The 72,089-nt window shown below is 43.9% G+C and overlaps 3 protein-coding genes and 1 pseudogene across 3 annotated transcripts; 2 read left to right on the top strand and 2 right to left on the bottom strand.

Moving 5' to 3' along the window:
• The first annotated feature begins 9,815 nt into the window (after positions 1-9,815).
• Positions 9,816-10,999, top strand: LOC124646681 (annotated as a pseudogene).
• A 5,105-nt stretch (positions 11,000-16,104) lies between these two features.
• LOC124706022 (cytochrome P450 CYP99A1-like) lies at positions 16,105-17,709 on the top strand. Its single transcript, XM_047237692.1, has 2 exons — positions 16,105-17,004; positions 17,080-17,709. The coding sequence occupies exons 1-2, from the start codon at positions 16,105-16,107 to the stop codon at positions 17,707-17,709; spliced, it is 1,530 nt and encodes a 509-aa protein (XP_047093648.1).
• A 3,749-nt stretch (positions 17,710-21,458) lies between these two features.
• LOC124646680 lies at positions 21,459-24,687 on the bottom strand. The gene is made up of 6 exons (XM_047186765.1): positions 24,647-24,687; positions 24,203-24,320; positions 24,030-24,122; positions 23,882-23,959; positions 23,688-23,775; positions 21,459-21,517 (listed from the first exon to the last, which is right to left on the bottom strand). The coding sequence occupies exons 1-6, from the start codon at positions 24,661-24,663 to the stop codon at positions 21,459-21,461; spliced, it is 453 nt and encodes a 150-aa protein (XP_047042721.1). The 5' UTR covers positions 24,664-24,687.
• A 25,690-nt stretch (positions 24,688-50,377) lies between these two features.
• LOC124646678 lies at positions 50,378-55,420 on the bottom strand. The gene is made up of 10 exons (XM_047186764.1): positions 54,952-55,420; positions 54,289-54,408; positions 54,067-54,215; positions 53,296-53,565; positions 53,087-53,217; positions 52,658-52,775; positions 52,485-52,577; positions 52,336-52,413; positions 52,083-52,170; positions 50,378-50,454 (listed from the first exon to the last, which is right to left on the bottom strand). Exons 1-10 carry the CDS (start codon positions 55,334-55,336, stop codon positions 50,378-50,380), a joined length of 1,509 nt encoding a protein of 502 aa, XP_047042720.1. The 5' UTR covers positions 55,337-55,420.
• Positions 55,421-72,089: the final 16,669 nt, after the last annotated feature.

The raw sequence follows: 72,089 nt of genomic DNA, 5'->3' as shown, positions 1-72,089 counted from the left end.
TTCAACAAAGTAGCTATCAAATATAGGAGGTATATTGTAATCATAATCAAATTTATCCTCCATAACAGGTGGTAACAAAAGACTCTATCATTATAATCATCATAAATGGGAGGCAAAGTATCATCAAAGTAAATTTTCTCCTCAATGCTTGAGGGACTAAAAATATCATGCTCATCAAGACCAACTTCCCCAAGCTTAGAATTTTCCATAGCATTAGCAACAATGGTGTTCAAAGCATTCATAGTAATAACATTCCCATTAGCATGCATATAAAGTTCCATGGGTTTCTTAATTCTTTCTTCAAACACATCATGTCCTAATTCAAGATAAAGTTCATAAAGATCTCTCATATTTTTGTTGTTTTCCATTATGCCTAACTAGTGTAAACAAGAAACCAAAAGATGCAATTGCAGAGTCTAAAGGAAATAGCTTCGAGTACTTACAATGGCGCCGAAAAATAGCTTAGTAGCCGAGATCCGGAGTGTGAGTACCTTTTACCTTTCCTCCCCGGCAACGGAGCCAGAAAATAGCTTGATGTCTACGGGTGCTTCTATTCTTGTAGACAGTGTTGGGCCTCCAAGAGCGAGAGGTTTGTAGAACAGCGAGCAAGTTTTCCCTTAAGTGGATCACCCAAGGTTTATCGAACTCGGGGAGGAAGAGGTCAAAGATATCCCTCTCAAGCAACCCCGCAACCACAAAGCAAGAAGTCTCTTGTGTCCCCAACACACCTAATAGGTGCACTAGTTCGGCGAAGAGATAGTGAAATACAAGTGGTATGAATGAATATGAGCAGTAGTACGGCGCCAGAAAATAACTTACTGGCGTGCAGTTGATGGTAGTAATATTGTAGGAAGTAAACAAGCAGTAGTAACGCAGCAGTAGTAACGCAGTAAAATAGTAAACAAGCAGCGATAGCAGTATTTAGGAACAAGGCCTAGGGATTAGACTTTCACTAGTGGACACTCTCAACTTTGATCACATAACAGAATAGATAGATGCATACTCTACACTCTCTTGTTGGATGATGAACATATTGCGTAGGATTACACGAACCCTCAATGCCGGAGTTAACAAGCTCCACAATTCAATGTTCATATTTAAATAACCTTAGAGTGCATGAAAGATCGACACGACTAAACCAAGTACTAACATAGCATGCACACTGTCACCTTCACACCATGTAGGAGGAATAGATCACATCAATACCATCATAGCAATAGTTAACTTCATAATCTACAAGAGATCATAATCATAGCCTACGCCAAGTACTAACACGGATGCACACACTGTCACCATTACACCGTGCGGGAGGAATAAAACTACTTTAATAACATCACTAGAGTAGCACATGGATAAATTGTGATACAAAACACATTGCAATCATAAAGGGATATAAATAAGCACTTCACTATGCCATTCATAACGGTGAATAAGTATTACAGTGAAATATAGCCTAAGAGACCCACACGGTGCACACACTCGTCACCTTTACACACGTGGGACAAGGAGTCTCCGGAGATCACATAAGTAAAACCCACTTGACTAGCATAATGACATCTAGATTACAAGCATCATCATATGAATCTCAATCATGTAAGGCAGCTCATGAGATTATTGTATTGAAGTACATAGGAGAGAGATGAACCACATAGCTACCGGTACAGCCCCGAGCCTCGACGGAGAACTACTCCCTCCTCATGGGAGACAGCAGCGGTGATGAAGATGGCGGTGGTGTCGATGGAGGAGCCTTCCAGGGGCACTTCCCCGTCCCGGCGGCGTGCCGGAACAGAGACTCCTGTCCCCCAGATCTTGGCTTCGCGATGGCGGCGGCTCTGGAACTTTTCTCGTACCGTGGCTTATTCGTATCGTGTTTTAGGTCAGGGACCTTTATATAGGCGAAGAGGCGGAGTCGGAGGGCTGACGAGGCGGCCAAACAACAGGGTGGCGCGGGCCCAGCCCTGGCCGCGCCACCACCATGTGTGGGCCCCCCAGGGCTCCCCTCTGGCGGCTCTCGGGTGTTCTGGATGCTTCCGGGCAAAATAGGAACCTGGGCGTTGATTTTGTCCAATTCCGAGAATATTTCGTTACTAGGATTTCTGAAACCAAAACAGAAGAAAACAGGAACTGGCACTTCGGCATCTTGTTAATAGGTTAGTTCCAGAAAATGCACGAATATGACATAAAGTGTGCATAAAACATGTAGATATATTCAATAATGTGGCATGGAACATAAGAAATTATCGATACGTCGGAGACGTATCAGGGGGCGACGCGAGGGCCCCACACAACAGGCCGGCGCGGCTAGGGCTTGGGGCGCGCCGCCCTGGTGTGTGGCCCCCTCGTGGCCCCACTTTCTTTCCCTTTCGGTCTTCTGGAAGCTTCGTGTAAAAATAGGCCCCTGGGCGTTGATTTCGTCCAATTCCGAGAATATTTCCTTACTAGGATTTCTGAAACCAAAAACAGCAGAAAAACAGCAACCGGCACTTCGGCATCTTGTTAATAGGTTAGTGCCGGAAAATGTATAATAATGCTGTAAAGTATGTATAAAACATTCAAGTATTGTAATAAAAGTAGCATGGAACATAAGAAATTATAGATACGTTTGAGACGTATCAAGCATCCCAAGCTTAGTTCCTACTCGTCCTCGAGTAGGTAAACGATAACACAAATAATTTCTGAAGTGACATGCTACCAACATAATCTTGATCAACATTATTGTAAAGCATATGAGATGAATGGAGTGATCTGAACAAAAGATTGCTAACAAAGATAATGACTAAACAAATGAATCATATAGCAAAACTTTTCATGAATAGTACTTTCAAGACAAGTATCAATAAGAGTTGCATAAGAGCTAACTCATAAGCAATAAATTCAAAGTAGAATGCATTGAAGCAACACAAAGGATGATTAAGTTTCAGCGAATGCCTTCAACTTGTAACATGTATATCTCATGGATATTTGTCAACATAGAGTAATATAACAGGTGCAATAAGTAAACATGTAAGAATCAATGCACACAGTTAACACAAGTGTTTGCTTCTAGATAGAAAGAAGTGGGTAAACTGACTCAACAATAAAGTAAAAGAATGGCCCTTCGCAGAGGGAAGCATGGATTACTATTTTTGTGCTAGAGCTTTTGTTTTGAAAACATAGAAACAATTTTGTCAACGGTAGTAATAATTCATATGTGCTATGCATAATACTTCCTACAAGTTGCATGTCTCATGCATAGAGTACTAATAGTGCTCGCACTTTGTTCTACTTAGCTCGGAAGACACGGATTATCATCACATGACATATGTTTCAACCAAGTGTCACAAAGGGGTACCTCTATGCCGCCTGTACAAGTGTCTAAGGAGAAAGCACGCATTGGATTTCTCGATTTTGATTATTCTCAACTTAGACATCCATACCGGGACAACATAGACAACAGATAATGGACTCCTCTTTTACTGCTTAAGCATTCAACAACAGTTAATATTCTCATAAGAGATTGAGGTTGTATGTCCCAACTGAAACTTCCACCATGATACATGGCTTTAGTTAGCGGCCCAATGTTCTTCTCTAACATATGCATACTCAAACCATTTGATCATGAAATCGCACTTACTTCAGACAAGACGAACATGCATAGCATCTCACATGATATCCAACAAAGATAAAGTTGATGGCGTCCCCGTAAACATGGTTACCGCTCAACAAGCAACTTATAAGAATTAAGACACATAACTACATATTCATCACCACAATAGTTTTTAAGCTATTTGTCCCATGAGCTATATATTGTAGAGGTAAAGGAATGAAATTTTAAAGGTAGCACTCAAGTAATTTACTTTGGAATGGCAGAAAAATACCACATAGTAGGTAGATATGGTGGACACAAATGGCATGGGTTTTTGGCTCAAGCTGTTTGGATGCACGAGAGGCATTTCCTCTCAGTACAAGGTTTGGGCTAGCAAGGTTATTTGAAGCAAACACAAGTATGAACAGGTACAGCAAAACTCACACAAGAACATATTGCAAGCATTATAAGGCTCTACACTGTCTTCCTTGTTGTTCAAACACTTTACCCGAAAATATCTAGACTTAGAGAGAACAATCATGCAAACCAAATTAAACAAGCTCTACGGTAGTTCTTCATTAATAGATTAAACTACATGATGCAAGAGCTTAAACATGATCTAATGAGAGCTCAAACAATTGCCAAATTTCCAAACCATATGCAGCATTTTCCGATTCCAACCAAATAGTAATTTAACGAAGCAATTTCAGACTTCGCCATGAACATTAAAGCACAATTAAGAACACAAGTGTTCCATAAGAAAAAGCGGAGCGTAATATCTCCAATATAAGGATGGTGGGATCCAACTTTGTTCAAACCAAAACAAAAATAAAAGCAAACCGACGCTCCAAGTAAAGAACATAAGATGTGATGGAATAAAAATATAGTTCCACTAGAAGTGACCTGATAATGTTGTCGATGAAGTAGGGGATGCCTTGGGCATCCCCAAGCTTAGATGCTTGAGTCTTCTTAAAATATGCAGGGATGAACCACCGGGGCATCCCCAAGCTTAGACCTTTCACTCTTCTTGATCATAGTATATCATCATCTTCTCTTGACCCTTGAAAACTTCCTCCACACAAACTTCAAGCCAACTCATTAGAGGGTTAGTGTATAACCAAAATTCACACATTCAGAGGTGACACAATCATTCTAAACACTTCTGGACATTGCACAAAACTTCTGAAAGTTAATGGAACAAAGAAACTCATTCAACATAGCAAAAGCGGCAATGCGAAATAAAAGACAGAATCTGTCAAAAACAGAACAGTCCATAAAGATGAATCTGGCAGGGGCACTTAACTTGCTCAAATGGAAAAACTCAAAACTAATGAATGTTGCGTAAATATATGAGGATCATGCTCGTAAATTTGCAGATTTTTTCGATTTTTTTACAGAGACTTCTGCGAGAATTCGTGACAGACAACAATGCTGTTTCTGCGCAGCGATCCAAATCTATCATCAACTTTAACATGGAAACTTTACTTGGCACAAAAACATGATAAGGAGAGGTTGCTACAGTAGTAAACGACTTCCAAGAATCAACAATACAGTAAATAAGATGAAACATGGGTTATCTCCCAAGAAGTGCTTTTCTTTAACGCCTTTCAGCTAGGCGCAGAAAGTGCAAATCAAGTAACATCAAGAGATGATGCATCAACATTACCTCCAGGGGTGTTGGAAGTTTCTTCCACAATGCATGTTATCTTATCTATGTAAGTTTCAGAGGCTCCTTTTTCATTATTCTTAGGCTTGCTATTCTCATCAAACAAATTTTCAGGAACAATCCAATCATAATTCTTTTCTAGTGCCTCGAACATTCCTACAGGCTTGCAAGGTATTGATGTCTTAATATCCCCTCCATCACTAACATTATTAGTGTACTTTATCCTATCAATGTCCATCTTCTCAAGGGTAGTAACAAAGTTGGTGTAAGAACAAAGCATTTTATATTTAGTAAAGACTTTTCTAGCCTCTCTTGCTACACCACCAAATTCTTTGAGAAGAGTTTCTAAGACAAAAAATTTCTTTTCTCCTTCCTCCATATCAGAGAGTGTAAGAAACATATGCTGAATTATAGGATTAAGATTAACAAATTTAATTTCCAACATGTGTACTAGAGAAGCAACAGCAATTTCATAAGTAGGAGCAAGTTCTACCAAGTGTCTATCTTCAAAATATTCAGCTATACTAACATGAGTGAAAAAATCTTCCATATTATCTCTTCCAATTATAGACCCTCGGCCTACCGGTATGTCTTTTAGAGCGTACTTAGGAGGAAACATGATGAAGTAAGCAAAAAGTAAACTAGGCAAATAAAGTAAAGACAAGTAACTAATTTTTTTGTGTTTTGATATAGAACTCGTAAACAAGACAGAAAGTAAAGTAACTATTTTTTGTGTGTTTTTAATATGAAAACAAGACAATAAATAAAATAAAGTAAAGCAAGACAAAAACAAAGTAAAGAGATTGGAAGTGGAGACTCCCCTTGCAGCGTGTCTTGATCTCCCCGGCAACGGCGCCAGAAATTTAGCTTGATGCGCGTAGATGTACACGTCCGTTGGGAACCCCAAGTGGAAGGTATGATGCGCACAGCAGCAAGTTTCCCTCAGTATGAAACCAAGGTTATCGAACCAGTAGGAGCCAAGAAGCACGTGAAGGTTGTTGGTGGAGGAATGTAGTGCGGCGCAACACCAGTGAAACCGGCGCCAACGTGGAACCTGCAAAACACAATCAAAGTACTTTGCCCCAACGTAACAGTGAGGTTGTCAATCTCACCGGCTTGCTGAAAACAAAGGATTAAACGTATCGAGTGGAAAATGGCGTTTGTTTACAAAGAACAGTAAAAACAGTAGAATGTATTCAGATGTAAAAGAATGGACCGGGGTCCACAGTTCACTAGAGGTGTCTCTCCAATAAGATAACTAACATGCTTCGGGTGAACAAATTACGAGCGGGCAATTGACAAATAAAGATTCAATACATATCAACGATGATTACTATGTGATTTAATCAGGGCATTACGACAAAGTACATAGACCGCTATCCAGCATGCATCTATGCCTAAATAATCCACGTTCAGGTTATCATCCGAACCCCTTCCGGTATTAAGTTGTAAACAACAGATAATTGCATTAAGTATGGTGCGTAATGTAATCAACACAAATATCCTTAGACAAAGCATCAATGTTTTATCCCTAGTAGCAACGAGCACATCCACAACCTTAGAACTTTACTGTCACCTGTCCCAGATTCAATGGAGGCATGAACCCACTATCGAGCATAAATACTCCCTCTTGGAGTTACAAGTATCAACTTGGCCGAGCCTCTACTAGCAACAGAGAGCATGCAAGAACATAAACAACACATATATGATAGATTGCTAATCAACTTAACATAATATTCTATATTCATCGGATCCCGCCAAACACAACATGTAGCATTACAAATAGATGATCTTGATCATGTTAGGCAGCTCACAAGATCTATACAATGATAGCACAAGTGGAGAAGACAACCATCTAGCTACTGCTATGGACCCATAGTCCAAGGATGAACTACTCACGCATCAATCCGGAGGCGGGCATGATGATGTAGAGCCCCTCCGGTGATGATTCCCCTCTCCGGCAGGGTGCCGGAGGCGATCTCCTGAATCCCCCGAGATGGGATTCGCGACGGCGGCGTCTCTGGAAGGTTTTCCGTATCGTGGCTCTCGGTACAGGGGGTTTCGCGACGAAGGCTATTTGTAGGCGGAAGGGTAGGTCAGGGGGCGACGCGAGGGCCCCACACAACAGGCCGGCGCGGCCAGGGCTTGGGCCGCGCCGCCCTGGTGTGTGGCCCCCTCGTGGCCCCACTTCCTTTCCCTTTCGGTCTTCTGGAAGCTTCGTGTAAAAATAGGCCCCTGGGCGTTGATTTCGTCCAATTCCGAGAATATTTCCTTACTAGGATTTCTGAAACCAAAAACAGCAGAAAACAGCAACTGGCACTTCGGCATCTTGTTAATAGGTTAGTGCCGGAAAATGTATAATAATGCTGTAAAGTATGTATAAAACATTCAAGTATTGTAATAAAAGTAGCATGGAACATAAGAAATTATAGATACGTTTGAGACGTATCACCAGTACACATAGAAGAAATCGGCGCTGACGCGATCGAGGCAGTCGTAGAGGCGATGCCGATGAAGACGTCGTCGAAGCCGATGAAGGCGAGGCGCCGGTCCGAGCTTGCCAAGCCCGGGGACACGCCGGGGACGAAGGCACGTGCCCGTGTTGCCAGTACTGGGCGTGCGGGGGCAGGGAACAAAACAAAGTGCGCGCCATGTCGGAGTAGACAAGCAGAGGAGGTCTCGACGACGGGTGTTGGAGTAGAGAAGCAGGTGGCGTAGTCGGGGAAGAGGTACGTCTCGACGACGGGTGTTGGAGTAGAGGAGCAGGTGGCGTAGTCGGGGAAGAGGCGAGGACGCTGGCGGCAAAGCTGTAGTGTACGAAGATGTAGAAGGCGGCTAACCCAACGGTGACCTGGGGTGGTCATGCTGGACGCCTAGACGGGCGTTGCGGTGGTCGGCGAGCCCAGCGCGACCGGGAGTGTTTGGCGAGCCCAGCGGCGACTTGGGGTGGAGGCGCGGCGGCGGTACACGAAGTAGGCGAGGAAGACCCGGCGGTGTGACGAAGCCCATGTGCGGACGGAGGCGACTCGCCCCGAAGGGGCGGCGCTGTGGTGGCCTCGGACGTCGGTGCGCGGGGGACGGCGAAGTAGACTGCGTGCAGTGACGTCACTGCCCGAGGGGCCGGCGTGGCTGCAGGGCGCGAGTCGGTGCAGCGGCGGGAGGCCACCAGCGACGTACATGCCTCGGAAGGCGCGTCGGAGGCCGGTAGCGTGGACCAAAGGCGGCGGCGCTGCGGGCCGAAGTGGCAATGCAACGGCAACCCGTAGCTTGATCAGTGGTAGGGGCGTGCTCGGGACGTGCTTGGCGGAGACGTGCGCGCTATCGGTTAATCAGACCGACGGCAGCGATGTACGCGCCATGGCGTGGACGACGCGCATATAAGAGTCGATGGCGGCGTTGTCGATGTAGTCCCGGTCGATGGCGACGAAGACGGACAAGCGATGGAGACCGCGCGAGCAAGAACAGCCTGCTGCGATTGATGGCCGGTGCAGGTCGATGCTGTTGTCGGAGTAGAGGCGCAAGTGGACGACGGCGATGGGCGACTCAATCTGATCTATGATCGATAACTAAAAAGGAAAACGCTGCGACGCAAAAAGAAAACCAATCTACGGATTGGAAAAAAAGACTCGAGGGCAGCGAATCAACGGATCGACGGACGAACCCTTATACGGGTTGCGCGATCCCCGGAGTAGATCATGGAGATCGACCTTCCCAGGAGCGGCGCAGCGCGGAAGCTTGGGAGGCGGCTAGGTCAAGGAGTGTGCATCTCTGATACCATGTAGAAGGATAGAGGGAGAGAGATCAGCGGAATATGATGAATGTTGTATTGAGCCTCTCGGCGAGTATATATAGGGGTACAAGTCTTGAAAGGCAAGAAGGCTATCCTAGAGATAAAACATGAGATGATTACAAATCATATACTACCAAATACACATATACCAAATATATCTTTAACGGGATTACATCCCGTACAGCTATAATACAAAAAAGAACAACAGAGCATTCAGATTCAGGACTTCTCATTCTTCATGGATCTCTGTCGGTCCCTATGCAAACCCATGTCGTGTTCAGAAATCATATGGCCTCGGAAAGGGTAGTATGCATTACAATCTGACAAAAGGAGAGTATATGCTTTACTGCAATAGCGAATGAATCTCTAAACCCATGTTAACCTTTTTTTAACTAAGTATGGTTTATAGTCTTAGACGCTTACAAAAAAATTATACATATATACACTTATCAATATAAACATACGAACACCTCCGAAATACCTAGTGCAAAAGACTGATCTGACGCCCTGACGGGACTTGTGATTGATCGAAAACCGTCGTTGACATTGCTGAGGTTGTTAGGCATGCATCGTATCAATATCCTATGCCAAAGATCATGCTTGCACTATCTAGCATCCCGAATGGAGATGCTTTTGCACTAGCTCAATTGTCGTCTTCCCAATGGATTATGATATTTCTGTAATCATGGATTGTTCATGCATTTACTTTGTTCAAGGAGTTGACCGACGATATTATATAAGTGAAGAGCCCGAGCTGGCCTCAGCAACCCAAATCTCCATTTTTGAGGATCGACATGGCCGGTGCAGCCGAGGTTTACGACTACGCGGCCGCGCTGGCCGAGTTCGACGCTTCCCGCACCACCGTCCGGAGCCTCGTCGAGTCCGGGATCGCCTCCGTGCCACCTCTCTTCATCAGCACTACAACCTATCCACCAACGGACATCCTCGCTATCCCAACCGTTGACCTCTCTCTCCCGCTCTCATCCTCGGCGCCGCTCGTCGGCGCCGCCGCGCGGACGTGCGGCTTCTTCCACGTCACCAACCACGGAATCGATGCCGGAGCCGCCTTGTCCGCCGTCCGGGCCTTCCACGAGCTGCCTCCCGCGGTCCGCTCCGCATTCTACTCGGTCGCGGCCGTGGAGGGCATGAGCTACTCCACCGTCCCCTACATGGACCGCAACAGCTTCGACGGCCCTGGCCCCATCCTCCCCTGGCGCGTCTCTCTCCGGATTCTGCTGCAGGCGGCCGACCTCGGCCGTCTCCCCGCGGCATGCCGGGACGCGCTGGTGGAGTACCTGCGGTGCATCGAGGAACTGGGGAAGAAGATGGCCAGGCTGTTGTCCGAGGCGCTCGGGGTCGGCGCTGAGCGGCTGGAGACGGCGCGACTCAGGTGGAAGGCTGGCTCATGGCGTGCAACTACTACCCGCCATGCCCGGAGCCCGCGCGTGTGGAGGGCGCGGTGGAGCACACCGACCCCTCCCTCTTCACCGTTCTGGCACAGGACGGCATTGGAGGGCTCCAGGTGCGCATCAACGGCGGCGACAATGACGGACAGTGGGTGGACGTGCCGCCGGTGCCGGGCGCACTTCTCGTCAACGTTGGGGACGTGCTCAAGGTAAAGGCCCATTGACAGAATTGCTCTTCAAGCCTTCTCTAATTAACGTGGACATACTCTCACATACCTAACTATTTTCTTCCTTGGAATTTCTCTCTACAGCTTGTTTCCAACAACGAGTACCATAGCGTGGGCCACAGGGTGATGATCAAGTCTAGCCAAGATGCCAGGGCCTCTCTTGCAGTCTTCTTCAATCCTGCCATGAGCGGCGACTCAAACTTGCTTGGTCCTCTCCCGGAGCTTATCACGACAGAAAAGCCGGCAATGTACCGGAGTTTCACCATGACAGAGTTTATGGATTCCAGAAGGAAATTTGGTCATGGTAAGCTGTCGACCGACCAATTCAGAGTCACACTTGAATGAATCCTCCTGCTCATATACCTTGGGACTTGGATTGAACATTGAAGTATGGGGCAGGTGTTCTACTGTCCAGAGTGGCATTTTTAAAGAATTTTTAATGTACAGGGTGATTGTATATGTGTAGAAAGAAAATAGCGTTGCCCCTTGTTTCATGTTTTTCGTGTGTGTATACGTATAAGTGTTTTCCTCTTAAGATTGAAGATGATTTGTTGAATTTTTTTCTCCTATTAACAACAATTGCTATTGCTAGGAGAGCCCGGATTGTAACAACACTATCCCAGAAAGAAATTAGGTGGATTGTAACAACTCTTAGGCATAAATTCCAATGCCGAACCAATATTATTTTAGTAATGTTCTGCTTAAAGCATTGTAATACTACCTCTGTCTATAAATAAATAGACGTCTGAGATTTGTCTAAATTCGAATGTATTTAGACACTATTTAGTGGTAGATACATCCAGATTTAAACAAATCTCAGACATCTATTTATAGACGGAGGGAGTATTAGATCTCGTGTGGTATCCGGGCACTGGAACAGGGAAACATGCCAGTCATTTACGATTCCATTGAATTCCTGCTTCCCAGCCTTCTTGACCTCCCTCCTCATCGCCTCCCCGAGCGCATCCATTGCACACTGCCTCCAACCTCCCGCCCAACAACCAGGCCGGCGTCCCCACTCCTCAATCACATCTGGTAAAAAAAAACTTAAAACTTGGTGTTGATTCGTTGTCCTAAAAACGTAATATTATAGTACCATTTGATAAATTTGGCTTGAAAAGTGTCAGTTTTATTCCAAAAACTCTCTTTATGACCCTTTTCAGATGTTCTTCTCTACTGCTAGTAGCATTCCCACTTCAATGCGAAGGGCATTGTTCACCTGTTGGTTCCAAGATGGATGATCTTGATAATTTGGGGACGTCGAGATGGTTGTGGAAAACAGTGTTGAGCTAATTTGGCATCATGTTGGCAAAGAAAGTTAGATGCATTTTACATGTGGCGACAAGTTGTCCACAATATTTGTTTTGCATCGCGGTGCAGCGACACAGACACATAATAAAGTTATAAAAAAAACACCATTGAACACATCCTCGTCAGTGCAAATCAGACAAATCCATGAGAAATTATAAAAGACACGCGTTAAACTCATCCCCATCAATCCATCCAACTCCATGGACATGAATTTGTGTCTTCAAATCCAAGAGTCATGGTTGTGTAGAGTGTGGATTTCGAGATCGTGGGGTAGAGCATAGGAGAGAGCAGGGGGTAGTGGATGGGGATTGGGATGGGTTCAGGCGAGGAGCATTTTTTTTTAATTAAGTGTTTCCCCTGGTTTCCATTTAGAGAAATCGGTGACTACAATATTCCACCTTACACAACAACCACCATAGAGTAGCTGCAACCGAAACAACAACTCCGAGCATAGAACTAGGAAAGGCTAGGCGAAATGAGACCTAAACCCACGACAGTAAAAGGAGCTAACACAACTACTGCCCCAGGGGGGCACACTCTACCCAGGCCTAAACTTAGAACATCCCAAAGTGGGGGATCAGTAGAGCGTCCTTTGCGTTCCATATAGAACAACCATCCGCAACAACTTCTCCAGGTTTTGTCCCTCCTCTTTCTTCCTCCTTTTTTCATTCCTCTATCTTCTAAATCCACGGCGCGCATCTTCGTCTGTCTTTGAAAACCTGGCCGCGACCTGTTCCAGCAACTTTGCGCCCCGTCGTAACTCCACCTTTACACTTTCCTTCACCTGCAGATTACTCCAAAAGTCAATCCAGTAACAAGCTCAAAAAAGGATCACTGATGGAGTGATGGGTCACTAGGCCAATATTTTTGGAAACATGCTCGCTTTCCAAAGACTCCACATGACAGCCGCGACACCAACCAACATAATTCTTTTTTTTTGTTCCCAGAGAATTGTTTTAACCAAACCAACAAGCACTCGTCGAGGTTTTTTAGCACCAAACAGATGAAAGTTCTAATTCTCAAAGGGATTTTTGTTTTCCATCAGAATTTGTGTGGGATAGCACCAAAGTTCCATAGAGCAAGATAGAAAGATTTTGTTGAAAACTGCCCAGATTGCGTTAGCAGCCGACAAGGCATCCTGCTCCTCCGAAAAGGTGATTTTTTTCACAAAGTTTTTTCAAACCTGTCCACATACTTTTTTTTGGCACCAACTATAGCCTGCCTAAATCTCAAATTTCCAATGCCATCATCAAGGCTTTCCTCACAGTAAAGAGCCTGGGAAAACTAGTTGAGAGAGCAAAATCTCCTAGCCAGTTATCTTCCCAGAAGCTAACACTTCGTCCATCACCAATAAAAAACTTACAGCATTGAAGGAAAATAGGTTTGACTTCAAGTAGGCCTTGCCAGAAATGTGAGTCACCACTTCTGAGTGTAACATGCCTCAAGGTCGAATTCCCAAGATATTTCTTTTTGAGAATATTTCGCCACATTCCAGAACTATTAAACAATTTCCAAAGCCATTTGGACAACAAGGCTATATTTATTATGTATAAATTTAAAATTCCAAGCCCGCCTTGATCCTTTGGTAAACAAACCTTAGACCAACCGAGGAGATGATACTTCTTTTATGTAGGATCATCTCCCCTCAGAAAGCCAGAACTAAGCGTAGAGATTTTTTTTTGGCAATTCCTACTGGAAGCCTATAGAAGGACAACATGTATAAAGGAACACTCGAGATGGACGAATTAATTAAAATTGTCCCCCCCAGCTATCGACATGTGTTTCCCGATCCAACTACCTAGCTTTTTTCCACCTTTCCAATAGGGTAATTCCAATCACTTCTCTTAATTCTTTTCTTATTAACAGGGACCCCTAAATATTTCATAGGTAGGACGTTGCTTTGGCGAGTAAGGATGTTCTCAAAGTGTTCCGTCTTTCAATTGCCTGACCCAAATAAATTTCATTTTTGTGAAATTTTATTTTCAGACCAGACAATTGTTCGAAAAGACATAGAATAAACTTGAGATTCCTCGCCTGTTTGCAATTATTTTGCATGAGAAAAATTGTGTCATTGTAGCAGACACACCCCCCTCAACAAATTTCTCTCCCAAACCACAAATTAAACCCCCAGCTACTGCTCTTTCAATCATAACTGCAAGAGCATCTGCAGCATAGTCGAAAAGCAACGGAGACATTGGATCTCCCTGCCTAAGACCCTAGATGGTTGGAAAGTAAGGTCCATTTTCATCAATAACTTTAATAGCAACTTTTCCACTTGAGACAGATCTCATTATCCAGTCATTGAAGTCACTTGGGAACCCCTTCATTTCCAAAAATTTACAGCAAGAAAGGCCACTTAATTTTGTTGAAGCCTTTCTCAAAGTCATTTTTGAAGAGCACACCATCACTCTTAGTTCTATGAATTTTGTTTAGGATTTCACGTAGACAGACTACACCATCTAAGATGTAGCAACCTTTGATGAAAGCCGTTTGAGACCCATTAACAAATTTCCCGGATATAATGATAAGTATATTACAAATGATTTTCGTAACAATCTTAAAAATTACATTCAGGAGGCAAATAGGCCGATATCTCTGAATTCTATCTGCATCATTACCTTTTGGGACCAGGGAAATGATACCATATTTATTCTATCCAATTTTAGGTTTTTATTATAGAGTTCCTCTAAAGTATTAAAGAGGTCTCCCTTAATCCCATCCCAAGAAACTTGGAAGAACTCGACATTAAAGCCATCCGGGCCGGCAGCTTTGTTTGGTTCCATACCGAACACCGCTTCTTTTATTTCTTCCATAGAGAAAGGCTTAGTTAGGGAAGTTTTGTCCTCCGCATATATCGAATCTACACCAGCAGTGTCTAGACAAATCGAGGTAGGAGCTGGTTTCCCAAAAAGCCTCTTATAGAAGTTTGTACTATAGAGCTTTAGGTTTTCTTGTCCCTCAGTCAATCCTTCCTCTTGATTTAGATTAATGATTCTACTTTTCCTCCTTCTACCGTTAGCTTTCATGTGATAATATTTGTAATTACTATCTCCCTCCAGCAAGTCCCTTTCTTTAGATCTTTGAAGCCATTTAGTTTCTTCTTCCCTTGTAATAATGTTCAACTGGTGTCTACAGTTATAAAGATCTCTGTCATCACCATTAAGAGAACTAGATTCAGCAAGTTTATCTAGGTTCTCTATGGCATCAACAAGGATTTTCCTAGTTTTTTTGTACATCCCCTCAACATTATTATTCCAGCCTTTTAGTTTTTGTCTCAATGCCACTGACATATTATGGCATTTGTCCAGACTAGATTCACCTCTTCTGTTTTCATTCATGGTTTTAATTACTAAATCATTGAAATCTGGGCGTTGTAACCAACAATTTTCAATTCTGAAAACTGTGGGTACCTTAGCTTTTCCCCCTGTTGATAACAACAACGGGGTGTGGTCAGAAAGATCTCTTGATAAGGCAGTAAGATGGCATAATATGTTTTCTATAAGAGGAGTGAGAAGCATAGAGCACGGTAAGATTGTTTTCTATTTCGGACCCATTACAGGCCATAAGTGTAAACATATTTCACCAATTTCCAAGATGGATGGGCAAGTGATTGTCGAAAAACCATGTATACCTTATTCGGCATCATGTTGGCAAAATAAGTTAGATGCCTTGTACATGTGGCGACAAGTTCTCCCCAGAATTTGGTTTGCATCGCGATGCAATGACATTGACATGTTGTGGCCTAATAGAGCAGTTAGTAGTTACTAAGTTCATATAATATACCAGCAATAATGTAGCAGCTGACACTAGGTGAGCGGAGTGTAGCTCACAGTAGTTACAAGATGCTAGGCAAGAATAAACATGGCACGGCAAGGCTTATAAATCGCCATCAAATTTTGTTCTTCTTCCTGGCACGTAGTAGCATAATAGAGCTGTTAACTTAGTATACTAGTAGCAACAATGTAGCTAACACAAGTTGAGCGGAATGTTGTGGAGGAATATCCTTGTGTTCTGATAAATCGGCATCAAACATGACATGGAAAAAGGCTTATAAATCGGCATCAAATTAGCATGCCTGACATGGCAAGGCCTATAAATCGCCATCAAATCTTGTTATTCTTCCCATGCAAAGCTGAAACATGGAGGTAAGCGCAGCCACAGTCGTCCTCTTCCTCTCTCTGATTTCGTTGGTGATCCTTCTGTCCTTACTCCGCCGAAAATCTTCACATGATTCCAAGAAGAATCGGCCTCCCGGTCCACGGTGTCTCCCGTTTATCGGGAACCTCCTCCACCTCGTCACTGCGCAGCCGCAGGTCGCACTATGGGACCTGGCCAGGAAGCACGGCCCGGTGATGTACCTGCGTCTGGGCCACGTCGACACGGTGGTGATCTCCTCACCGGCGGCGGCGCAGGAGGTGCTCCGGGACAAGGACCTGATCTTCGCGTCACGGCCGAAGATGCTAGCCACGGATATCATCCTCGACGGAATGGACCTCGCTTACGCGCCACACAGTGCGTACTGGCGGAAGCTGCGCAAGCTGTGCATGACCGTCCTCCTTGGCGCGCACAAGGTGCGGCAGCTGGCGCCTCTCCGGGACAGAGAGACGCTTTCCCTGATCAGGAAGGTTGCCGCGGCCGGACAGGGCGGCGAGCCGGTGAATCTCGAAAGGCTGCTCGTGCCGTGCTCGATCGCCATCACCTGGAAGGCGACGCTTGGTCAGCTGTGTGGCGGTGAGCTCCAGGAACAGTTCATGTCGGTCGTCAACGTGGCGGTGACGGAGGGGTCTGGTTTCTGCGCCGCAGACCTCTTCCCGTCGCTGTGGTTCGTGGACGTCGTCACTGGACTGAGAGGCCGACTGAGGAGAGCGCGCCAGCAGCTCGACGACGTGTTCGACATGATCATCACTGAGCACGAGGAGCGGCAAGAAGAGGGCAGGAAGACCGGGGATGAAGACCTTCTGAGTGTCATGCTTAGGATGAAGGACGAGGCGGACCTCGAGATCCCCATCACCGCTGCAACAATCCAAGCAGTCACATTTGTAAGTGTTGTAATGCACACAGATTGCAACATGTATTTCTTCTTTAACTCTCACATATTCAACGTTAACCTGTAGGACATGCTCATCGGAGGGACAGAGACGACGTCATCATCTGCAGAGTGGGTCATGTCAGAGCTCATGAGGAGCCCTGAGGCGATGGCCAAGGCGCAGGCAGAGGTGCGACGGACACTGGACGGCAAGAGCCCACAAGACCATGAACGCCACATCGACGAGCTAAGCTACACAAGGTTGGTGATCAAGGAGAGCATGAGGCTGCACCCTGTGCTGCCGCTCCTGATTCCCCGTCTCTGCCAGGAGACCTGCGACATCGGCGGGTTTGAGGTCTCCAAGGGCACCAAGGTCATCGTCAACGCGTGGGCGGTGGCACGAAGCCCCGAGCATTGGCGCGACGCAGACAAGTTCAGGCCAGAGAGGTTTGAGGATAGCGCGGCAGACTACAAGGGTTTGCAGTTTGAGTACATCCCGTTCGGGAGCGGAGGGAGGATGTGTCCTGGTGATAAATTCGGGCTCGCCATGCTGGAGCTCATGGTTGTCCGACTTCTCTACTACTTTGACTGGAGTCTCCCCCACGGAATGAAGCCGAATGAGCTCGACATGGACATGGTCGTCGGTGCGACGGCCAGGAGAAGGAACCACCTGCAACTGGTGGTGTCGCCCTACAAGGAGCTTCCCTCGGAAATTTGAAGGCGCTGTTCAGCTGGTCGATGTAGAATCTCCATAAGCTTTGTGATTGTGCTAATTCTGGCCAGTATATAAACTACTTCTTGAAAGTGGTGCTGTTCAATAACTGAAAAGCTCTCCATCGTTTTATATGTGTGTATATATTAGCTATGCACTTTTCATCGTCAAGTAGAGGTTGCATATATGGCGGTGTGTATAAATGTTGGTGCTCGCCCTCTAACTTGTCCCTTTACTGCAAGGGGTTATGGGATCAAGCTGGAAAGCTTGGTTCAAAGTGTCAGTTCGCAAATGGAAGGAAGAAACATTATGTGTTGGTAAAAACTATGAAGAGGTAATAGCATAGCACATACGACGACTTGCATGGTGGGAGCAATTTCATACAACAACTTGAAAAATGTGGTGAGGCAGTACATGAACTTGTAATTGAGGTGCAAATCAGTACAAAACTGTTCTAGACATGACACGTGGCTGCCTATTTTTGCGAAAAAAAACCCTGGTACAATTAGGGAAACGCTCAGCGTCGGTCGGCTGATAATCAGCCAAAAATCGGTCGTCCTCCGCACCCTCCGATCGCGATCCAACGTCCAGAATCAATCGCGATGTGAATTTTGTATTTTACCCCCTAGTTTTTAGAAACTCAACCCGCAGTCCTTTCCTTCACCAATTAAACTGAAAAGGTACATCTGTCTAGGCCCCGACCTTCGCAATATTTTAAAAAAATGCCACCCCTATGACAGCTGAGTATTACAACAAAAACTCTCACTCTGCTTATAGAAACTATTTAGTATTACCACAAAATCTTCACAACAAAATTTTAAAAAGTAGTGTTATAAAATATGGTTAAATAACAACTATTTTCATACATGTTGGTTTACAACAAAAATCGGCAGCAAATTACAATAAAAATCAAAAACTATTACTACAAAAAAACACATGTGTTTGTGGCTATGAAAAATTGGTTAAGCAATAACAAATTTGCTACATATTTAGTTACAACAAAAACCACCAACTATTTTAACATAAAATATAGTTGTTTACAATAAAATCACAAACTTATGGCAAACGCCCAAGCAAAAGATTACAACATCTCTGACCTGCTTTCGCTATAAAATTTATGTGAAAAAGTTACAAAATATGCGCTACAAAATTTTAAAAAGTAATGTTACGAACAAAGTTGTTAAACAATAAATATATTCCTACTAGTTTGTTTACAACAATACTCGCTATCAATTCCAACAAAAAATCATTGACTATTACAACAAAAAATCATATGTTTTTAGAGATGGAAAAGTGGTTAACAATATTTTATTTTGGTACAAATTGAATGACAATAAAAGTCACCAACTATTTCAATGAAAAAACACAAACAAATACAACAAAACCCACAAACTTGTGGCAAACACCCAGGCGGACATTACAACATCCCGCGTGTGTTTTTACTACAAATCTTGTGATGTGTTAGTTACAAAAATAAATAAGATATACAACATCGAGAAAAAACTGGCGTTTTTTTTTTTGTAATAGAAACGTGGATGCATATTTCTGGTGCCTGGGTGGTGGTGGGCTTCACCGCAGCTAGCCTTGGTGGTGGTGGGCTTCAGCGTAGCTGGCCATGGTGGTGGTGGGCTGCAAGCGTGCATGGATGGTGGCCCAAAACAGGGCCAGCCAAGGTGCGATCGGGACGACCGATCTTTTGCTCGGATCGGTCGCCTGATACGAAGCGTTTTCCGTACAATTATCCATTGAACTCATGATTAACATATTAATCGCATAATACTAGTCTAATCACATTTCCTAAAATGACTACACTGTAGTATGAGTTCTTTGCCCTATTCCAGTTTTCCAAGACGCGAGATCGTGAAGGGCTTGGCCCGTACTTATCTTTCTTCTGCCCGTTCACAACTTGGCCACCGAAGCAGTAGCACCACGCCTGCCGATCCGTCCATGTAATTCGTCGCACATGAAAGATCCTCCCATGCTGCCCGCCACATCTGGCCGACGCAGCCGACGGAGTCGCTGCACCCAAGCAGTCGACACGCCTGACCGCTCCGCTCATGACCATCGGAGACTTGGCCGTCAGAGCCGCTGTGCTGGCATCGTCAGCTACTCTGCTGCACCTGGCCGTGGGAGAGAGGAGCCCTAGAGAATGGAACCGTTGCCGGAATGGAGAGGCACCACCGACCCACAACTTCCCACGCAAGCAAGATGTGGACGAGGCACTCCGTCGTGGCCGCCTGTCAGCTGTCGTCGCAGGCCGACGAGCCGAGCGCATGTAGCAGAAGCCTAAGGCGCCGCGAAACTCCAATTTAGCGCCTGCTCTTTCATGTGTTCCTTTAACATACTGTGAATTACGGAGTAGAATGGTATACGTCGCCGGGGCGCGCATTGGCAGCAACGACAACCTATCCCAGTGCCGTTTGACAGGAGGAACATGAGTACATGACGGTGGTCGTCCTCACTCCTCAGCGACGCCCTTCCTGTTCTACAGCGCAACGGGGTACCTCTTGAGGCCTACCGCCTACGAGCTGCTCCACGCGGGCGGCGAGGGCCAATGTGTCGTCGGAGCTCTCATGGGAGAGGACTAGCACGATGCGGTCGCCATGTAGAGCTGTTCCGCGTACTCCTCCCAGATACTCCGTGTTCCATATGGCTTTCTAGTTCCTCCGTGCCCTGCTCTCGGTTGCCCTCCTTTTTCCTGGCGTTTCGGGAGGCGTCGTCAATCAGAGCAGGGCGCCCTCGCTGGAGTTCCGACGGTTTTCTGGCACCTTGCGGAACTGTGTATGTCGCCGCCCTCGCAGGGCACGACCGCCACCGCGCGCTGTGGACAGCCACCGAAGCCGGACAGCAGGGGATCATCCGCCGTACTTGCCGCTGCCCTGTCCGATGTCAGGTATCACCGCCCCTGTATGTCCCCGCGGACATTGAAGCAGAGAACAGCGACGTGGTGGCGTAGAGACAGCTCGTGTGCCAGTCCGCAGCCGACGCGTTGGATGTGAGCCGCGCACCGTTCAAGAGTGACTGCCCGCGATGAAGGGGAAACGAAGAAAGGGTCACAGTTACGTGAGAAAAATATGCAAGGGTTATTTTTAAAATTAGTGTTGCCATGTGTGATGTCTATAACAGTTTTGTACTGATTTGCACCTCAATGACAAGTTTGTGTACTACCTGCCCACATTTTTCAAGTTGTTGTATGAATTCGCTCCCACCACGCAAGTTGTTGTATGGCTGGTGCTATTACCTCAACTATGAAAGATGGATGAGATGAACTTATTTTGATGAGGGTAGATAGGGTGCTGTAATGATGGTGAGATCACCAATTCTACATGTAATTTTGAGCAATGGAACAAGATAAATCACTCCGTACAAATCATATTGTTGTACGTAGAACACTTTCAGCAATACATGAAGTTAGCATCCACAACACTAGCAGAAAGTAACAATAAGCAATATAGTTTTAGTTCTCTAAAACGGATGCATACATGCTGACCACAATTACTCAATCCTGAATAGCTAGCAATTATAGCATTACGATATGATCCAGAATCCAGAATCCAGAATAGTACAATCAAAAACTAACACTAGCCTGCAAGTTTCATCCAAAAGCTACACCACATCTACTTTACTTCAGGGGCAGTGATACATTCTACCGAGCTTACAGCAAAAATCCTAGGTAGCCTCTAGCTGAATATCTGATGATCACTACAAGGAAGTCATGGATTCACCTCCACATTCTTCATGGCTTTGCTTCGCCTTCAGCTGATGCCGGTTGCTTCCTCTCCCTTGATTCCTACTGCTTTGGCATCTTCATCATCTGCAACTTAAGAAAAATGAAGTTAGATCAGCACATTCATGTTAATATATCCATTTTCTGTTTGACATCAGAGTCGAATATTCAAGAGTTATGTTCAAAATTTCGAAAGTTAGAAGACACCAAGAGTCTTTGTTTTGTTTACCATACTCACACAATCACACATGTTGGATAGAATAACTGACTGGGTCATACATCTGGCAATAATTCACAAACGAGAAAGGGGGATCCGTAGGAAGATATATGATTAGGAAGAGCCCAAGGACAGGTCTAATAAGTGTATAATCGTATTAGAAAAGGTAAAGTGCCTAAGCATCTGTTATATCCCTACAATACCTTAAAAGAAACTGCTGGATGGACTAAAGAGCTGGATATCCAGGACTCGGCCAGGGATATCCCCTGAACCAAACGAATCCTTAACCACACATTTCTCAGACCTTTTAGTTATCACTAATGAACCGCATATCTCTTTAAGTGGGGCATGGGGTAGGAACAATCTGAAACTTAACTTGATGCATTACTTTGATGAAAGAATTATGCAATTGTGGTTCAATCTTTTGCATATTGCTAAATCTATCAATCTGTTTCTGAATTTGATCGTTTGAAATAGGATCTGAATAGTAAAGGTAAGTTATCTAGAATTCCTTATACAAAGTAGTTAACTTGGGGGGGGGGGGGGGGGGATTGTAAGACCTTTTTTGAGTGTCAGGTGGCTGTCATGGTTGAAATCAAGTCCGATATATTTATATTAAAAATACTGCTCCCTCTGTATCAAAATAGGCTGTTCAGCCATTAGCTGCTATTCCCCAACGCAGCCGCCGCCTCAACCCTAGCCGCCTCCAGTTCATCCTCCTCCATAGATCGGTTCCCCCTCCTCCGATCGGCTTCGCCGGCGTCAGGAGGAGTGGGGAACCCGATCTATGTGTGGAGTTTCCAATAAAAGTATTGTTTTCATTAGATTGTGTTAGGATTTTGGTAGCCGCCTTCTTGTTGGTTTCCCCTGGATGGAGATGACATCGTCTGCAATAAGTGATCTTCAGCCTTTCGTTCGACGACGAGATCTTCTTCCCGGCGTCAATGGTGGTGTTGAACGATTACAATTTTCTAGGTATGGGCCTTCAGATCTTGATTCGCTAGATCGATTTTGGATCTTTTGTCGTTGTTGCCGCGAGGAGGATTATCCTTGCAGTTTTTGTCCCAGCTGCTACGTCCTCGACAATGGTGATTCGTACTCTCGGCTCTCCATCGACGACGACAAAGCTAGTCGGTTGTTATTCTCTGACATACTGGTGTTGGTACTCTTGCCGATGTTGAATGACTGCTTTAATGGTTGCGTGCGTGCACGCAGCCTTGGCGTTGCGGCTCAAAAAATTATGGGAGAACTTTCGTCGGTATTTACAGGTCTATGGTTCGTTATCTATTTTTCGCTGCCTTCAGAAGAGTACAAGATTGTGTTCTGGAAGAAGAAAGAATTTGAAGACCTCGAAGATTTGTTACTATCTTTTAGACTTTATTTTGTAATCATTGGAGTCAGTTCATGTATCTCTACCATGTACTATTTGTTACTATGAATATATGTGGTATTGATTGTCAAAAAAAATATGTTGTTCAGCTTTTTTCTATATACGGATGTATCTACACACTAAAAATATGTCTATATACAACGGTATCTAGACAAACTTGAGTAGCTTATTTTGATACGGAGGGAGTACCACAATTTTGATTAGGTGGCTAAATGATGGTTGCTGGATAAGAAAAACAGATATACATCTAAATATTGTTATGTCTGCCACTCTTTGGATCCTATGGAAGTTCAGGAATTCCATTATTTTCCAGCAAGCGGTGTGGGTGGACCTAGACTGCCCGAACTTGCTTGGGACAAAAGGCTTTTTTCTTGTTGTTGTTGAGCGACATGGATGGTATCTAAGGATTCTATGGAGACAGATGAGACTCCTCATTGATGACAAGGGATGTACATGTTCAGAAGCTGGAGCTTGATTGCTACCTTACCCGCCTGGATACCAAGGTGCCAAAGTTCTTATGCATTGCGTCAAAAAGTGAGGTTATATTTGCATATTGCCTCATGTACTAAGAGTTTTCATTGCAAAAAAATTAATATGAACAAGGCACATTAATACGATCTATAATATGCCAAAGGAGGTATATGTATTACCTGAGTGAAAAACTTCAAGACGATCTGACAACTCTACTCTTAAAATAATGTCACTCTTTTTGCGTTTGCGCACATGAAATACACCAATCTGTGGAGACAAAAGGAGGAATATTTTTTGGTGAGATCAATGAGGGTAACTTCAAACGAAAATGCATAATAGTTTGGGCACTTTCTGGATGTGGATAGGAACAGACCTCAACATCAACTTTAGAGCTGAGATCATTGCTCTTCTCAAGATGTTCCGCACCAACACCCAACAGCACATCTTCCAGCTGAAATACACATGCAGAACCTAGTAAAACAAAATGTCGGATGTATACTTATAAGGACTACAATTTTTACCTGAACAATACTTGAAACACGTTTTTTCTGGCATGAAAAAATAACATCCCCTGCCCTAATGCCAAGCTTCTCAGCATCACATTTTGCTGAAATCTGGTAATAATTTGCAGGAGTTATGTCTTGGTTACAACATAATTTACGCATAGATAAATGGCTTGATCAGTTAGGTGTACCTCTCCTACAATGAGACCAGAGGAAATATTGAAATTAAGTGACATGAAGTCAACACGGGGAATGCCTAGAAATCCCAATGTCCCTAGCTTCATGCCAAGCTGGGGTCGAGCAAGTTGCCTAGACATTAAATCATTCAGTTCACAGGGAAAATATGATTAGAACATAAACTTTCAATTTATCCTGAGTGCAAAATGGAGCACAAAAGGTGTGATGACACAACATGTATTTTCTCTACCGTTCTACTTCAGACACAATATACATGATTTCAGCAAAACCAGATACTCGCACTAAAACTAATTACTTAGTTACACACTGATATACTGCAGGATATTTGATTAAGATATTTAATGCGCACACAAATAAGGGAGCATAAAAGGGACTAGCAAGGCATCAAATGTTCAATGACTTCAACACCAAATAAAGATTAATAAAATAACGCTTACCCAAAACGTTGCCACATGATTGAACACTTCAAGATAAGAGAGCTTGGAATTGTTATCACCAGAATTTGACCAAGCCAGAGGTGGGCCGCGATCAAGATGGACTTGAAGATATGTACATCAGGAAATAGGTGAATCGGCCTTTATTGCGCAGAGTTTGGGCTAGTTAGCCCCTGTATCTTTATATAGTAGGCTACGTAGAAGTTAGAGTTTATCTCGTGCACGGTTTGGTGCACGTCCACATTAGAAAGTCCGCTGGACTATAAATATGTATCTAGGGTTTATGGAATAAACAACAACCAACGTTCAACACAAACCAATCTCGGCGCATCGCCAACTCCTTCGTCTCGAGGGTTCCTCCGGTAAGCACCATGCTGCCTAGATCGCATCTCGCGATCTAGGCAGCACGAGCCTGCCTAGTTGTTCATGCGTTGCTCGTGCTGAAGCCTTTTTGATGGCGAGCAACGTAGTTATCATAGATGCGTTAGGGTTAGCATTGTTCTTAGGATCATATGCTTTCGTAGTGCAACCCTTGCGCATCTAGCCGTCCTTGTACCTCATCGTGGGTGCAGGGACGGCACCCCGCTTGATCATCGTTTAGTAGATCCGATCCGTTACGGTCGCTCCTTGATTCATCAAGGATTAGTTTAATATCTGCAATAGTTAGGCCTTACAAAGGGTTGGAGGATCCAGCGGCATGCGGGGTGTAGTTTGCTGCCCCTAGACAGGACGTTCCGAGGATCAACCTAGTGTTGGTTTTTAGGCCTTGTCTAGGGCTGGCTTACGATCACCGTGCGTGAGCGCGAGGCCCAATCGTGAGTAGGATGATCCGATTATGCGGTGAAAACCCCAGATCGTTGTGGATCTCATACGCTTTATCTTGATCAAGCAGGACCACCATATATTCGGCCACCTTGGACGAATCATGGGTGAATCGGCTCCATGAGCCGATTCACGAGACAACCTCGAGAGCCGATCGAGGCTCGTATTTAACGTGTACGTGTGTGCCCCGCAGGAAACTAAGCGAGGCATCATCCCCACCTTCCCCGACCGGGTATAGGTCAGGTGGCACGCCCTTGCAATTTGCATCGGCGCGCGACCAGGAGGCTTTGCGGGCCGTCGCTCCGAGGGACTGGGGCCAGCCGCAGCCCTAGTTGTTCCCGGCTCTACGGTGTTGACCAGTCACTGCCCGCCAGTGGGTTTCTGACGTCAACACATTCTGGCACGCCCGGTGGGACCATCTGCAACGACAACCACCTCGCCATCTACATCAGAGATGGCTGAAGAGACTCCTGTTACCTATGAGGAGCTCAATGGCGAGCTCAAGAAGAAGTATGACGAGGTCAAAGCTGTCCTCGAAGCCGACCTAATCGGCTCTTTCCACGAGACCCGCTCCCATGGCATCGGATGGAAGGGGTTCACACCGAAGGCGCGCTTGATGGAGTGGACCTGTCCACCCCGTCGAGGAACGCACCAGTGTCGCCGCGTCGGGAGATAAAACTTCATGGTGGCTCACTCGCTGCACCGCCATTCTGAGAGCCTGGTGAATACGTTGGAGCGCGTCGCGCTGCGCGTGATCCAGGAGATCATGAGCCATCGGTACTCTCCGTCAGGACCAGCCCTAGGGACTCACCAAGGGGAGTTGCTACTCCAGTCCCGTCCACCGCTGCCGTTCGCGTTGGCAGCGCCCGAAGCGCCGAACTCATCGGCCTATGTCGTCTACAAGATTGGTGGTGACCCCGGTGACTACCAATTCCTACATGACGCGCCCAAGGAGATCCCGCACGGGTACGCATGCGCATACGTGCCGATCGCAGCACTCGGGCACCCTCGAACCAGGTTGTCAGTAGCAGGGACTTCGGGGCAACAGGAGGAACGTCGGAGGCGGACCCCGAGAAGCAAACGTGGCTAGCTAAATACGCCACCCCGACAAAACTCCCGAGCCCAGCTCCTGCAGCTTGGCTCGTAACCGTAAAAACAAGCATGGCTGGTTAAGTACGCCACTCCGACGAACCTTCAGGGTTCGGCACCTGCAGCCATCACCGCGGATCAGATTTGTACGATCCTGAAAGATCAGTTCGGCATGATGCCGAAAAGAAAGGCGATCGGCTATACCAAGCCGTACCCCAACGAGTACGAATTGATCCCGCTACCACCCAAATATCGGCTCCCGGACTTCACAAAGTTCGGCGGATCGGATGGTTCCAGCTCCATCGAGCATGTGAGCCGATATTTGGCGCAGCTCGGGCATGATCTCAGCATCGACGAGCTGCGCGTGAGGTACTTCTCACGGTCCCTCACAGATCGGCTTTCGGTTGGTACACTTCGCTGCCACCAAACTCGGTCCAGTACTTGGAAGCAGCTCGGAAGAACGGTTCCACGAGCAATATCACTCGGAGGCTTCCGAGGCTGGCATTGCCGATCTAGCACAAGTACGACGAAGCGCGGGGAAACAAGTGTCAGAATACATCCAGCGCTTCAGGACCGTTAGGAACCGATGCTATTCGGTTCACGTAAGCGAAAAAGAAGCAGTCGAGTTGGCGGTGGTGGGTCTATCATCATCGATCAAGGACGTGGCCTCCCAAGCAGACTACCCTTCATTAGCACACATGGTGCAGAAGCTGTCAGCGTATGAACAGCGCCACCCAGATGTCTACCGGGACAAATTCAAACGCGTGGTTACCATGGTTGACGCAGCGAAGATGAAGGCGCTACGGGAGAACAAGAGGTTGCAAGTGGCTGAGTGGACTCGAGCGGCAGGCCCAAGTAACCTCGCAAATGGGTGAAGCCACCAGGGCCTCCAAGAGGGTTCGACTTCGACGTGACTAAAACGGAGCAGATTTTCGATCTATTACTCACGGAGAAGCACATAAAGGTACCCGAAGGCCACAAAATTCCTACGGTGCAGGAGCTGAACGGAAAGCCATACCGCAAATGGCATAACACGTACTCCCATACCACCAACGACCGCAGGGTGTGGCGTCAGCAGATCCGCGAGGGCGATAGAAAATGGGCGACTAATTTTTAACCAGTACGCCATGAAGGTCGACACACACCCCTTCCCCGCCGTCAACATGGTGGAGTTCGCCCACCTCGGAGGGTGCCAGCCTGATTTCTCAGCCGACATCAGCATGGTAGAGCTTGGACACCGCTCTGAGAAGGACGGGGATGAGAGCAGCTGCTCTCAGAGCAAGGACACGAGGGGGCCGCTCCATGCGATCGGCTCCGCCAAGATGGCAAGCGCTACGTCACGGAGGGGGAAGTGAAGAACATAAGATATCAACGACCCCTCTCTCGATCACCTCCTCAACAAGTATGTGAGTCGAGCACGACCAACGCCGGCAACACGGCGACGACGATGAGAGAGACCGTCTGGCTAGAGGAGCCAGAAGATATCGTCGGCACGATCACAATGAGGAGGAGCACGAGCGCCGTGCCACGGAAAAGCCAAGGGAGCAAGATGACAACGCCAGGCACTGGGACTGCCCCTTCTTCAGACACTGCTGGGATTCAGGAATGAGCCGATTGCCAACAATCGGCAACTGCCCAGAATGCAACCAGAAAAAGAAGGAGGCAGCCAACGTGTCTGTGTTCGAGCGCCTAGGGCCTCTCCCACTGTAAGGGTATATTGCCCCTATGTGTGGTTTTGGTAATCAATGACAACCTCTATGGACTAATGTTTTCATTAAGTTTATATGAAGGAATATTCCATAGGTACTACTTGTACTCCATGTGTTGGATTCAAGTATGGATGCCATGAAGATAAAGATATACCTTGTGTATTGGCATCAAGATCATCGGTTTGAAGATAAATATGTGATATGATCAACAAGAAGAAATGAAGATGGAGTTCTTATGTGGAACTCAATATTAGCCATGATCTATCTTAAGTGAGTATGAGAAGATACAAGGTTGAGTCGTGCAAGTTCAAGATGAGCATCTCAAGTGGATCACATGCTTGAAGCTTGCCGTCCATTTGGTGACATTGGACATGTGAAGATGTGCATCAATGGAGCTTTCCCATCATAGTGTATGGGGGAGCATTTGTGAGTCTTCACAAAGCAACATTGGTCATGTGAGGCATTTCGGCTTGAGTGGAGCGTGAAGAGCTATCATCAAGATCAAGCGGGATGCGCAAGGCAAAGGTATGACCTCGCTAGGTTTTCCTTTTACCGGTCTCAAGGTGGTTGTTGGGAGACCGGATTATAGGATAGATAGCCGCACTATCAAGAGGGGCTTTCGGTTGGGTAACTTGATCACATCGTCTTAGGGAGCTCAACCCTTTGCATACTTTGCATATCCTTATTGCTTCTTGGTGTTTCTCTCGTGTGAGGTTCTTGAGCTTGTTGCTAGCTTTACAACAAGCCCAAGTTCATCGAAAACGGAATCCGCATGCATCTTCTATTGCGTTTTCGAGTTTGGACGTCTTCACCGTTTCTTGACGGTGGGAGACCTCCTCTCTAAAATCATCTAAAAATATCCTGTGAGGAGTCTCCATATTTCCAGTTTTTGTTGGGGTTCTATTCGTCGTTATCTTTCCAACAAAATTGGTTTCATGTCATTCGGGGTTCGGGAGCAAAAGTTATTAAAGAAAAAGATAAAAGGGAAAAAGGAAAAAGAATAAAAAGAAAAAGAAAAAAAAGGGGAGGGGCAGCCGGTCGGCCGGCCGGCCTGCCGGGCCGGCGCCGGCCCACCCGGTCACCGACCGGCCTGGTGACCGGTGCCATCCGGGCCGCGGCCAGAGGCCTTTTGGCTCATGACCGGCCTAAGGCCCGGCCGCCGACCGGCCTCACCCGGCGGTGCCCCCGCGCCGGACCGGCCTCCCGCCCGGATGGGCCTCACGCGCCCCGCGCGGCCCACCTCCCCGCGCGCCCTGTTGCTCCGCGCCGCCCGTGCGCTGCGCCGCCCCGCCCGGCCGGCTGGGCCGGCCCGACCGGGCGCCCGGCTGGGCTGGTCGGCGCCGGCTCCGGTCGGCCGACCTGCCGCGCCGGCCGGGGCATCTTTTTTGCCCGTTTTTCTTCCCCTTTTCACTTGTTTTTTCCCCCAACGGTTATTTCTCTTCTTGGACTATAAATAGGTCTTCTTCCACCTTTAGACAAGTACTTCTTCCTATTCTCTCACCTCCATTGTTGCCATTTGAAGAACTTGCTCTCCCCTTGATTCCTCCAACCATTCTTGCTCATATTTGAGGATTTGAGAGAGGAGATCTAGATCTACACTTCCACCAAACCGTTTCTTCTCTAAGTGAGGGAATCTCTTGGGATCTAGATCTTGGAGTCTTTGGTTGACTTTCCCCCTTGTTCTTCCTCTCCAATCTCATCCTAGCATTCGTTGCTTTGGTGGGATTTGAGTGTGAAGGACTTGAACACCTCCGGTGTTCTTGCTTTGCATCATTGCATAGTGTTGAGCTCTCCACCACGATTTGTTCGAGTGAGAGACCGTGAGCTTGTTACTCTTGGAGGGTGACCTCCTAGTTGGCTTGGTTGGTGTCCCGGTGATCTCTTCGTGAAGATTGTGAAGGGGCCCGGGCTTCTCCTTCGTGGAGCTTGTGAAGTGGTTGTGGAGCTTGCCATCTCCGGAGCGGAGGAAAAGCTAACCATAAGGAAAGGGCCATTATCCTTCGTGGGTGTGGTTCGGAGAATAGGGTGAGCCTTCGTGGCGCGGGGAATCCTTCGTGGGACCTCCACTCCTCCAAACGTGACGTACCTTGTTGCAAAGCAAGGGAACACGGGAATACATCCTCGTCTCCGCGTGCCTCGGTTATTTCTATACCCGAGCTCTCTTTCCTTGTGATAGCCATCGTGCTTGAAGTACATATATCTTGCTATCACTTGTGCTACATATATCTTGTGCCTATCTTGCTTAGCTCTAGTTGCCATTGTTACACTTAGTTGAGCTTAGCATATTTAGGGTTTGTGCTTGTAAACTAAACATTAGTTTAATTCCGCATTCTTACAAGACAAATCCGCAAGAGTTTGTAATTGCCTATTCACCCCCCCCCTCTAGGCGACATCTCGATCTTTCAATTGGTATCAGAGCAAGGTCTCTCCTTGTTTTAGGCTTCACCGCCTTGAGAGTAAAGATGTCGGCTAGTATAGTGCACAATGACACAATTGTCTTTAATGGCACAAATTATCTTTTATGGCGAAATTGCTTGCTTTGTAATCTTCGGACCTTGTGTCCACATATAGAGCAATTTCTAGATGTAGGTTTTTCTCCTCCGATGGATCCTCAAAATCTATCTTTAGAGGATGAGAAAAACTTACATCTTGAAGCTCAAGTATCTAATGAGCTTGTACTCTCTTTGAGACCAGATTTTCATAGGTTCTTGATATATATAAAGCGAAAATCGTCTCATGAGATGTGGATCAAGCTTAAGGAAATGTTTGGTGGATCCACTTCTCGATTGGTCGGTGGTGACTCCGAGGAGCTCTCTTTCCCTTCACATCATGAAGAGCTCCAAGTTGCTTCCACTTCCGGCCGTGATGAGTTCTCATCTTCTTCCACTTCACCAACGTGTAGCAAGACACGAGGTAATGATATGGTGAGTGGTGAGGAAAATTGCAATGTTGATATTGTGCTCAATAGTGATGATTCTTCATCTCTATCCCATTGTAATGCTTCCTCTTTGGACTTAAACACATCTAGCATTAAAAATAACCTACATGCTTGTGTTGATGGTCCTTGCATATCATGTGTAAATTGCTTACATAGATCTCATGATGATATGCTTACCTTGTCTTGTTCCCATAATCAAAATGCTTCTATTTCCTCTAGTTGGTTGTTGACTAACAATGTAGAGGAAACCGAACACTCTATGGATCAAGACACGACTTCAAATGAGGATTCAAGAATATCTTCATCTTCATCCTCCGGTATGCACATGTGCCTTATGGCAAATGGATCAAAGGTATCTCCTACTTTGACTCCTAACACTTCCTCTAATGATGAGAGTGATGATGATGATAATGATGAAGAATATAATATCTTGGTGCATAATATGGCAATGGTATATGCTTCTCTTCATGGTAATAAAGAAGCTCGTGCTAATCTCGAACACTCTATGGATACCTTGAGTAAATATAGGGAAACCATAGTGGAGTTGGAGTCCCACATTGAAAATGGGGAAAAGAGATTCACTCTCCTCAAGCATGAGCTAAAAGATGAGAAGCATACTAACTTTATGCTCACACAAAAATTTGAATCCTATAAGCATGAAAATGAGAAAACTATTGTTGATGCTTGTGCTACTAACTCTAATTCTTGTGAAGCATCTACCTTAGAGGAGAATGTTGAGCTAAGGGCTCAACTAGAGTTGCTAACTAGCAATTATAGGGAATTGGAAGAAAGTCATAAAAAGCTCTCAAGCTCTCATAATGATCTTCTAATTTCCTATGATGGGCTAAAGTTAGCTCATGAGGCTTGTATCACTAAGGTAACATCTTGTGAGCCTCATGTGGACATTAGCACAATCTCTACTACAAATGCTATATCGACATGTGCTAGTCCTAGTAGTCCATCTAGTCAAACTAGTGATACACCTTGTGTTGGATTACTTGCTTTGCCTTGTTGCTCTAATAATGAAGCTTCTACTTCCTCTAGTACTTGTATTTCTACTAACCATGTAGAGGAAATCAAAGAGCTCGAGGCCCAAGTCCTTTCTTTAAAGAAAGACTTGGAAAAGCGTCATGAAGGGAAATCCGCACTTGACAAGATGTTGAGTATGCAACAATCCCCCAATGACAAGAGTGGACTTGGATTCAATTCCAATAACAAGAACAAGTCCAAGAGCAAGAGCAACAAAAAGAAGGGCCAAGACAAAGTCAAGGATCCGGCCAAGATGGTTTGCTTCAAGTGCAAGGTTGAAGGGCATCATGTTAGATCATGCCCATTGAAGAAGAAGAAGCACTTGAGTGAGAAACAACAAGGGAAACGGCCACAAGGTCAAGGTCAAGCTCATGCTCGACCTCAAGTTGAAGATAGGCCACTTCCCAAGAAGAATCAAGATGTTGTTCCCCAAGAGAAGAAATCAATAAAGAAGAGAAAGGGGAACACTTGCTACTTATGCCGTGTGAAGGGGCACTTTGCTTCTTCATGTTTAAGTGGTACCTTATCTAACCCTATAATTGTTGATGATGATTATTCTCTAGGAAAGGATAAGGATGGCAATGTGTTTGCTAAGTTTGTTGGAACTCAAAGTGGTCTCAAGAAAAGGACCATTTGGGTTGCCAAGCCTATTGTGACTAACCTCTTAGGACCCAACTTGGTTGGGGACCAACAAGCTCAAACGTGATCAATAGGTGCATGTGGAGGTCATTGGAGACTTGGCTAATTCATGAAGAATTTAGGGATCTTCATATATTATATTTTGACCAAGCCAAGTCGTATGGATCATTATCTATATCTTATAACCAATGTTCCTCCTTGCGGTAACTTATACTTCAACTCATCATATTTATTGTAAGTTACTTGCCCCTTTGCATGTTTGGTTTTGTACCAAATATTTGTGTGTATGTGTTGTGTCTTACTTACCTATCTTGTGTATTCAAGTATGTTTGTTTGACTCATCATATACTTGTGTATTGTTTTGGAGCCTAATGCATTTTGATGATATCTTATTTGGCTCTCTTTGAAGTGATTAATGGAACATCCCATTTTGGGGAGTGATATGCTTTGTGCATCTCTCTTTCTTTAAAATGTGCGTACATGGGTACCACCACCTAGTATTGATATTGCAAGATTATCTAGTCACTATGTGGTGTGTCATACTCATGAGAAATTCAAATTCTAAAATATCCATTAATCATCTCTAGTTGAATTTTAAGTTGCCTCTTGTTTAGAAGAAATGTTTTATCACATTATGGGGGAGTAATATGTTTTGTACATATCACAAGCCTAGAAAATGTGAACATATGAGGTTATGCCACTTAGAGTTAATGCTCTTAATTATCTTGTTCATAGGTGGCATGTTTGCTCAAACAAGCTCCACTTGTAGTAAAAAGCTTTTATTACTCATCTTTTGGTTCTTGTTTGAGTAAGAAATTCTTGGTACGGTTCTTCCTCAAATACATATCTCTATATCTTATTTGGGACACCGTTTGCTTCAAGTTATTCTAATCATTGCCGTGCGTGATTGTTTGACTAGTTGAAGCTATCAAGAATCTTCATCCGTGCATAGTGCTTAATTCTATATACTTATCCTATGCCTTTTATTGTGAAATTGATCCTTACTATCCTTGTTGATATACCACCGGAAGCTAATTCCAATATTCTCATTGTCTTTGACAATTGATAACCTTGTATGTGGTTGAATTCATGGATCATCTTCACCTTGGATTGCTTCTTATTTACTTATTTTATTTCCAAGAAATCTTTGTTGCTCCCATGTGTCTTCCTTGTCCCTTTGAAAAATCTTTTGATAAATTCTCTTGATTCATATCAAGTGTTTGCTTTGGAAGACAAACCTTTTCCTTACGGTACATTGTGCCATTGTGAAAAGTGTAAAGGGTTTGGTTTATTTTGTTTGAACCTTGCTCTTTTGGGGAGTTTGCTATCTCATTCTTTCTTACATGATTTATTTGCTTGAATGAGATAAATCTTTGAGCATGTTTGCTTTATTTCATCCTCTATGCTCAATGGTTCCTTCTTAGTTCACTTGTTGAACTTTGTTGAACAAATCTTTTGTGATTTGCTTCTTAGATATAATTTGGACAACAAATTTGTTTTGTGACACCTCTATGCCTTATTTAATTCCTTTGGTGTTTTGTCCAAAGTATATCTTTCTTGGATCTTTAAAAGTCTTTGTGCATGCTTATATGTAATTTGTTTATACTTGTAGCATGCTTGCTTTCTTTTGATCCATTATGTAGGATATACTCCATCAAATCCTAAATGGCTAAGATGTGCATGAAATTCAAATTTCATCTATAAATATGCACATATTGATATGGAGTGTATCCTATGTATTGTGGTTAGTCTAACCATTTTGGACCCAATGAGTTTGGGGACCAAGATGTACTTGAATGATGTTTTAGGTACATTGGAGATGCAATGGAGGCTTGTCTCATCTATAAGGAAGGTGTTGTCACCATGTGAGAATTGGAGTCAAGTTAGGATGATCGTCGAACTCTTATCTACTACATCAAGCCATTGCTATCTCGGTAACAAGTATCTTATTCATGCATTCTCATATAGCATCCAACCTCTTGTAGGTTGTATCTTGGCATGAAATTATTTATTTCGAAAATATTGCGGTTCTTGAAAAACCCTTTTAAAATAAAACCTCTTATTGAACATTTGAGTAATTTGAGAAGATGCATATGATAGGTTATATATATATATATCATATTTTATGATTCACCTATCACAAATATGCCCTCTAGCAATTTATTGCATATCAATTCCTCAAAAAGCTCTTGTGTGCAATATTGATGAATTTGTGAAATAAATCCGTATTTGAGATACTTGTTACCTTTCTCAAAACATTCCAACTAGCCTTACTTCCCTTATTGTTAGTTGTGATGTTTTTGAGATCTTATTTTGTTGAAGTTCATTTATATACCATAAGTGAAAAGTGGAGCCATAGGCTATATATGCTTTTAAGCAAACATCTTTTGGTATATTTTATGACTTCATCTTGGATATCGTATCTTATTTATTTTGTTAACCTCTTGTGTGTGCATGTTTCTTTGTGGATCACTATGTACACTTTAGAAACTTATATACATGAGAGAGTTAATCCATCACCTTGATATCTTTGTTCTTTGCCGACCATCTTTTATCCTTTGTTTCTTAGTGGTGTTGGTAAAGGAGATTTATGAGTGCTTGATTTATTTGTTTTCCTTCTTGCACTCATATCTCGTAATTGTTGGACTAAAGTTGTTCTTGATAAGCATATTCTCTTTATCTTAGTTGCGTTCTAAATGATATATAGGGAGTGAGGATTCCATGTTTGTGCATATTGTATTCAAATGCAAACATTATAAATTGTGCACAAACCTTGGGGAGCTTTCTTATTTTATTTAGAGCACTATATCTCTCTTATCATGATATCTTTGTTTGTCCAATTGGATCTTTGATTGCTTGCTTTATTTATTGAAGCTCACTTCACCATGTTATCTTTTTGCAATCTTTGATCCTCAATATAGTTTGACTTCCTTCAAGTATTCATCATTGGATATGTGCACTTGATTCCACTCAAATTATGAGAAGTGCACACTTTGGGGAGGAACTCACATTATATTGGCCTCTAAATTTTTCACCCATTTTGACAATCGATGCCAATGGGGGAGAAGTTTAGAGGGTTTAAGGGAATGGTTTTATACTTAAGTTTGGTTTGTGCTTAAGTGTTTTGCCTCTCATGCATTCCATATTTATATGTCTTGCATGGTTGTATATATATAGTGGAAACTATCCCAAAGGTTAATCTTGACAATATATGCAATGAATTCATGTTCATCACACGTGCATACATTGTGGGGGAGTTTTCTCTATATACATTGGTTCTACTCACATCTCTTGCATTTGTTGTAGTTGTGTGAGTAGAGCCGGTTTTGATATGGGCTAGTAGCTTTGTGTTACTTGACCATATCAAATACAACCTCTTGTATACAACTTATTCTCGAATAAGTTGCGTACTTGTTTCTAATATTCATTATATAAACCCTCTTATTGTGGTTGTCATCAATTACCAAAATGGGGGAGATTGTAAGGGTATATTGCCCCTATGTGTGGTTTTGGTAATCAATGACAACCCCTATGGACTAATGTTTTCATTAAGTTTATATGAAGGAATATTCCATAGGTACTACTTGTACTCCATGTGTTGGATTCAAGTATGGATGCCATGAAGATAAAGATATACCTTGTGTATTGGCATCAAGATCATCGGTTTGAAGATAAATATGTGATATGATCAACAAGAAGAAATGAAGATGGAGTTCTTATGTGGAACTCAATATTAGCCATGATCTATCTTAAGTGAGTATGAGAAGATACAAGGTTGAGTCGTGCAAGTTCAAGATGAGCATCTCAAGTGGATCACATGCTTGAAGCTTGCCGTCCATTTGGTGACATTGGACATGTGAAGATGTGCATCAATGGAGCTTTCCCATCATAGTGTATGGGGGAGCATTTGTGAGTCTTCACAAAGCAACATTGGTCATGTGAGGCATTTCGGCTTGAGTGGAGCGTGAAGAGCTATCATCAAGATCAAGCGGGATGCGCAAGGCAAAGGTATGACCTCGCTAGGTTTTCCTTTTACCGGTCTCAAGGTGGTTGTTGGGAGACCGGATTATAGGATAGATAGCCGCACTATCAAGAGGGGCTTTCGGTTGGGTAACTTGATCACATCGTCTTAGGGAGCTCAACCCTTTGCATACTTTGCATATCCTTATTGCTTCTTGGTGTTTCTCTGTGTGAGGTTCTTGAGCTTGTTGCTAGCTTTACAACAAGCCCAAGTTCATCGAAAACGGAATCCGCATGCATCTTCTATTGCGTTTTCGAGTTTGGACGTCTTCACCGTTTCTTGACGGTGGGAGACCTCCTCTCTAAAATCATCTAAAAATATCCTGTGAGGAGTCTCCATATTTCCAGTTTTTGTTGGGGTTCTATTCGTCGTTATCTTTCCAACAAAATTGGTTTCATGTCATTCGGGGTTCGGGAGCAAAAGTTATTAAAGAAAAAGATAAAAGGGAAAAAGGAAAAAGAATAAAAAGAAAAAGAAAAAAAAGGGGAGGGGCAGCCGGTCGGCCGGCCGGCCTGCCGGGCCTGGCGCCGGCCCACCCGGTCACCGACCGGCCTGGTGACCGGTGCCATCCGGGCCGCGGCCAGAGGCCTTTTGGCCCATGACCGGCCTAAGGCCCGGTCGCCGACCGGCCCACCCGGCGGTGCCCCCGGCCGGACCGGCCTCCCGCCCGGATGGGCCTCACGCGCCCCCGCGCGGCCCACCTCCCCGCGCGCCCTGTTGCTCTGCGCCGCCCGTGCGCTGCTGCCGCCCCGCCCGGCCAGTGGGCCGGCCCGACCGGGCGCCCAGCTGGGCTGGTCAGCGCCAGCTCCGGTCGGCCGGCCTGCCAGCCGGCTGGGGCATCTTTTTTGCCCGTTTTTCTTCCCCTTTTCACTTGTTTTTTCCCCCAACGGTTATTTCTCTTCTTGGACTATAAATAGGTCTTCTTCCACCTTTAGACAAGTACTTCTTCCTATTCTCTCACCTCCATTGTTGCCATTTGAAGAACTTGCTCTCCCCCTTGATTCCTCCAACCATTCTTGCTCATATTTGAGGATTTGAGAGAGGAGATCTAGATCTACACTTCCACCAAACCGTTTCTTCTCTAAGTGAGGGAATCTCTTGGGATCTAGATCTTGGAGTCTTTGGTTGACTTTCCCCCTTGTTCTTCCTCTCCAATCTCATCCTAGCATTCGTTGCTTTGGTGGGATTTGAGTGTGAAGGACTTGAACACCTCCGGTGTTCTTGCTTTGCATCATTGCATAGTGTTGAGCTCTCCACCACGATTTGTTCGAGTGAGAGACCGTGAGCTTGTTACTCTTGGAGGGTGACCTCCTAGTTGGCTTGGTTGGTGTCCCGGTGATCTCTTCGTGAAGATTGTGAAGGGGCCCGGGCTTCTCCTTCGTGGAGCTTGTGAAGTGGTTGTGGAGCTTGCCATCTCCGGAGCGGAGGAAAAGCTAACCATAAGGAAAGGGCCATTATCCTTCGTGGGTGTGGTTCGGAGAATAGGGTGAGCCTTCGTGGCGCGGGGAATCCTTCGTGGGACCTCCACTCCTCCAAACGTGACGTACCTTGTTGCAAAGCAAGGGAACACGGGAATACATCCTCGTCTCCGCGTGCCTCGGTTATTTCTATACCCGAGCTCTCTTTCCTTGTGATAGCCATCGTGCTTGAAGTACATATATCTTGCTATCACTTGTGCTACATATATCTTGTGCCTATCTTGCTTAGCTCTAGTTGCCATTGTTACACTTAGTTGAGCTTAGCATATTTAGGGTTTGTGCTTGTAAACTAAACATTAGTTTAATTCCGCATTCTTACAAGACAAATCCGCAAGAGTTTGTAATTGCCTATTCACCCCCCCTCTAGGCGACATCTCGATCTTTCACCCACCACAAAACAGACGTGCTGAGATCCCTCGGTTGGAAGATCTCGAGGATTCGGAAGACGAGGGGGAAGACGAAGAAGACAGGTACCACCGTCCAAGGTGGTGCCCTGATGGTCTCAGCCATTCACAAAAGCGCAGGGTTCAGCGATTGCGCGGTCCGGAGGAAGCCGAAAGGTTATACCGCACACGGCGAGGAAGGCACGACCCGATCCGGCTGCGAAAGTTCAGCGAACCCTGGATGAGGAGGGACTGCCGCAAAGAAAAGAGTGGCGCCCCAAGCAAAGGAAAGCCGATGATGACACATCGGGCTGGCACAAACGTGGTGCTCGTTCGTCCGGCGAAGTGTAGGGCTCCACGGTTACACGATGCACTCGAGGTGGACGACGAGCAAACGCACCCGGCGTGATAAAGTCAGAAATTGGGCTGGTTTTGTCTACCGGCCTGAGCGAGTAGCAAAACTACATCAATAAGCAACGTGGCAAGGCTGATCCTTGCGATCGGCCCTCCAAATTGATGAAGGGACGTTACAAAACCTTCACCGAGCAAGCAACGTGGAGGCCGATTCCAGCAATCGGCCAAAATTATCCTCACCACCTATTTTGCCTGGGATCAACGTTTGACCCAACAGGGACTGCCTGAAGAGCCGATACCATCAATTCTCTTGACAGAATCGGCTCGGGGGGCACCTAGGTGGATAAAACATGAGGATATGAGATAGTACTATCAAATATGGGGGCCGATACACAAATCGGCCTAAAAAATTCAAAAAAATTTGAGCACAGCCGATGCGACGGACATCGACTTAAGGATATGAAAGCCGATGCGGGGCTATCGACTCAAGGGATACAAGAGTTCTAACCGGAGGGTCACCATGGCGGGGAGGAACCGATCCGATCGGCAAGGCGCAAGGAATGTGCTAAGGAAACTCGGGGGCAGCTCACCTTGAAGGTTCGCTCGTTTTTAAAAGACCGATTCGGTTAGAATCGGTTGATTTTCTAGCGTTACAGACTTCGAGGCTAATGATGACTCTGTTTAAAGAGCCAATGGAGATATCGTCGGCTGATTTTCCGTTGCCACCTTCTTCACGAAGTGATGAGCGATCACTAAAGAGGGTCGTTGAAGCGGCGGAAGGAATTTAGGGGCTCTCCTGAAGATCCCACATTATCTACCAGTTGGATCATGCTTTGTTATCGGTTCATTGAGAAGCGGTTCGGAGAAATCGGCAGTATCAAATTAGGGAAGCTTCTCCATTAATAAACAGGATTTCTTACAAAGGAAGGGCCGATTACTTAAAGAAAGGAGAACAAAAGAAAGGGTCTATTGACCCATCTGCTACTGCTAGGCCTATGCTAGTAGATCCTGAACTACGGGCCGTCACTGCCTTCATCATCATCCTCGGAACCCTCATCGGCGCCGCTACCGGCGGGCTCCTCATCGCTGCTCCCGTAGCCCTCTGCAGGGGCTTCATCCTCCTCTTCATCAGCACTGTCGTCGTCGTCCCACCACATGCGGAGGCGTTTCGCTGGTGGGTAACCTTCGAGGGAGTCATCGTCGGCGTCTTCCTTTTCTTCCTCTTCCTCGTCGGAGGAAGAGCTCCCTTCCCAGGGGAAGAGGTCGTCATCGCTTGGTGTTTCCAGTTCCCCGTCGACAAGGAACTGAAGGTCTTCTTCCCCATCAGTGAGGGGTTCATCATCTTCCGACTCGTTGGAAGAGTCCCAGTCCCGCGCGTCCCAATACTCCGGGGCGCGGGCTTCGTAGATGGCCATCAGATCGACTTCCCGCTCGAGTTCGGCCGGAGGAGGAGGACCGGAGAGACAGGCCAGAGGAAGCGGAGGAAGAGGAGGAATCCATGGGGACTGAGGAGGGTTGTTCGGTTTGCCGATGGCTGCTGTGGAGTAGGGAGATGAAGAGAGGAACCCTAGGATGTGGTCGAATAAAAGGGGGAACGGCGATTTAATGCCTAGCAGTTCCCGAGGACCTGGTGCTAGAACCGTCGAGTCGTACAGAGAAGGCGAGGAGGCAAGACGCCATCATGAAGAAAACTGCGACGATTTTGCCACGGCATGGCCCTTCGAAGAATGCAGATGGTTTTGCAATTATCATTATCAAAACCAGGGGGCATGTGTTATCACCGAGAATTTGACCAAGCCAGAGGTGGGCCGCGATCAAGATGGACTTGAAGATATGTACATCAGGAAATAGGTGAATCGGCCTTTATTGCGCAGAGTTTGGGCTAGTTAGCCCGTGTATCTTTATATAGTAGGCTACGTAGAAGTTAGAGTTTATCTCGTGCACGGTTTGGTGCACGTCCACATTAGAAAGTCCGCTGGACTATAAATATGTATCTAGGGTTTATGGAATAAACAACAACCAACGTTCAACACAAACCAATCTCGGCGCATCGCCAACTCCTTCGTCTCGAGGGTTCCTCCGGTAAGCACCATGCTGCCTAGATCGCATCTCGCGATCTAGGCGACACGAGCCTGCCTAGTTGTTCATGCGTTGCTCGTGTCGAAGCCTTTTTGATGGCGAGCAACGTAGTTATCATAGATGCGTTAGGGTTAGCATTGTTCTTAGGATCATATGCTTTCGTAGTGCAACCCTTGCGCATCTAGCCGTCCTTGTACCTCATCGTGGGTGCAGGGACGGCACCCCGCTTGATCATCGTTTAGTAGATCCGATCCGTTACGGTCGCTCCTTGATTCATCAAGGATTAGTTTAATATCTGCAATAGTTAGGCCTTACAAAGGGTTGGAGGATCCAGCGGCATGCAGGGTGTAGTTTGCTGCCCCTAGACGGGACGTTCCGAGGATCAACCTAGTGTTGGTTTTTAGGCCTTGTCTAGGGCTGGCTTACGATCACCGTGCGTGAGCGCGAGGCCCAATCGTGAGTAGGATGATCCGATTATGCGGTGAAAACCCCAGATCGTTGTGGATCTCATACGCTTTATCTTGATCAAGCAGGACCACCATATATTCGGCCACCTTGGACGAATCATGGGTGGATCGGCTCCATGAGCCGATTCACAGGACAACCTGAGAGCCGATCGAGGCTCGTATTTAACGTGTACGTGTGTGCCCTGCAGGAAACTAAGCGAGGCATCATCCCCACCTTCCTGACCAGGTATAGGTCAGGTGGCACGCCCTTGCAATTTGCATCGGCGCGCGACCAGGAGGCTTTGCGGGCCGTCGCTCTGAGGGACTGGGGCCAGCCGCAGCCCTAGTTGTTCCCGGCTCTACGGTGTTGACCAGTCACTGCCCGCCAGTGGGTTTCTGACGTCAACAGGAATGAAGGCAACAAGTGGCAGTTTGTAGAATAGCATCCCAACAACTTTTCCACTAAGGTCCAGCAATGCTCCTCCGGTTCCACACTACATGCAGAATGTCACTTGAGACTTTGTAATTAGAACTCAAATAAAATTTAGCCAAAGAAGAAAAGATGATTAACCTCGGGGATTGGACCGTGGACGAATTGGTAGTGATTGTGTTGGTGTTCACACGGATCTACAAGTTGCACCTTATCTCGCTTATAGATCAGATTCAAATCAGTATCTCTAGCCAATAGAAATACATCCTGATCAAACTCCACATTAGATTCCAATGACAATGTCTGCAACTGACTAGCTTGAGGAATCCCAAAGTACGCTATCTCATAGTGCTTGCTGAAGTACATCAGCCGACACTCCACGACTGAGCCATCCAACATATGGACATTGACCTGAAAAGAAGGTAACTAAAAAAGTTATATCCAAGAGTTGCGTTAAGAATTTACAAGTTAATAACTCTAAGAGAGATATTCAGAAGACTCCAAGTGTCTTTGTTTTGTTTATCTTACTCAAACATGTTGGGATGATACAAATATTTAGCAATAAATCTCATAAGTGATTTTCAGACTTTTTTTGTTTGTTTGTTCGAAACTGATGGCCATAGTCTTTAGTTTCAAATGGCAAGTTTTCATAATTTCTAGGAGCTGTACTTGTCTCGGAATCTTGATGTTCACGAATCACATGCATGATGGAAGCTTGTGCATTCTGAGATCATCCTTATGCTATAGTTAATGATATGATTGGAATAAGAAGATATTAGTTATCTTGATAAAGTAAAGTGAACCCATTAGTTCTTTTGTCTAAGATGGCTGTCTGAGAGAAGAGATGAAGAGAACATGAACACCTTCAAAGGATTATCTCTCATTGTTATGCAATACCACAAGCATTGTATGGTACCATACAGATATTCAGAAATGCTTTTGTTTGACCCTATTTGCCGTTTTTGCCTCAGGCTTTATAATGAAGGGGCTCATCTGTTCTTCAGGTGCAACTTGCAAGGAAGATAGAGATTTCTGGAAGGAGCTTCTCCTAGAATATATTAGAGTAGAGCTGATTGCTTGTGCATCTCCTTTATTAGTTCTGGAACACATATGGAGCCCTAATGCTAAAGTGGGCCTAAGACACTTGTGTTTGTGAGCAAGAATCCGGAAAGGCTCTGAAGTGTGCGGTAGCATGCTCTGTTTATTCACAGATATGTAGTATCATCTGTATAAAGCCAACTAAGCAACCTGTGTGGATATTACAGTTGTGTGGGTCACATACTCAAACTGAATATCGACCACTACTTCTTACATTCTGGTGGCAGTGGAGGCAGGGGTGCAGTCTTATGGGATGAATCCAGCGAACTGTTTATGGCAGCAACAGGACATCATTCAGCTATATGCCTTTTATGAGGGGAGGCTTCAGCTTTGAGCAAAGGGGCTCAAAATCCTTTCCGATAATCAGTGTTTCTCGACTTGCTCTAGAGATGAACACAACAAATCTTCTTGATTCTAATGAAGATGATGTGGTGTATGCTGGATAAATGATGCCATGTCTGTTGGTCTTTGATCTTATCGTGCATAGATTTTTTCATGTTTAAACCGGTTCAGATGTGAAAATGAAACTACATATGAATCATTTATTCTACTGAGTATATTGTTCTACTGTCTCACCTATACAGTTTTGCTGCTCTTTTTTCAAGAGAAAACTTCACTACTCAAAGCAAGAAAAATTAGCAACAAAATAGCCCATACAAAAAGCCTATCTCACGAACCTGATACCAACGGGCGCTGCAAAGCGCACCTACCACACTAGTAACTTCTTATGAATAGATAAAACTCAATAATCTTGAAATCACTTATATTAGAGTGGGAGGAAGGGAAAATAAACAAGGTGCAAGGTTTGTTTAAAGACTTTGCCTTTGCCTCAGGATCATATTCCTTGTTTTTCCAATCATCTAGAGGTTTCTTGCTGCAGATGATCCATGCCGAGGTGAGAATGACAGCAGAGTTCTTAACTGCATCTACCTCAACGACGATTCCTGTGCACTGGTTCATCACCTTGCCATCTGCGCATGTTATAGATCATGCTTAGCAATAGCAACAAGAAAATCAAGTACGTAACAGGCTAAGAAGGGTACCCTGGTAGGACGAAAGGGTAAGAACTGATTTGGCATAAGTTATAATAGCCTCCGTGTCCTTGAGATTGTAGCGCTCGGTGATACTGGACCGCCCGCTTGTTAACAACCGCTCATGACGAGCTAGAAAAAATGATGCCGGCATTATCCACCATGAGAACCATATAGGAAGTAGATCAAGTTTGATAGCGAAAATCCTAATTTAACTGACCAAAGGCCATAGCACGTCACTAAATAGCAAGCTTGTCAATATCGTCAAATATCCAGATACGTATCGTAGTACCTTATGATTTTAGGATCCTACGTACCGCGATACATATCGTGGTATCTATCTCTAGTTTCCTGATACAAATTCGACACCATATGATCACACGTTTCAGCTAAACAAACATAAGCCACATCGGCACACAGCAGCCTGACAAGAGTAAGAACAATGTTGGGGTGAACTTGGTATATCATAGCACGTCCTCCCATTAGTTTCAGCGAGATGAGACTAAGAAAGGAATTTTGTACATGAACGAAAACAGCCAACAAGTCATTCGTCTATGTGGGCTTTAAAGTATCTTTTTTCTTATAGGTTAAACATCGGTAAATATTCAATATAAATGCAGAATTAAATGGTCGACTTTTGCGAAGGATACAGAATGAGCTCAAAATTTAAATTCATTCATAATTAATTTTAAATGCATTTGAGATATTGTTTTAATGTATAAATGTATTGTATTAAATAAAGCTAAAAAATCTCATGGTGTCATGATACTCCTGTACCGCTGACAAGAAAAAGATATCACTACCTAGTATGCCGTGAGAACCTTGCTAAGTAGTGGGTCAATGGGTCAATCAAAGACAATAAAAAATGCCAGCCGATGAAGAGAATTACCCATTTTTGCATCGTATTTCTCCACATCATTGTAGTATTTGTGCACGGCAGCCTTGTCACTGGTGAAGAAGTAGGACACGGAACCATCTTCATCTGTAAGGGGCACCACGGGAGCCTTGGGCTCGCGAAGTGGAGAGCTGTAGGCAGAGGAGTCAGAACCAGAGCTCGCCGAATCCCTAGAATCGGTGAACCTCTTCCTCTTCCTCCGCCTTGCCGACCCAGAGTCCGATTCAGATGTTTCCTCCTTGCTCCGACGCGCTGGCGAAGCAAGGGGCTTCCCTGGGTCGGACGGCGGCCCTGGAGGGGATTTGGCCGGATCATCTTCGCTGGCAGCTCCTCCACGGGTTGGATTGGACTCCGGTCCCCTCGATCCCGCCTTCATCCCGCCGACCGGTTTTGAACAATTCAACCGCAACTCTCGCCGCTCGCGGGCAACAACACCGGCCACGACCATCGTGAGCCCATAATTTAGCTGATCCGGGTGGTGTTATTACGCTGGCACGATTTGGTTCCAGATTTTGTAAAGGGCTCCTTTATTCCTAGGATTTGTATAGAAATTATGTACGGAGAATTTAAATTTTATGAGATCTTTTCTACACTAGTTGTTTTGATTTATAAGAATATATTCTATATAAATAATCATACAGAAATCGTGTAGTGCAAATTATATAGGAAAAAAATAACATGATGTTTAATTGACGTGGATTGTACCAACGTTGTGCAGTGTTTGGCGTTGATTAAACATGATCGAAGGTAGTACCACACAATTACGAATAACATTACACTCATGATAATAAAGGATTTGGGCCAAATTACATCTACTATTACTAATCATCCACTTGGAATTTTTTTAATAACAATTTGTGTTTGATCGAATACGTTGTTGCTAAAATAAGGGCAAAACTATCACGGCAAATTCTCTCCCTAGTTGTAGCATTACTCTGATGTGCCTGATCTGATGGGGAGGTAGGTTGGTACTACTTGGGGAAAATTTGCTACAGGACACCGTTATTTTACGTCGTTTGCTAAAACACACCGCTCGATTGTGCCTTTGCCAGGTACCATTATAATTTTGTGGCACATTTGCCAGAACACACCACCTGTCAGCGTTATCCTGATGATAGGGGAAAGTCGTCTACCTCCGCAACTATCTTTGTAAAACTAGAAATCTCGTCAGCCGATCCATACAACATACATCATACCCCGTCCACGCAGCAAAATGTTGTACTATTGTAGACCGATTGCACCATTTCATCCATTGGTTGGTTCAAAACTATCCAAAAAAAAGTCGCAGCATTTCAAAACACCAATGCAGCAAAAAAAAACGAATATGTATCATATCCCTACCGGTCACTGGAAACCCCCACATGTCACACAAATTTCTGAGATAAAAATCAGCACATGTACGTATCATGGAGGACAATGTTTGCAGAGGTTCAAGGAAACATTTGCGGCAGGAGTACAATAATCGTTGCATCATCTCGTTTGTGTGTGCAGCAAAATACATACACACACACATTTGCAACATGTGAAAACACCATGGTGGCATATTCGCGAAAAAACTAACCTTGTGTTGGAGCTTCAACTTAGCCGGGCAGGGCTTGATGATGATGAATCCGATTCGCTAGACCAGCCTTGACATTCCCCTCGACTTACCATCTCCCATGAGCTTGCTCTAATACAAATCTACACCTTAGGTCAACCATGGACGCATTCCCCATGGCTCAATTTGGACAGGAGGAGAAGGACTAGCAACATAAGAGGAGAGGAACTAGCGAAGGATGAGGTTCTTGTTAGGCAAGGAGCTAACTGGGAACGTTGGCACACCATCGAGACTACAACACGAGACGCGAGTCACACCCAGATGACGGATCGCCCAGGTGAACCATAGTCTTGCCTAATTCATTATTAGTTAGGAATGCACCTTTTGGCATGACCCTAGGGCCAACAGGGTCAACTACAAATTTATCGCCCCTCCATCTTTGCCCTCTCCAAGAATAAGAATTGTCGTGTCCGCAACGTAACTATGGATGATGATTGGGCCTTTAGTCCTTCACCTACCAACGACAACTCGACTAATCCACTACCGACTCTATTGTGTGAAGCTTACTACCTCCGGGTCCCACTCCTCAGCCTCGGCCCATAAGGCCCACTTCGCTGGCACCATTTGGTCACAAATGAACATCTCTGTTTGGAAGAATTGGGCCCCTCCCAAATGCAAGCTATTCTTGTGCCTTATCATTCAAAATCGAGTTTGGACAACCGAACGTCTACAACGCCGAGAGGATGGCCAAATTGTGGGAATTGTCCTCTTTGCAATCATTCTATTGAATTGGCCTTCTTTTCCGTTGTTGCTACTGTATTTAGGATTTCAAACATTATCAATGAATAGAATTTTTTTTCCTACAATAACACTATTCATCCATTTTGTTGAAACGAATTGAGAAAAAGAAAAATGCATGATAAGGCACAAGATCTCCATTTGATATTTTTTTCACAAAAAAATCACAAAAACACTGGAATTCTGCCAATATGACCATGTTTATTGAAGATCTTATATTTTTTCTTATTCATGTTGGCAGAATTCCAGTGTTTTTCAATCCTTTGTTTTGTTTTGAATGTACATTCCAATCATATGTTTATGTTTTTAGTATCCTACGACCCAAACAGATCATGTGCACATCTGCCTTAATTTTCTTTCGCTGAAATACAAGATAATGTGCTTTTATAACCCTGCGAACCAAACAAATCCCGTTCACATCTGCCTTCATTTGCTTTGGCAACATACGTTAAACCATGCGGGTATTGGTAGAGAGGCCTGGTCGTAGAAACCAAAGTTCGTGTTTTTTTTTTTTTTGAGGGAAACCAACAATCGTCTTGGTCTTCATAGCGACTTTTTACTCACTAACATGCGGGTGTGTGCCTTCCGGGATCCAGATTGCTGTTGGGATACAAATCAAAAGCATCTCTTCAATTTGTCTTTCTGCTACGGAAGTTGGGGAAATGATTTGGAATCCCTAACCTCAAGCTTTTCAGCCTGAACAACACAGCACCATCGCAATTGCTAACATCAAGACACATCTCAATGTTGAGTCACGACAGTCAAGTATACATCGAAGTTGTCACTGCTATCATCCCCCATCCGACAAACGCATTCACAGTGCATGTAAAATGAAGGAACATATCAATCTACTCGCACTCAAGTATGCAATAGAAAGGGAGCGGTACATGATCAAGCAGGAGAAATTAGCCCGCACTTCAGATTTTGTCAAAATCAGCATAGACGTCTTAGCCTGAACAAAAACAACGGTCACCATGCATAAGACTAATGAGTGGGTCAGTACGTTTTTAGCATGCCATAGTTTTGTACCATCATGATCATAGTAATATTTAGCGCAGGTTTGTAGCACGGTAAGAGTTATCCGGGACAGATAAAAATCAATCAGATCGGCCAGGGAAGCTGGAGAGAATCTGTTCTCCCGGCACCTGCAATGTAGCATGCCCCTGTAGTCAAGTCTACTGCTGCAAGAAAGATCACAGCTATGAGTATATGACACAACTTAGAATGAACAGCAGTAAAACAAAGAAACGAACAAACTAAATAAATAAAACTTGTAAAGGTAGAAAAGGACATCACAAGACCTAAACTATATTGGTGCTATTAATACTTAGTTGGCTAGTTATTTTCTGGCGGAATGAGTAAGGAAAACATAGGAGGAAGAATTTAGGTGGCTTGCAAATTACGGAAATGAAATATCTTAACTTTGCTTGTTCTGGGTTCATAGATAGAATGAAGACGGTAATAAAATCTGTAAGTAAATTTTGGATTGGAAATATGATACTCATAGCCCTAATATTTTTCACTGCTCAGATTGTCAAGTTACAAAACTGGGTTATGAGTGGCTGGAAAGAGATGGAAGAAAAAAAAAATCTTGTGCTGACACTTGGACTGGGCCATGCAACTTGCCTCCACATTTCTGGGGCCTGATTTTACTTAGGTATGGCGTATGTTTTGATTGGGAAAATAATTGCCTAACAGGTAAGGTAACCAGTGAGCAAAGGAAACACAGGTACCACTCAACTAGATCGGGACTTATGTATCAGAGGAGGGTTTTTTCTTTCTCAAACAAGCGCCCAAATGTGTTGTCTGCATTAGAAGGAAAACGCCAAGATGACGTAGAAGTGTTACAAAATACCAGCAATAAAAAAAGAAAAAACTTAAGCTAGTCAATCCTAAAAACAATGAAAGGACAGGAGCAGGGAAAGCAAAGCCCTATGTCTACAGCTAGATTTTCTTCTGGCCTGGGAATTACAAACATGAAAGATTTCAACCTTTGCTTGTTGGCATCTTGGGTTCATTGATACAACGAATCAGGTAATAAATCTGGAAGCAGGATGTGGATTATAAATATGATACTCATAGCCCTAATAACTGTTACGACCCACATCTAACTTGACCCTTTTCAGAAAGGGCTTATGGGGCCTGTCAAGCTGCAAAGTTGGGTTTATAAGTGGCAGTTTGGAAATGGAAGGAAGAAACAATTGTTGTGTTGTTACTTGGACTGGGCTCTTAGGATGTGCTTGGCTTGAGATCAACAAAGGGATGGGGTGGAGCCGAGCCAGTTTATGGGTTGGTCAAAAGTTTGAACACGGATGGGGTGAACTCATTTTGATGAGTGGATAGGGTGTTGTGCGAGATCACCAATTCTACATGTAATATTTCGGCAATAGAAAAAGATAAATCACTCCATCCAAACCAAATTGTAACAAAAAAAAATCTTCAGTAATAGTGTGAGTTAGCATCCACAACACTAAAATGAAGTACTCCATCTGTTCACTAATGTAAGAGCGTTTAGATATTTTAAAGCGGACTAGATACATACCAAAATGAGTGGATTTACACACTAAAAGTAGACTAGATACGGATCAAAATGGGTGAATATACAAAAAGCTAAAAGGCCTTACATTAGTGAATTGAGAGAGTAACAATTAGCAATATAGCAAGTATTACAAGTTTTGTTTTCAAAACCAGATGCATACATGCTGACCACAATAACAGAATCCAGAACAGCTTGCAATTGTAGTACTAGGGCATGATCCAGAATCCAGAACAGTACCATAAAAAACTAACACTATATAGCAAATTCCATTCAAAAGATACCAACACTACATCTACTTCCTTACTTCAGGGGCAGTGATCCATTCTTCAGAGTATACAGCAAAAATCCTAGGTAGCGTCTAGCTAAATATCTGATGACCATTACAAAGAAGTCATGGATAGAGATCACCTCCACATTCTTCATGGCTTTGCTTCACATGCAGCTGCTGCGGGACCTTCCTCTCCCGTGTTTCCTTCTGCCTTAGCATCTTCATCGTCTGCATTTTAAGAAACATGAAGTTAGTTCAGCACATTCCTGTCAATATATCCATTTTTCGTTTGACATCACAGTCGAATATCCAAGATTTGTGTTAAAATTTTCAAATGTTTGGAATGGTATGCCAGGCTGTAGTTGTTACAGACACTAGGAAGATGGATGCAGTGATGGCGACTGGTAAGAAGACCACAAAGTCATAATGCTGGAGATGGTCACGTGTTTGGCAAGGACTTACAGCAGAAAGGAGGATCCGTAGAACAACATAGGATTATAGATATCCCGTTAAGTTCCCAACAGAGACAAATCACAAAACATACATAGATTGACTCAGACTTTGAACAGCACTAGAACCTTGCCATCACATACACAACACTGGAACCCAATAACCATGACATAAGCAGATTAGCATAGACAAGAAAACATGAGATCTACAACCATAGCGTAGGAGACAAAGCTCTACCAAATAGTCCTGGTGTATTAGGGTATATATCTCGCAATTTTGGAGGGCAAAATCAGATAAATCGTAGGGGGAAGGGACGGCCCCTGGCTCCAGCCTTTGCTACCAATGGCTTGGTTTTCCTCGTCCGAGCTAAGGTCAGCCGCCATCTTCCATAACCGAGCTGACCAGGGTCAGGTCTATCCCTACAATCCCCTAAAAGAAGCTGATGGATGAACCAATTGAGCCAACCAGGGACAAAGCTGCCCCCTGGGACTGTTCTTGTTGCATAATTCTTCAAACTGGTTCAGGTCCATCCATACAATCCCTTTACATTATGAACAAATATATCAATCTGTTTCTGGAATCTGATCGTTTGAAATGGGATCTGAATAGTAAAGCTAAGTTGTCTGAAAAATCCTTATATAAACTACAACCTCTGTTTGACTTATAAAAAGGAAGGGAGGGAGCAGTTAACTTTGGGGGAATTACGCCCCTATGTACCCCTGCAGTTTGACATTTAGCCTTCCCTCCTCGCATAAATGTATTTCTTCAGCTTTTCAGAAACAAAACTGTTCTGACTAGGGTTGACCTAGGGAAACACCAACTGCTGAATGATAAGACTTTTTAAAGTGAGGTGGCCGACATGGCTGGGATCAAGTCTAATATTTTTATATTGAATACTAGCCACATTTTTTATTAGGTGGCTAAATGATGCTTGCTGGATGAGCAAAACAGACAGACATCTGAATATTGCTACGACTGACTTTTTGGAGCCATGGAAGTCAAGGAATTATATTTTTTTTCAGCGAGTGACATGGATGGATCTAGCCTACCCCAACTTGCTTGGGACAAAATATTTTGGTTTTGTTGTTGTGGTTGATGATGAAGAGTTACATGGATGAATCTAAGGATACTATGAAGACAGCTGGGACTTCCCATTGATGGCCAGGGATGTACATGAAGAGCTGGAGCTTTATTGCTTCATTATCCACCTGGATACCAAGGTGCCAAAGTTTTTTGCGCCTTGCATCAATATCATGGATCCTAGACTGATCCATGAGCTCGTCAATAATGAAGTGGGGCTATTTTTGCATATTGCCTCGTGTACTAAGAATTTTTATTGCAAATAAATAAATTCAAACAGGGCATGGTGATACGATCTATAATAAGATAAAGGAGGTATGCATTACCTGAGTGAAATACTTCAAGATGATCTGACAACTCTACTCTTAATGTGATGAATCTCTGTATACGTTTGCGCACATGAAATACACCGATCTACGAAGCCAAAAGGAGTAATATTTTTATTTGATATCTATAAGTGATGATAACTTGTAAGAGACAAAAAGAAAATTTATACTCCATATAAGATCAACAAAAGGTTAGTTTCAAATGAAATGCACAAGTGGTTTGGGAATTTTCTGGATGTGGATAGAAACAGACCTCAACCTCAACTTTAGAGCTGAGATCATTGCTTTTCTCAAGATGCTCCTCAGCAACACCCAACAACACATGTTCCAGCTGAAATGAACAGGTAAAACCAAGTAAAATAAAATGTCACAGATCTATACATATAAGGACTAGAATTTTACCTGAACAATACTTGAAACACGCTCTTTTTGGCATGAAAAGATAATATCCCCTGCCCTAATGCCAAGCTTCTCAGCATCACATTTCGCTGAAATCTGGAAACAATATGCAAGAGTTACATCTTGGTTACAGCATAACATATTCTTAGATAAAGGGCTAAATCAGATAGGTGTACCTCTCCAACAATGAGACCAGAGGAAATACTGAATTTACGTGACATCAACTCAATACGGGGAATATCTAGAAATGCTAATGTCCTTAGCTTCAAGCCAAGATGGGGTCGAGCAAGTTGCCTACATACAATAGTCATTAAATTGTTGAGTTCAGTTGAAAAATGTGATTACAACATATGAATTTACTATTTATCCCCAGTGCAAAATGGAGCACAAAAAAGTGCGATGTCACAACATTTATTTCTTTACCTTTCTACATTATTTCATCTAAACAAGATACTCACATTATGACTAATTACTTAGTTACACTACAATATTTGCTATATTAAGATATTTAATGCACACATAAATAGAGCATTACAAAAGATTGCAAAAGCATCAAATTTCCAATCACTTCAATACTAAATCAAGCTTAGTAAAATAACGCTTACCTAAAATGTTGCCACATGGTTGAACATTTAAGAATAAGAGAGCTTGGAATGAAGGCAACAAGAGGCAATTTGTAGAATAGCATCCCTACAATTTTTCCACCAGCATCCAGCACTCCACCTCCAGTTCCACACTGCATGCAGAATGACACATGAGATTTGGTAATTGAAATTTAAATAAAATTAGGCTGAAGAGAAAAGATGACTATAACCTGAGGAATTGGACCGTTGAGGAATTGATAGTGATTTTGCTGATGTTCACAAGGATCTACAAGTTGCACCTTGTCTCGCTTATAAATCAGATTCAAATTTGTATCTCTAGCCAATAGAAATACATCCTGGCCTAACTCCACATTACGTTCCAATGACAAAGCCTTCAATGAAATATCCCCACTAATCTCAAAGAAGGCTATTTCATAGTGCTCGCTGAAGAACATCAAACGACACTCTAAAGTTGAGTCATCCAACATATGAACATTAACCTGAAAAAAATTAACTAAAAGAGTTGAATATCCAAGAGTCCTGTTCAGAATTTATATGTAGGAACTCGAAAAGTGGTGTTCAAAAGACTCCAAGAGTAAAATAGACCAGGTCAAACATTTGCCAACAATAGACAAAAGAGGTAGTCAGAAATATTTTCCTTTTTTAGTTTGAAACTAATGGTCAGAGGGTCTTAGTTTCAAATGGTCTTTTTTACACAATTCATAAAACATAGGCAGATTAACTCAGACTTTGATTAGCTCAAAGCAAATACTATTAAGACAATAGCATTTCCCAGCTAACAATTAGCACACCACAATAGAACCCATCATCATGTCATAAGAAAATACAACTTGAGTGGCATATAGACGTCAAAAGGTGTTGATTTTCCATTAGATCATATCCCACAACTCATTGACATAAGTGCATTGCTATTGTGGGTTTATATGTAATCTGAACAACGATGCTATGACTTAATTGCATGATTTGTTTTAAAAATTTACCTTTGCCTCAGTAGCGTACTCCTTTTTTGTCCAATCATCCAAAGGTTTCTTGGTGCAGAAAAGCCATGCTGAGGTGAGAATGATAGCAGAGTTCTTAAATGCATCTATCTCAACGACAATCCCTGTGCACTGGTTTATCATCTTGCCATCTGCTCATGTTACAGAGCATGCTTAGAAATAGCAACAATAAAACCAGGTTAGGCTAAAGACTAAGAAGAGTACCCAGGTAGGCTGAAAGGCTTAGAACCGATTCAGCACACTTTAGAACAGACTCTGTCTCCTTGACAGTGCGGCGCTCTGTGACACTGGACGGTGCAAGTGTTAACATCCGCTTGTGACGATCTAGAAAAAAAAAAATCCATATCCATGAGAGCAATACAAGAACTTGGCAAGAAAGAGTGTCACTCAATATACATATGCCCAGTTTTCTCAAAATCAAAGTAGTCCAAACCACATTATTTCAATGTTTGGGAAATGGATACTACAGTTTTCTAAATCTCAGTTTTGTATTGTTTCAGTGAAAATGATAAGGCGTTTGGCAGCGTTGTATTTAGTTGTTGCATTAGACATTCACCATCGTAGGTTCAACCAACATATGAATCCAGTTGCTTGTCAATTCTGCTGGTCAGTTAGGCATCTAGCTTCTAGTTTTAAGACACACTCTCATGCGCTTACGGGAGGAAGAACGAATGCAATGAAAGGGAAATCAGCCGGAGAAACGAAAGGTGATCATCTGTGAGTTGCTGCAGTCCAGCGGATCAACACAAGCCAGTAATGTCTAGAATCATCAACACATAAAAACCTCAAAGTTTTCAAAACCATAGTGTAATTGTGGTATTCTCTAGCTAATTAAAAAAAATACTGAGCAGACAAAGACACTCTTACCCCTTTTCTTGATGTATTTCTGCATATCATCATGGTATTTGTCCATGACGTCTTGGTCGTCAGTGAAGCCGTAGAGCACGGTGCCATCTTCCTTTGTGCAGATGGGCATCAGGGGGGCCTTGGGTCTGCGGAATGGAGAGCCAGAGGAGTCGGAACCAGAGCCCGCCGAATCCCTGTCCCTAGGCTCGGTGACCCTCTTCCTCTTCGTCCCCCTTGCCGACCTTTCCGGCGCCGACCCAGAGTCCGATTCAGACATTTCCTCCATGCTCCGACGCAGTGGCGACCCTGAGTCGGACGGCAGGCGTGAAGGTGATCTGGTAGTGCTCTCCGGAGCAACTTCGCCGAAGAGTAGATTGGACCCTTGCCCCCTCGATTCCGTCATCATCCCGGCGACGGGGCTAGGGATTTCTCCGCCGTCTCTTCGGAGCGCTCGATCTGGTGCGACGACGGAGCAAACCCTTGGCCTAGGGCGGGGAGCCGGGGACAGGCGAGGTAACGGCGAACGAAGTGGAAGGGTGCGAAGAGGCCCGCGATCGCTAGAGAAGGAAGCACCCTTTTTCTTAGGGCATCTCCAATGCGGGCGCCCCGAGCTTCCGGATGGATTCAGACAAAAACACGGCCCAACGCAACGATGAACTGCAAATGCGGATGGCCGCTGTGTCCGGAACGACGCAAATCCGGCCCAAATTTGGGCTAGGTTTGCGTGGCCATGGATGGCAGGCGGCATCCGGTCGCGTTTGGCCGCTGGGCTGCTCGTCTCCCTTGGGCCCACATGTCGGTGACCGGGGAGGCTTATTAAATGTGGACGGGGGGATCTGTCCCTCCAGTCCACTCCCCGAGCGCAACCGCCGTCATGGCCCCGAAGCGACGGTTCGCTCCCGGAGCCAACGACGAGGAGGCCAGCAGCAGCCGCCGTCCTCCGCCGGCGCTGCGGGCCGGAGGAAACCGCGGCGGCCTCCACATCGGAGAGGCCGCCCGCGGCGGCGTGGCATTGGCGCAACCGGCGCCGCTGCTGCTGCAGCCCAAGCCGGAGTCCTCGGAGGAGGACCCCGACCTCCGCGCCGCTCTGATGATATCGGCGGCGAAGGCGGAAGCGAAGTGGCCGCAACTCCAAGCGGCCCTTCGCACCTCCGCGATGAAGGAGGAGGCCCGGCAGGCGGTCGAGGACGCCGAGGCCTCGGAGTTGTTCGCCCAGGCCGGCCGGGAGGTGGAAGAGACGCGGCGGCGCGAGGAGGCCAGGCTCCGCTGCGAGGAGCAGCAGCGGCAGGAGGGGAGGAGCCGCGTGGAGGAGGGAAGGCGCCAGCAGGCCAGGCGCAGGAGAGGGAGGCGCAGCTCCGTGCTGCTGCAGCGAAGCAGCGGGCGGCTCCGGACCCCCACTTCGCCTGGGAGGAGGCCCTGTGGTCTCCGTGGCCGGAGTCCCCGGCTCGGTCGAGCCACAACACTGCCTCGCCGCCCGAGGATGTCGTCGACGCCGACGACGCCCACAGGAACTAGGCGACGCACTGGCGGCCACCGTCGTCGACCAAACCCTAGCTTAGGGTTATTTAATTTGTTTTAAATTTTTAAGCCCATATAGAGGGCTTCTTTTGTTAGTTATTTGCCTAAAATAGGGCATATGCTTAATCAAATTTTGTTTATATTTGCATTTTAAATTTCTTTTTTGTTTTTCTTTGAATATGCGTCACGTCCGCGCGTTGGGCGCACCGTTCGACCCAAACGGACACGCGGACGCGGGCCGCTGTCCGGGTGTCCGCTCGGCAACCCAAACGGCCCAAAACGGACGGCCCAGCGCGTCCGTTTGGGTCGCAAGGGCATCTCCAACGTTTCAGACGCCGAAATTGTCCGGGGACGTCCGTTTGCTTCGTCTGGTGGACGCGGAAATGGTCGTGCGTCGTTGGGTGGCTCTAGTGGGCCGACGTATTTTCACCGCGGGCCAGTTTAGTTTCAGAAAATTCAGAAAAGAGGTTGTAGCATCAAATTAGCTCAAATTTGCATGAAATTACAGCCTCAAATTGAGGTATGAAATAAGTTCATCACACTTTGCACATGGTACTGCGCAAAGTGGAGTCCAAAAGGGGCACAACAAGGCCTGACCAGCATAAAAAGTTCAAAAGGAGGCCATGGTGCTAGGCGCATGGCCCCGGTGATCAGGTGTCTCGCGCGCGGATTTCGGCACGCCTCTTCATGAACCAGGTTCTGGTGTCGTCGTCGATGCCGCTCAAGTCGTCTAGCATGATCCATGTGTCCTCTGCACGGGTCTTGGCCTCGGCGTCCATCCTCCTGGCCTCGGCGTCACGCAATTTGGCCTCGATGTCTGCCTTTTTGGCCTCGACGTCCATCCTTTGAACCTCAATGACCTCTTTCGTGAGGTTGAGTGATACGTCTCCAACGTATCGATAATTTCTTATGTTCCATGCTACTTTATTGATGATATCTACATGTTTTATGCACATTATATGTCGTATTTACGCATTTTCTGGAACTAACCTGTTAACAAGATGCCGAAGAGCCGATTCATTGTTCTGCTGTTTTTGGTTTCGAAATCCTAGTAAGGAAATATTCTCGGAATTGGACGAAATCACCGCCCAGGGTCCTATTTTTGCACGAAGCTTCCAGACGACCGAAAAGGATAAGAAGTGGGGCGACGAGGCGCCGCCACCATAGGGCCGCGCGGCCAGAGGGGGGCCCGCGCCGCCCTATGGTGTGGGCCCCTCGTCAGCCCCCCTGACCTGCCCTTCCGCCTACTTAAAGCCTCCGTCGCGAAAACCCCAGTACGGAGAGCCACGATACGGAAAACCTTCCAGAGACGCCGCCGCCGCGAATCCCATCTCGGGGGATTCAGGAGATCGCCTCCGGCACCTCGTCGGAGAGGGGATTCATCTCCCGGAGGACTCTTCATCGCCATGATCGCCTCCGGAGTGATGAGTGAGTAGTTCACCCCTGGACTATGGGTCCATAGCAGTAGCTAGATGGTCGTCTTCTCCTTGTTGTGCTTCATTGTTGGATCTTGTGAGCTGCCTAACATGATCAAGATCATCTATCTGTAATACTATTTGTTGTGTTTGTCGGGATCCGATGGATAGAGAATACTATGTTATGGTGATTATCAATCTATTGTTTATGTGTTGTTTATGATCTTGCATGCTCTCCGTTATTAGTAGAGGCTCTGGCCAAGTTTGTACTCTTAACTCCAAGAGGGAGTATTTATGCTCGATAGTGGGTTCATGCCTTCATTGACACTCGGGACAATGACGAGAAAGTTCTAAGGTTGTGATGTGCTTGTTGCCACTAGGGATAAAACATTGATTCTATGTCTAAGGATGTAGTTGTCGATTATATTACGCACCATACTTAATGCAATTGTCTGTTGCTTAGCAACTTAATACTGAATGGGGTTCGGATGATAACCTGAAGGTGGACTTTTTAGGCATAGATGCAGTTGGATGGCGGTCTATGTATTTTGTCTTAATGCCCGGATTAAATCTCACTATATTTATCATATCATGTACATGCATTGTTATGCCCTTCTCTATTTGTCAATTGCCCGACTGTAATTTGTTCACCCAACATGTTTTTATCTTATGGGAGAGACACCTCTAGTGAACTGTGGACCCCGGTTCTATTCTTTACATAGCATACAATTTACTGCAATACTTGTTTTACTGTTTTCTTGCAAACAATCATCTTCCACTCGATACGCTTAATCCTTTGTTACAGCAAGCCGGTGAGATTGACAACCTCACTGTTTCGTTGGGGCAAAGTACTTTGGTTTTGTTGTGCGGATTCCACGTTGGCGCCGGAATCCTCGTTGTTGCGCCGCATCACATTTCGCCACCATCAACCTTCAACGTGCTTCTTGGCTCCTCCTGGTTCGATTAAACCTTGGTTTCTTTCTGAGGGAAAACTTGCCACTGTGCGCATCATACCTTCCTCTTGGGGTTCCCAACGGACGTGTACATTTACGCGCATCAAGCCTGTTTTCTGGCGCCGTTGCCGGGGAGATCAAGACACGCTGCAAGGGGAGTCTCCACTTCTCAATCTCTTTACTTTGTTTTTGTCTTGCTTTATTTTATTTACTACTTTGTTTGCTGCACCTAAACAAAACACACAAAAAATTAGTTGCTAGTTTTACTTTATTTACTGTCTTGCTCTCTATATCAAAAACACAAAAAAAATTAGTTACTTGCATTTACTTTATCTAGTTTGTTTTATTTACCGTTGCTAAAATGAATACCCCTGAAAATACTAAGTTGTGTGACTTCACAAATGCAAATAATAATGATTTCTTATGCACACCTATTGCTCCACCCGCTACTACAGCAGAATTCTTTGAAATTAAACCTGCTTTACTGAACCTGGTTATGAGAGATCAATTTTCTGGTGTTAGTTCTGATGATGCTGCTGCCCATCTCAATAATTTTGTTGAACTATGTGAAATGCAAAAATATAAGGATGTAGATGGTGATATTATTAAATTGAAAGTGTTTCCTTTCTCATTAAGAGGAAGAGCTGAAGATTGGTTGCTATCTTTGCCTAAGAATAGTATTGATTCATGGACTAAATGTAAGGATGCTTTTATTGGTAGATATTATCCTCCCGCTAAAATTATATCTTTGAGAAGTAGCATAATGAATTTTAAGCAATTAGATACTGAACATGTTGCTCAAGCATGGGAGAGAATGAAAACTTTGGTAAAGAATTGCCCAACCCATGGACTCGACTACTTGGATGATCATCCAAACCTTCTATGCGGGACTAAATTTTTCTTCGCGGAATTTATTGGATTCAGCTGCTGGAGGTACCTTTATGTCCATCACTTTGGGGGCGGCTACAAAACTTCTTGATGATATGATGATAAATTACTCCGAATGGCACACGGAAAGAGCTCCACAAGGTAAGAAGGTAAATTCTATTGAAGAAACCTCTTCCTTGAGTGATAAGATTGATGTGATTATGTCTATGCTTGTGAATGGTAGATCTAATGTTGATCCAAATAATGTTCCTTTAGCTTCATTGGTTGCTCAAGAAGAAAATGTTGATGTGAATTTCATTAAAAATAATAATTTCAACAACAATGCTTATAGGAACAACTCCGGTAATAACTATAGGCCATATCCTTCTGCTAATGGTAATGGTTATGGTAATTCTTATGGGAATTCTTACAACAATAATAGGAGTGTACCCTCTGGTCTTGAAGCCATGCTTAAAGAATTTATTAGTACACAAACTGCTTTTAACAAATCTGTTGAGGAAAAGCTTGATAAAATTGATACTATTGCTTCTAGAGTTGATAGACTTGCCTCTGATGTTAATCTTTTAAAATTGAAAGTTATGCCTAATAATGATATTGATAATAAGATTACTACTACAGCAAATGCCATCCAAGTTAGAATTAATGAGAATATAAGATTAATGGCTGAATTGCGTGCTAGGTGGGATAGAGAAGAAAATGAAAAACTAGCTAAAGAGAATAATGTAGCTAAAGTTTGGACTATCACCACCACTAGTAATGTTAATGCTCCACATGTTGCTGCACCTCCTACTATCAATGGTAAAATAATTGGTGTTGGCAATGTTTCTACTCCTAGTGCAAAGCGTTCAAAACCGCCTGAAATTGCTAAAACTGCTGAAACTGCTTGTGATAAAACTGCTGAAATTTTTTCCAACCTTGGGAACAATGATCCCATTGCTGTAGCTCATAATGATTTAGATTTTGATGATTGCCACATCTCTGAAGTTATAAAGTTCTTACAAAAACTTGCTAAAAGTCCTAATGCTAGTGCTATAAATTTAGCCTTTACAAAACATATTACAAATGCTCTCATAAAAGCTAGAGAAGAGAAACTAAAACTTGAAACTTCTATTTCTAGAAAGTTAGAAGATGGTTGGGAGCCCATCATTAAAATGAAATTCAATGACTTTGAATGTAATGCTTTATGTGATCTTGGTGCAAGTATTTCTGTTATGCCAAAAAAGATTTATGATATGCTTGACTTGCCACCATTGAAGAATTGTTATTTGGATGTTAATCTTGCCGATAATGTTAAAAAGAAACCTTTGGGGAGGATTGATAATGTGCGCATTACGGTTAACAATAACCTTGTCCCCGTTGATTTTGTTGTCTTGGATATCGAATGCAATGCATCTTGTCCTATTGTGTTGGGAAGACCTTTTCTTCGAACCGTTGGTGCTTGTTATTGATATGAGGGAAGGTAATATTAAATATCAATTTCCTCTCAAGAAAGGTATGGAACACTTCCCTAGAAAGAGAATGAAGTTGTCTTTTGATTCTATTATTAGAACAAGTTATAATGTTGATGCTTCTACTCTCGATGTTACTTGATTTGCACTTTCTGCGCCTAGCTGAAAGGCGTTAAAGAAAAGCGCTTATGGGAGACAACCCATGTTTTTACTACAGCAATTTTTTGTTTTGTTGAGTCTTGGAAGTTGTTTACTACTGTATCAACCTCTCCTTATCATGTTTTTGTGCCAAGTAAAGTTTCTATGTCAAAGTTGATGTTATATTTGGGATCGCTCGCGCAGAAACAGCATTGCTGTCTGTCACGAATCTGGGCACAGGTCTCTGTACAAAATTCTAAAAAATCTGCCAATTTACGAGCGTGATCCTCAGATATGTACGCAATAGTTTTGAGTTTTTCCATTTGAGCAAGTCTGGTGCCATCTTAAAATTCGTCTTTACGGACTGTTCTATTTTTGACAGATTCTGCCTTTTATTTCACATTGCCTCTTTTGCTATGTTGGATTCATTTCTTTGATCCATTAATGTCTAGTAGCTTTATGCAATGTCCAGAAGTGTAAAGAATGATTGTGCCACCTCTGAATGTGTGAATTATTAATTGTGCACTAACCCTCTAATGAGTTTGCTTGAAGTTTGGTGTGAAGGAAGTTTTCAAGGGTCAAGAGAGGAGTATGATATACTATGATAAAGAGGAGTGAAAGCTCTAAGCTTGGGGATGCCCCCGTGGTTCACCCCTGCATATTTTAAGAAGACTCAAGCGTCTAAGCTTGGGGATACCCAAGGCATCCCCTTCTTCATCGACAAAATCATCAGGTTCCTCCCCTGAAACTATATTTTTATTCAATCACATCTTGTGTTCTTTACTTGGAGCGTCGGTTTGTTTTTGTTTTTGTTTGAATAAAATGGATCCTAGCATTCACTTTGTGGGAGAGATACACGCTCCGCTGTTGCATATGGACAAATATGTCCTTAGGCTTTACTCATAATGTTCAAGGCGAAGTTTCTTCTTCGTTAAATTGTTATATGATTGGAATTGGAAAATGCTACATGTAGTAATTGCTAAAATGTCTTGGATAATGTGATACTTGGCAATTGTTGTGCTCATGCTTAAGCTCTTGCATCATATGCTTTGCACCCATTAATGAAGAAATACGTAGAGCTTGCTAAAATTTGATTTGCATATTTGGTCTCTCTAAGGTCTAGATAATATCTAGTATTGAGTTTTGAACAACAAGGAAGACGGTGTAGAGTCTTATAATATTTACAATATGTCTTTTATGTGAGTTTTGCTGCACCGGTTCATCCTTGAGTTTGCTTCAAATAACCTTGCTAGCCTAAACCTTGTATCGAGAGGGAATACTTCTCATGCATCCAAAATCCTTGAGCCAACTACTATGCCATTTGTGTCCACCATACCTGCCTACTACATGGTATTTCTCCGCCATTCCAAAGTAAATTTCTTGAGTGCTACCTTTAAAATTCCATCATTCACTTTGCAATATATAGCTCATGGGATAAAATAGCCTTAAAAACTATCGTAGTATTGAATATGTACTTATGCACTTTATCTTTTATTAAGTTGCTTGTTGTGCGATAACCATGCTTCTGGGGAACGCCATCAACTATTGTTGAATATCATGTGAGTTGCTATGCATGTCCGTCTTGTCCGAAGGATCTATCACCTTAGTGGTTGGAGCATGCAAAATTGTTAGAGAAGAACATTGGGCCGCTAACTAAAGCCATGAATCATGGTGGAAGTTTCGAGTTTGGACATATATCCTCAATCTCATATGAGAATAATAATTGTTGCTACATGCTTATGCATTTAAGAGGAGTCCATTATCTCGTTGTCCATGTTGTCCCGGTATGGATGTCTAAGTTGAGAATAATCAAAAGCGAGAAATCCAAAATGCGAGCTTTCTCCTTAGACCTTTGTACAGAGCGGCATGGAGGTACCCCTTTGTGACACTTGGTTGAAACATGGCATGCAAAGATCCGGTAGTCCAAGCTAAGTAGGACGAGGTGCGGGCACTATTAGTATACTATGCATGAGGCTTGCAACTTGTAAGATATAATTTACATAACTCATATGCTTTATTACTACCGTTGACAAAATTGTTTCATGTTTTCAAAATAAAAGCTCTAGCACAAATACAGCAATCGATGCTTTCCTCTTTGAAGGACCCTTCTTTTACTTTTATTGTTGAGTCAGTTTACCTATCTCTCTCCACCTCAAGAAGCAAACACTTGTGTGAACTGTGCATTGATTCCTACATACTTGCATATTGCACTTGTTATATTACTTTATGTTGACAATATCCATGAGATATACATGTTATAAGTTGAAAGCAACCGCTGAAACTTAATCTTCCTTTGTGTTGCTTCAACACCTTTACTTTGATTTATTGCTTTATGAGTCAACTCTTATGCAAGACTTATTGATGCTTGTCTTGAAGTACTATTCATGAAAAGTCTTTGCTTTATGATTCAGTTGTTTACTCATGTCATTACCTTTGTTTTGATCGCTGCATTCATTACATATGTTTACAAATAGTATGATCAAGATTATGATGGCATGTCACTTCAGAAATTATCTTTGTTATCGTTTTACCCGATCGGGACGAGCGGAACTAAGCTTAGGGATGCTGATACGTCTCCAACGTATCGATAATTTCTTATGTTCCATGCTACTTTATTGATGATATCTACATGTTTTATGCACATTATATGTCGTATTTACGCATTTTCTGGAACTAACCTATTAACAAAATGCCGAAGAGCCAGTTGCTGTTTTCTGCTGTTTTTGGTTTCAGAAATCCTAGTACGGAAATATTCTCGGAATTGGACGAAATCACCGCCCAGGGTCCTATTTTTGCACGAAGCTTCCAGAAGACCGAAAGGGATAAGAAGTGGGGCGACGAGGCGCCGCCACCATAGGGCCGCACGGCCAGAGGGGGGCCCGCGCCGCCCTATGGTGTGGGCCCCTCGTCAGCCCCTGACCTGCCCTTCCGCCTACTTAAAGCCTCCGTCGCGAAAACCCCAGTACGGAGAGCCACGATACGGAAAACCTTCCAGAGACGCCGCCGCCGCGAATCCCATCTCGGGGGATTCAGGAGATCGCCTCCGGCACCCTGCCGGAGAGGGGATTCATCTCCCGGAGGACTCTTCATCGCCATGATCGCCTCCGGAGTGATGAGTGAGTAGTTCACCCCTGGACTATGGGTCCATAGCAGTAGCTAGATGGTCGTCTTCTCCTAATTAGATGATTACTATGTGATTCAATCAGGGCATTACGACAAAGTACATAGACCGCTATCCAGCATGCATCTATGCCTAAATAATCCACCTTCAGGTTATCATCCGAACCCCTTCCGGTATTAAGTTGTAAACAACGAGATAATTGCATTAAGTATGGTGCGTAATGTAATCAACACAAATATCCTTAGACAAAGCATCAATGTTTTATCCCTAGTAGCAACAAAGCACATCCACAACCTTAGAACTTTCCGTCACTTGTCCGCAGTTAAATGGAGGCATGAACCCACTATCGAGCATAATTACTCCCTCTTGGAGTTACAAGTATCAACTTGGCACGAGCCTCTACTAGCAACGGAGAGCATGCAAGAACATAAACAACACATATATGATAGATTGATAATCAACTTAACATAGTATTCTATATTCATCGGATCTCGCCAAAAACAACATGTAGCATTACAAATAGATGATCTTGATCATGTTAGGCAGCTCACAAGATCTAATACAATGAAAGCACAAGCGGAGAAGACAACCATCTAGCTACTGCTATGGACCCATAGTCCAAGGATGAACTACTCACGCATCAATCCGGAGGCGGGCATGATGATGTAGAGCCCCTAAGGTGATGATTCCCCTCTCCGGCAGGGTGCCAGAGGCGATCTCCTGAATCCCCCGAGATGGGATTGGCGGCGGCGGCCTCTCAGTAATGTTTCCCGTATCGTGGCTCTCGGTACAGGGGGGTTCGTGACGAAGGCTATTTGTAGGCGGAAGGGTAGGTCAGGGGGTGTCACGAGGGGCCCAGACAACAGGCCGGCGCGACCAGGGCTTGGGCCGCACCGCCCTAGTGTCTGGCCACCTCGTGGCCCCACTTCGTCTCCCTTTCGGTCTTCTGGAAGCTTCGTGTAAAAATAGGCCCCTGGGCGTTGATTTCATCCAATTCCGAGAATATTTCCTTACAAGGATTTCTGAAACCAAAAACAGCAGAAAAACAGCAAATGGCACTTCGGCATCTTGTTAATAGGTTAGTGCCGGAAAATGTAAAATAATGATGTAAAGTATGTGTAAAACACTCAAGTATTGTAATAAAAGTAGCATGGAACATAAGAAATTATAGATACGTCTGCGACGTATCAAGCATCCCCAAGCTTAGTTCCTACTCGTCCTCGAGTAGGTAAACGATAACACAAATAATTTCTGAAGTGACATGCTACCAACATAATCTTGATCAACATCATTGTAAAGCATATGAGATGAATGGAGTGATCTGAACAAAAGATTGCTAACAAAGATAATGACTAAGCAAATGAATCATATAGCAAAACTTTTCATGAATAATACTTTCAAGACAAGTATCAACAAGACTTGCATAAGAGCTAACTCATAAGCAATAAATTCATAGTAGAATGCATTGAAGCAACACAAAGGATGATTAAGTTTAAGCAATTGCTTTCAACTTGTAACATGTATATATCTCATGGATATTTGTCAACATAGAGTAATATAACAGGTGCAATAAGATAGAAAGAAGTGGGTAAACTGACTCAACATAAAGTAAAAGAATGGCCCTTCGCAGAGGGAAGCATGGATTACTATTTTTGTGCTAGAGCTTTTGTTTTGAAAACATAGAAACAATTTTGTCAACGGTAGTAATAATTCATATGTGCTATGCATAATACTTCCTACAAGTTGCATGTCTCATGCATAGAGTACTAATAGTGCTCGCACCTTGTCCTACTATCTCGGAAAGACGGATTCTCATCGCATAACATATGCTTCAACCAAGTGTCACAAAGGGGTACCTCTATGCCGCCTGTACAAGTGTCTAAGGAGAAAGCACGCATTGGATTTCTCGCTTTTGATTATTCTCAACTTAGACATCCATACCGGGACAACATAGACAATAGATAATGGACTCCTCTTTTTAATGCTTAAGCATTCAACAACAGTTAATATTCTCATAAGAGATTGAGGTTGTATGTCCAAACTGAAACTTCCACCATGATACGTGGCTTTAGTTAGCGGCCCAATGTTCTTCTCTAACATATGCATACTCAAACCATTTGATCGTGAAGTCCACTACTTCAGACAAGACGAACATGCATAGAATCTCACATGATATCCAACAAAGATAAAGTTGATGGCGTCCCCGTGAAAACATGGTTACCGCTCAACAAGCAACTTATAAGAATTAAGACACATAACTACATATTCATCACCACAATAGTTTTTAAGCTATTTGTCCCATGAGCTATATATTGTAAAGGTAGAGGAATGAAATTTTAAAGGTAGCACTCAAGTAATTTACTTTGGAATGGCGAGAAAAATACCACATAATAGGTAGATATGGTGGACACAAATGGCATGGATTTTGGCTCAAGGTGTTTGGATGCACGAGAAGCATTTCCTCTCGGTACAAGGTTTGGGCTAGCAAGGTTGTTTGAAGCAAACACAAGTATGAACAGGTACAGCAAAACTCACACAAGAACATATTGCAAGCATTATAAGGCTCTACACTTGTCTTCCTTGTTGTTCAAACACTTTACCCGAAAATATCTAGACTTAGAGAGATCAATCATGCAAACCAAATTAAACAAGCTCTACAGTAGTTCTTCATTAATAGATTAAACTACATGATGCAAGAGCTTAAACATGATCTAAGAGAGCTCAAACAATTGCCAAATTGCCAAACCATATGCATCATTTTCCAATTCCAACCAAATAGCAATTTAACGAAGCAATAAGCTTTCGCCATGAACATTAAAACACAATTAAGAACACAAGTGTTCCATATGAAAAAGCGGAGCGTAATATCTCCAATATAAGAATGGCGGGATCCAACTTTATTCAAACAAAACAAAAATAAAAACAAACCGACGCTCCAAGTAAAGAACATAAGGATGTGACGGAATAAAAATATAGTTTCACTAGAAGTGACCTGATAATGTTGTCGATGAAGAAGGGGATGCCTTGAGCATCCCCAAGCTTAGATGCTTGAGTCTTCTTAAAATATGCGAGGGATGAACAACCGGGGCATCCCCAAGCTTAGACCTTTCACTCTTCTTGATCATAGTATATCATCCTCTTCTCTTGACCCTTGAAAACTTCCTTCACACAAACTTCAAGCAAACTCATTAGAGGGTTAGTGCATAACCAAAATTTCACATATTCAGATGTGACACAATCATTCTTAACACTTCTGGACATTTCACAAAGCTTCTGAAAGTTAATGGAACAAAGAAACTCATTCAACATAGCAAAAGCGACAATGCGAAATAAAAGACAGAATCTGTCAGAAACAGAACAGTCCGTAAAGATGCATCTGGAAGGGGCACTTAACTTGCTCAAATGGAAAAACTCAAAACTAATGAAAGTTGCGTACATATCTGAGGATCACGCTCGTAAATTTACAGATTTTTTAGAATTTTTTACAGAGACTTATGCCAGAATTCGTGACGGACGACAATGCTGTTTCAGCGCAACGATCCCAAATATAGTATCAACTTTAGCATAGAAACTTTACTTGGCACAAAAACATGATAAGGAGAGGTTGCTACAGTAGTAAACAACTTCCAAGACTCAACAATACAGTAAATAAAATAAAACATGGGTTATCTCCCAAGAAGTGCTTTTCTTTAACGCCTTTCAGCTAGGCGCAGAAAGTGCAAATCAAGTAACATCAAGAGAAGAAGCATCAACATCATTACCTTTGGAGTTGGGAGTTTCCTCTACAATGCATGTTATCTTATCTATGTAAGTTTCAGAGGCTCCCTTTTCATTACTCTTAGGCTTGCTATTCTCATCAAATAAATTTTCGGGAACAATCCAATCATAATTCTTTTCTAGTGCCTCGAACATTCCTACAAGCTTACAAGGTATTGATGTCTTAATGTCCCCTCCATCATTAACATTATTAGTGTACTTCATCCTATCCATGTCCATCTTCTCAAGGGTACTAACAAAGTTGGTGTAAGAACCAAGCATTTTATATTTAGTAAAGACTTTTCTAGCCTCTCTTGCTACACCACCAAATTCTTTTAGAAGAGTTTCTAAGACAAAATCTTTCTTTTCTCCTTCCTCCATATCAGAGAGTGTAAGAAACATATGCTGAATTATAGGATTAATATTAACAAATTTAATTTCCAACATGTGTACTAGAGAAGCAACAGCAATTTCATAAGTAGGAGCAAGTTCTACCAAGTGTCTATCTTCAAAATCTTCAGCTATACTAACATGAGTGAAAAAATCTTCTATATTATCTCTTCCAATTATAGACCCTCGGCCTACCGGTATGTCTTTTAGAGTGTACTTAGGAGGAAACATGATGAAATAAACAAGAGGAAAATAAGGTAAATGCGAGTAACTATTTTTTTTTGTTTTTGATATAGAGAGCAAGACAGTAAATAAAGTAAACCTAGGAACTAATTTTTTTGTGTTTTGTTTAAGTGCAGCAAACAAAGTAGTAAATAAAATAAAGCAAGACAAAAACAAAGTAAAGAGATTGGAAGTGGAGACTCCCCTTGCAGCGTGTCTTGATCTCCCCGGCAACGGCGCCAGAAAAAGAGCTTGATGCGCGTAGATGTACACGTCCGTTGGGAACCCCAAGAGGAAGGTATGATGCGCACTGCAGCAAGTTTTCCTTCCGAAAGAAACCAAGGTTATCGAACCAGTAGGTGCCAAGAAGCACGTGAAGGTTGTTGGTGGAGGAATGTAGTGCGGCGCAACACCAGTGAAACCGGCGCCAACGTGGAACCTGCACAACACAATCAAAGTACTTTTCCCCAACGTAACGGTGAGGTTGTCAATCTCACCGGCTTGCTGAAAACAAAGGATTAAGCGTATCGAGTGGAAGATGGTGTTTGTTTGCAAAGAACAGTAAAAGCAGTAGAATGTATTCAGATGTAAAAGAATGGACCGGGGTCCACAGTTCACTAGTGGTGTCTCTCCAATAAGATAACTAACATGCTGGGTGAACAGATTACAGACGAGTGATGCGCGTAGATGTACACGTCCGTTGGGAACCCCAAGAGGAAGGTATGATGCGCACATCGACAAGTTTTCCCTCAGAAAGAAACCAAGGTTATCGAACCAGTAGGAGCCAAGAAGCACGTGAAGGTTGTTGGTGGAGGAGTGTAGTGCGGCGCAACACCAGTGAAACCGGCGCCAACGTGGAACCTGCACAACACAATCAAAGTACTTTGCCCCAACGTAACAGTGAGGTTGTCAATCTCACCGGCTTGCTGAAAATAAAGGATTAAGCGTATCGAGTGGAAGATGGTGGTTCTTTGCAAAGAACAGTAAAAGCAGTAGATTGTATTCAGATGTAAAAGAATGGACCGGGGTCCACAGTTCACTAGTGGTGTCTCTCCAATAAGATAACTAACATGCTGGGTGAACAAATTACAGGCGAGCAATTGACAAATAAAGATTCAATACATATCAATGATGATTACTATGTGATTTAATCAGGGCATTACGACAAAGTACATAGACCGCTATCCAGCATGCATCTATGCCTAAATAATCCACCTTCAGGTTATCATCCGAACCCCTTCCAGTATTAAGTTGTAAACAACAGATAATTGCATTAAGTATGGCGCGTAATGTAATCAACACAAATATCCTTAGACAAAGCATCAATGTTTTATCCCTAGTAGCAACAACACATCCACAACCTTAGAACCTACTGTCACGATCCCAGATTTAATGGAGGCATGAACCCACTATCGAGCATAATTACTCCCTCTTGGAGTTACAAGCATCAACTTGGCCAGAGCCTCTACTAGCAACGGAGAGCATGCAAGAACATAAACAACACATATATGATAGATTGATAATCAACTTAACATAGTATTCTCTATTCATCGGATCTCGCCAAACACAACATGTAGCATTACAAATAGATGATCTTGATCATGTTAGGCAGCTCACAAGATCTAATACAATGAAAGCACAAGCGGAGAAGACAACCATCTAGCTACTGCTATGGACCCATAGTCCAAGGATGAACTACTCACGCATCAATCCGGAGGCGGGCATGATGATGTAGAGCCCCTCCGGTGATGATTCCCCTCTCCGGCAGGGTGCCGGAGGCGATCTCCTGAATCCCCCGAGATGGGATTGGCGGCGGCGGCCTCTCAGTAATGTTTTCCGTATCGTGGCTCTCGGTACAGGGGGTTTCGCGACGAAGGCTATTTGTAGGCGGAAGGGTAGGTCAAGTGGCGGCACGAGGGCCCACACACCGGGGCCGCGTGGCCAGGGGCTGGGCTGCGCCGCCCTGTTGTGTCGGCGCCTTGTGGCCCCACTTCGTACCTCCCTCGGTCTTCTGGAAGCTTCGTGTAAAAATAGGCCCCTGGGCGTTGATTTCATCCAATTCCGAGAATATTTCCTTACTAGGATTTCTGAAACCAAAAACAGCAGAAAAACAACAACTGGCACTTCGGCATCTTGTTAATAGGTTAGTGCCGGAAAATGTAAAATAATGTTGTAAAGTATGTATAAAACATTCAAGTATTGTAATAAAAGTAGCATGGAACATAAGAAATTATAGATACGTTTGCGACGTATCAAGCATCCCCAAGCTTAGTTCCTACTCGTCCTCGAGTAGGTAAACGATAACACAAATAATTTCTGAAGTGACATGCTACCAACATAATCTTGATCAACATTATTGTAAAGCATATGAGATGAATGGAGTGATCTGAACAAAAGATTGCTAACAAAGATAATGACTAAGCAAATGAATCATATAGCAAAACTTTTCATGAATAGTACTTTCAAACAAGTAAGACTTGCATAAGAGATAACTCATAAGCAATACATTCAAAGTAAAATGAATTGAAGCAACACAAAGGATGATTAAGTTTCAGCAATTGCTTTCAACTTGTAACATGTATATCTCATGGATATTTGTCAACATAGAGTAATATAACAGGTGCAATAAGTAAACATGTAAGAATCAATGCACACAGTTAACACAAGTGTTTGCTTCTAAGATAGAAAGAAGTGGGTAAACTGACTCAACATAAAGTAAAAGATTGGCCCTTCGCGAGAGGAAGCATTGATTACTATTTTTGTGCTAGAGCTTTTGTTTTGAAAACATAGAAACAATTTTGTCAACGGTAGTAATAATTCATATGTGCTATGCATAATACTTCCTACAAGTTGCATGTCTCATGCATAGAGTACCAATAGTGCTCGCACCTTGTCCTACTATCTCGGAAACACGGATTCTCATCGCATAACATATGCTTCAACCAAGTGTCACAAAGGGGTACCTCTATGCCGCCTGTACAAGTGTCAAAGGAGAAAGCACGCATTGGATTTCTCGCTTTTGATTATTCTCAACTTAGACATCCATAACGGGACAACATAGACAACAGATAATGGACTCCTCTTTTAAATGCTTAAGCATTCAACAATAGTTAATATTCTCATAAGAGATTGAGGTTGTATGTCCAAACTGAAACTTCCACCATGATACATGGCTTTAGTTAGCGGCCCAATGTTCTTCTCTAACATATGCATACTCAAACCATTTGATCGTGAAGTCCACTACTTCAGACAAGACGAACATGCATAGCATCTCACATGATATCCAACAAAGATAAAGTTGATGGCGTCC

The sequence above is a fragment of the Lolium rigidum genome, chromosome 4 (assembly GCF_022539505.1).
Source record: "Lolium rigidum isolate FL_2022 chromosome 4, APGP_CSIRO_Lrig_0.1, whole genome shotgun sequence".
In the NCBI taxonomy this organism is placed as follows: domain Eukaryota; kingdom Viridiplantae; phylum Streptophyta; class Magnoliopsida; order Poales; family Poaceae; genus Lolium; species Lolium rigidum.
The sequence above is the reverse complement of the archived record's forward strand: the minus strand, read 5'-3'. Positions and strand labels throughout refer to the sequence as shown.

Coding starts and splice junctions, on each gene's coding strand:
- LOC124706022 (XM_047237692.1), top strand. CDS start 16,105: ATGGAGGTAAGCGCAGCCACAGTCGTCCTCTTCCTCTCTCTGATTTCG. Junction 17,005..17,079: donor CAATCCAAGCAGTCACATTT/GTAAGTGTTGTA, acceptor GTTAACCTGTAG/GACATGCTCATCGGAGGGAC.
- LOC124646680 (XM_047186765.1), bottom strand. Junction 24,123..24,202: donor CTGGTCTCATTGTAGGAGAG/GTACACCTAACT, acceptor AATTATTACCAG/ATTTCAGCAAAATGTGATGC. Junction 23,960..24,029: donor GTGTTTCAAGTATTGTTCAG/GTAAAAATTGTA, acceptor TGTGTATTTCAG/CTGGAAGATGTGCTGTTGGG.
- LOC124646678 (XM_047186764.1), bottom strand. CDS start 55,336: ATGATGACGGAATCGAGGGGGCAAGGGTCCAATCTACTCTTCGGCGAA. Junction 54,409..54,951: donor GAAATACATCAAGAAAAGGG/GTAAGAGTGTCT, acceptor TTTTTTTTCTAG/ATCGTCACAAGCGGATGTTA. Junction 52,171..52,335: donor GCTCTAAAGTTGAGGTTGAG/GTCTGTTTCTAT, acceptor TTGGCTTCGTAG/ATCGGTGTATTTCATGTGCG.